The sequence below is a fragment of the Octopus sinensis genome, linkage group LG5, assembly GCF_006345805.1.
Source record: "Octopus sinensis linkage group LG5, ASM634580v1, whole genome shotgun sequence".
In the NCBI taxonomy this organism is placed as follows: domain Eukaryota; kingdom Metazoa; phylum Mollusca; class Cephalopoda; order Octopoda; family Octopodidae; genus Octopus; species Octopus sinensis.
Genome location: NC_043001.1, coordinates 128161674 through 128233762, shown reverse-complemented (window position 1 = coordinate 128233762; position 72089 = coordinate 128161674). Strand labels below are relative to the sequence as shown.

Sequence of the window (72089 nt, the reverse complement as noted above, 5' to 3'; positions counted from 1 at the left end):
GCTGACAGGGAAAATGACAAAAAATGTCACCACTTGTCGCTAAGTAATTTTCAGAAAGGTGCAAATGTAAACAAACACAGACACATGTGCATGCACATACACACACATCTAATTTTCTTTTCTTTTTTTTAATTAATCCAGCTGAAGATTTTTTTTTTTAAGTGTACAAAACAATGGCAATAGAAACAATTAGAACTTATGACATTGTGGCTAGTAGTCCACCTCTGTTAACTTATATTCATTTTGATTTCTAAACACTTTCACTTCAACAGGAAATCACTGCAAAGGGCTGCATCAGTTGGACAATCCTGAAACAATACCATGCAAATTCTACTAACCTTGCTTACAACCATATTGAAGGAAGTGAGAAAGTGCATCCTTCAAAACTTCCATGCTTCCTGAGATTCACCAACACTACACCTGACTTTCTCCCCTCCATACACACACAAGCATGTATCTGACTCATACATTGTTCGCTTTCCAGACATTTCTACATTACTGCATGTACTTTATATGCACTTTCTGACAAGTTGTGGTGCACCTGAGCACTGTATACAATAATTTCATTATTATTATTATATAATGTAAAGGAGAAAACTAAAACCTTCCTTAATCATCCATTCTTTAATTGGATTATTACAGTGCTGGACCTTTGACTTTGACAATTTCCAAAGGGACATTAACCCTTTCGTTACTGTATTTATTTTGAGATGCTCTGTGTTTCTTCCAATTATTTTAAATATAACAAAGAATTTAGTAAAATAACATCGTTATCATTAAGCTAGTGTTCGGAACATAAATTGTGACTAAGATTTGGTGGAAGATTTGAATTCAGAACTTATGAAAACAAGACATTTATACTAAAGAGCCAGAGCTGGTTTCAGCCGGGTTGGTAACGAAAGGGTTAAGGGTTAAGCAATGACTGAAACCTATTTTACACTGATACAGGAACAGGCAAAGCTGTGTAGTTTGCTTTCCAGCCACATGGTTTTGGGGTCAATCATACAGCACTTTGGGCAAGTGTCTTAAGCAAGTCCTTCTACAGTACCTTGGGCAAGTGACTTCTACTTATAGCCCCAAGTCAACTAAAGCCTTGTGAGTAGTTTTGTTACATGGAAACTGAAAGCAGTTCATCATATATGTGTGTGTGTGTGTGTGTTTGTCACCCCACCATCGCTTGACAACTGACATTGGTGTGTTTATGTCTCTGTAACTTAGCAGTTCAGCAAGAGACAGATAGAATAAGTACTAGGCTTCCAAAAAAAAAAGTCTTGAGGTCGATATCTTCAACTAAAAATACCTTTTAAGGCAGTGCTTCAGCATGGCCAGTCAAATGACTGAAACAAGTAAAAAACTAAAGGAATATGTATGCATGTATGTGTGTGAATGTTTGTATCTCCTAATCGTTCATTTCCATCAAGCTGTGAAAACATGCCTCATCATGAGGAAAAATTACCATACTTGGAAACAGGTAAGGGTTGGCAACAGGAAGAGCATCAAGCTGTAGAAAATCTGCCTAAATAAACTCCATCTAATTCATGCAGAAATGGAAAAGAGGACGTTAAAATGGTTATCATGAAAAGAAAAATGATATATTCAGACTAATGTCATCACTAATTAATAATTTTAAAAAAGTATATTCCTGGTATAGACAACTGACTGTGTACAGGCTCTTTTGTTGTCTGTTGCTGCTTACATTAGTAAATTATTCCTCTCTTTGGTGTCTAAAATTTGGTTGCTATTTTTAGCAAGTCAACTGTGTACAGGCTCTTTCATTGTCTGTTGTTGCCTACTTTAGAGAATTATTCCTCTCTTCGATGTCTACCTACAATGAAATGAACTTGGCCATTAACAACTGCTCTGTCTTCAGGTACAATTCAATACCTGGGACTATCAGCTTGGCTCTCACTCATATATGCCATGTCAACATATTTCATTTGTTCATATTATGTCTGTTTTTCTATGCTAGAATTTTATAAATGGTTCAGTTTGAAATTTTATCAAATACAACACACAGCTAAAGAATATTGGATAGTGCAATGGCTGTGACATTGTGACCCTAACAATCAAGTTGCGATACAAAGTTTAGTCCACTGTACACCACTGCTTTCTTCGGGACCCTGTTCTCTTCAATAATGTTCTTAGAATTTCAAACAGAAATCCTCCATTAACCACGAAAGTAGATTGTTCTCATTTCATGGTCCATATCAAGGAATAACTAACAGAATATCCAAATATCCCTGATATGGACAATGGGATAAGAATAATCTACACCTGTGGATTTAATGAAAAGCTTGGTTCTAAATTCTAAAAATGTTAACCAATATAGGCGTAGGAGTGGCTGTGTGGTAAGTAGCTTGCTTACCAATCACATGGTTCTGGGTTCAGTCCCACTGCGTGACACCTGGGGTAGTGTCTTCTACTATAGCCTCGGAACAACCAGAGCCTTTAGTGGATTTGGTAGACGGAAACCGAAAGAAGCCTGTCGTATATGTGTGTGTGTGTGTGTGTGTGTGTGTGTATATGTTTGTGTGTCTGTGTTTGTCCCCCCCAACATCGCTTGACAACCGATGCTGGTGTGTTTACACCCCTAACTTAGCGGTTCAGCTAAAGAGTCCGATAGAATAAGTACTAGGCTTACAAAGAATAAGTCCTGAGGTCGAATTGCTCGACTAAAGGCAGTGCTCCAGCATGACCACAGTCAAATGACTGAAACAAGTGAAAGAGTAAAAGAATATGACAAGCAACTGAAGAAGACAAGAGAGCACAACCGTGATGACACTAGTTTGACGATATCAGTCTGCAATAATAATTCCTTGTTTCTAAAATTCAGACAAAGACTGAAACATAATTCATTAAAAATCTTTATCTTTCTTTCTTTCTTTTTTTTGCATTGTGTTCCAGATAAAAAATATAAAGCTGAATTTTGAAATAATATGAGCATATGATATGGATTCCACACAAGATACATGGTTTCAGATTTACAGGTGAAAAAAAAAGAAAAATCAAAGAATGAAGTTGTGTGGTTTATGAATTTCCAAAGGACATTAAGTGAAATAAAATGATTGTTCATTATTTACATTTGACGGATATTTGTCCTCATCTTGTTTGTTGTTAACATGCTTTGGCTGATATACCCTCCAGCCTTCATCAGGTGTCTTGGGGAAATTTCGAACCTGGGTTCTCATTCCTAAGGTATTTTTCGATGATATTTTTTTTTAATTGCTATTATTATTATTATTATTAAGCCTGCGCTCTTGGGCATATGGCATAGTGGTTAAGAGTGCAGGCTACAAACCCCAAGATTCCGAGTTTGATTCCAATCAGTGGCCTCAACAACAACAATAACAACAAAGAATACCTTAGGAATGAGAACCCAGGTTCAAAATTTCCCCAAGACACCTGATGAAGGCTGGAGGATATATCAGCCGAAATGTTGTGTTAACAATAAACAAGATGAGGACAAATATCCGTCGAATGTAAATAATGTACATAATTCCTCATCTCTTAATTATAGAACTGAAAATGATTATTGTTGGAAAGTGCAACAAGATTGCAGATCCAGCTTATCAGGATGTTTCTTGTCCGTTCTACAGCAACCGGTATGTAGATCAAAGTTATTAAATGGAAGTATGAAAAAGCATGGAAATTGATGGTGACATGCAGTGATTTCTTTCTTAGAAATAAAGAACAGGCTACACTGGAATGTAACTTGCTATAACACTGGTGTTAATAGACATTCACAGGCATCCAACTCCATGAGGCACTGAAAGCATGTCTGTCATGAAAACAATCCAATCCAACAGTGTGTGTAGTTTATGTTGTAAGAATTTACAAAACTTCAAGAGATATGAAATAAATCATCTTTTTTTTAAGTGCTGGAACTCAAAGCAAATAATGTTATAAATATTAGCATATAGACAAGCCTTCAATTTTTCCCCAAGGAGTGTTTTAACCCTTTCGTTACCAAAGCCGCCAGAAAAAAATTTTGGTTAATGTGACCAAACCGCCCAAAGCCGCCCAAATTTACCTATTCATATTTAAATGAGAATATCAGAGCAAATCTCTTTAGTACATTCGTGAAAACATGTGATTATGCTTCATAAACAGTTCATCTACAGTTTTGTACAAAGATCAACATGCAATTTTAATTCCCTGAATTTTGGGAGATTTTTTTTCCACATTTTTTTCGGCATCGATTTTTCTTCAACTTTGAAAATAGATAGGAGTTTCATGTTATCAAGCATTGATTCCAAATTGGAAAATTTGTGAAACAAATACTGGGTACTGTTGTGGATTTAGTTTTTATACAGGGAAACTAATGTTAGCCAGCATGGCTTAGGGTAAGATGTGGTCTGGAAGTTATTGTTTGAAAGTTATGCAATAGAATTGATTAAGAACCCTTTCTTTAATTATGTTCCAAATATCACATTAATATGTTGATAAGTAAAAAAGTTACAGTTATTTAAGGAAACAAGCCTAGATTGATGATTATTTTAGAATTTAATTGAAACTCATGAGGGGTGTATTTTGGTCAGAAATATAGTAACGAAAGGGTTAACCCAAAATTCTACATACTATTATTTATAGTTTTATCCATTTCAAATGCCATCAAAAAAACAAAAAAAAACATATATATCTATATATATACATATATAGAGATATACACACACACAGATGGAAGTCCAGCATTATGAAGGGGTCGCACTTAGAACTTGTACTTCATCAACCAGTCGGTCATTGCTATCTGTCTCTACAAGTCCAATTCTTTGAACAACAGTAATTCCGGTGCTGACACGACCAAAGATAGTGTGTTTGCCGTCCAGCCACTGTGTTGGAGCTAGGGTTATGAAAAACTGGCTTCCGTTAGTATCAGGTCCACTGTTGGCCATAGATAAAATACCAGCACCTGAAAGTAAAATCCAATACTACAATCATAGCAGATATTTTGCATATATATATACATGTGGGTTGCAGCTAAGTGAGCTAGTAAGATGCTCATCTAGTGATAGCAAACCTAGTTTGTTTCTACTCTGTACACAATCACCAGTACCTAGTCTATATCATATCTTTTTTTTTGTCACCCTTTCCAAGCCTAGCCAGGCTCATGGGCCCGGTTTCCCAGTTTCTGTGGCGTATGTGTTAACCCCAGCTGGACGGGACGCCAGTCCATCGCAGCATTACTCAAGAAACAGGAAGAGAGAGTGAGAGAAAGTTGTGGCAAAAGACTACAACAGGGGTCACCACCACCCACTGCCTGAGTCTCATGGAGCTTTGAGGTGTTTTTGCTCAATGAACACACACAATGCCTGGTCTGGGAATCGAAAAATACCTCCGACTGCGAGTCCACTACCCTAACCACTCGGCCATTGCGCCACCGCCTATATCATATCACATCAGGATATCACAGCTTAAGACATTCTAGTCTTATTGTTGCATGAAAGGAAGAGTTCTATTGAAACAGTGCATAATTAGCAATCGTTTTTTTTTTTTTAATTAATTATTAAATTATAAAATGATCATTAATTATGCACCAACCCAATATATAACTCCACAAATGTTTTATTAACTCATTGTGTCATTTTTACCATCAAGTTAACACTAGAAATACAATGCAGTTTTATATATATATTAAAATGACTTAAAAGACTCCGCCGGTTACGACGACGAGGGTCCCAGCTGATACGATCAACGGAACAGCTTGCTCGTGAAATTAACGTGCAAATGGCTGAGCACTCCACAGACACGTGTACCCTTAACGTAGTTCTCGGGGATAATCAGCGTGACACAGAGAGTGACAAGGCTGACCCTTTGAAATACAAGCAAGTACAACTCATTTTTGCCAGCTGAGTGGACTGGAGCAACGTGAAATAAAGTGTCTTGCTCAAGGACACAATGCGTCGCCGGGAATCGAACTCACAACCTTACGATCATGAGCCGAATGCCCTAACCACTAAGCCACGCGCCCTCACATTAAAATGACTAGTGTCTGATAAAATACCTTGTGATATTTGTTCCAAGTTTTTGCAAGTTTAAAAACTGCCATGGCTCACTTTGCTTTTTCATCCTTTCAACATTGATAAAAAGAAAGGCATGAGTGCTGAGGTACATTACTCTCCTCCCAGCCATCACATTGTGGATGCTACATTAAATCAAAAACAGGAAAACCCCAAAGGGTGTCTGTGTCTGCTTGTGATTACACAGGTACCTCAAACAATTAGCATAAGCATGGTATATGCTACCAAGTCATAAGCACATGCAAGTGTACCTGAATTTTTTTTTTTTTAAGGTTATTCATAACAAAATTGCAAATGAGAATCATTGAACCAACCAACATTTCTCACTTCCAACAGTATCTCCATTCTGCAGTACATTCTGCTCTTACTCTACAATAATTAACTAAGAAAGTCTGAAGTAAATTGGTTTAAAAGATGTGGCTAGTGCAAGTGAACCCAAAGACACAGTCTTCAGTGCTAAATGCAAAAACATAAATATTCACCATTATACAGTACCATGCAAAAGTCTTCTGTCACTTTAAACTATTGTAAATTTCTATTAATTCTTTTCTACTCATGGCACAAGGCCTGAAATTCAGGGTGGGGTGGGGAGGCAGTCAATTAGATTGACCCCAGTACGCAACTGGAACTTAATTTATCAACCCCAAAAGGATAAAAGGCAAAGTCGACCTCGGCAAAATTTGAACTCAGGACATAAATACAGAAGAAATACTGCTAAGCATTTCACCCGGCATGCTGAAGTTTCTGCCAGCTTGTCGCCTAACAATTTCTACTAATTGCCAACTAGTAAGTGGATGTTTTGCATTGCATTTTTTACAGATGAAACATTGGCCCTGTTGGAGTCATTTCCATACCTAATCATTATATTTTGTAGTAGGGGTTGTAAATGAGAGGGGAAGATGTGAGACGACCATCAAAAATGGCCATGCAAAAGTTCTCGGCCACTTCAAATAAACCAATCAAGATACAGTGTTTTAAAACAGAAAAAATGTCTATAATAAAAATTTATTACATAATTTTCATTTCAAGAAGTTACTGTACATTGTTAACAGTTATTGTGGCTTCCCTTAGCTTGAATAATTGTTTCAGTGTGCCTGGAAAGAGATACATACAAATCCTACACCATCTTCACAGGTATAAGATGCCATTCTCAGTGGCTGAGCTCCCACAACTCTTCAAGATTGTGTGGATTCTTGACAAACTCTTCTCTTTAGTTCTGTCCACATTTACTCAATGATATTTAAGTCAGAGCTCTGAGCTGGCCAATCTTTCAATACGGTAACACCTTCGTTAACCAGACTGTGTTGCATGCAATCTGTAGCTCTGTCAAGTCTCCCCTTCATCCAAGTCTGCTATCAAACTGTCCTTCAGCAACTGGATGTATTTGACACTACTCAAGTTACCGTAAATTTTGACCAACATTTTTGACCCATCACTTTTTATGTATCCATAAAGAATCAGTCTCTTAACCCCAAACTTCACTGTTTTTGTTGTGGAACATGGACCGATTCGCTTTCCTGGAGGCCTTCTAACAAATTCTCACTTATTAGAAATTAACATACTAAATTTTACCTATAGCAGTAATTATATTATACATGATAAAACTAGTAATGGTTATTAAAATAAAATGAGATCTTATCAGGCACAAAGAAGTCATTAACTTGCAATGTATAACGTATATTTACAATTTTTGCCTTTATTATTATTTTTTTTTATCATTTCACTGTTAAAAGCTCATACAATCCATTTTTAGAGTAAAAACTTATAAGTTAACAATTGCAGCGTGGAAGGTGTTTGTAAGCCATTTAAGAAACACACAAAAGCCGTTCGATTCACTTCAACATTTAAGTTTATTTTGTCAAAATATTTTCGTCGCTATAAGACTGCGACCTGTTCACTGACAAAAATCTGTGCTGCATCTCTTTTTGTCAGTGAACAGGTCGCGGTCATATAGCGACGAAAATATTTTGACAAATTAAACTTAAATGTTGAAGTGAATCGAACGGCTTTTGTGTGTTTCTTAAATGGCTTACAAACACCTTCCACGCTGCAATTGTTTTCGTTTCAGCACACGATCTCAGATCAAATTACTTGCTATGCGAGTACATCTCCTTATAAATTATCATCCATGCTAAGTTAGTTTAGTCGTGATACCTCACCCACCACTTAGATGGGTGCCAGGCATTACAGCTACTTAAGGATGGGGTGGAGGGCTACAAAAATAAATGGTTAAGAACCACTGGTTCAGACATTGATCACCTATCCCTACCTTAAAGCATCCTATAAATAATACATATTAACTAATAAAGGAGGAGTAAATAAAAAGCAAATAAAGTTTAAACCATTGAAGAATTTTAATATATTTCACACAGATGCAGGTATACTTGTGTAGGTAACGAATTTGCTTTGTAACTATGAGGTTTTGAGTTCTATCTTATGGCATGGCACCTTGAGTAAGTGTGTTCTATAGTAGCCTTAGGTTGACCAGTGCTTCGTGCATGGAATCAGTAAGGAGAAACTGTATGGAAGCCCATCGGGAGCATGTATCTACATGAGTGTGTGTGTGCATGTGCATATCCTGCATCTCTATATGGAAACTGTTTTAGTGAAAATTGGTGACATTGCCTCCTAACAAACCACTCTGAGGTTTGAAGTTGAATGGAATAAAACAATCCAGCCAGTGTCACATAACTGGCACCAGTATTGGTGGAATGTAGAAAGCACCCTTTGAACATTGAGCCTCAAGGAGGCAGTGATAAGTAACCAAGACCTTTGGTGATATGCCGTGCTTGAGAAAACCTGTCAAGCCAAGTGAAATCGTAGTCGTGGTTGATGCTGGTGTCATGTACTTAGCACATAAAAAGCACCCATGACACTCTTGGAGTGGTTGGTGTTAGGAAGAACATCCAGCCATAGAAACCATACAAAATCAAACTGGAACCTAGTGCAGCCTCCTACTTGAAAATCAAGCAAGGGTTAGAAACAAGAAGCTCATCTGACTGTAAAATAATGCCTAAATAATAAGTACTCTTTAAACTCATACTAGTATCAAAAAAAAATTGTTAGAAGTCATGTATTTACCTGTATGTTTCAAGTCATCTGAAATTTCATCCTCAAAATGTTTGCCATAAATTGATGCTCCACCTCGACCTTTCATCAAAAAATATCAATTAAGAGATGAAAAATATGAAACTGATAAGTAAGTCATTACTATAATTAATGCTAAAGAACAGGTCAGCAATCATATCTTTTAACATTACACAATTAGGCACAGGAGTGGCTTTGTGGTAAGTAGCTTGCATACCAACCACATGGGTCTGGGTTCAGTCCCACTGCGTGGCACCTTGGGTAAGTGTCATCTACTAGCCTCAGGCCGACCAAAGCCTTGTGAGTGGATTTGGTAGACGGAAACTGAAAGAAGCCCGTCATATATATGAAATTTTGAATTTAGTTCAGACCCCCAGTACTACCTTTGCAGACCATCAAGGGTCTGCAGACCCCAGGTTGTGAACCACTGGTCTAATATAACCATTGGAATAATAAAGCTAATTTAATATAAAAATAATTACCAATCTTAATTTAAAAAAAAAAAATAGGTAACATGGAAAAATACAAAATGTTGAGGGCAAAAGAAATACTCTCACCTGTTCCAGTAGGGTCACCTCCTTGAATCATAAAATCTTTTATGACTCGGTGAAATTTTGTACCATTATAGTAACCTCGTCTAGAAAGTTCTGCAAAATTACGACATGTTTTTGGAGCATGTTTCCAGTACAGCTCAAACGTGATACTGCCCATTCTTTAAAATCAAAAAGAAAAAAAATATATGAAATGTCATTTAGTATTTATTGTAGTTGAATGAGATAAAAATCAATTCTTTTTCATTTGTTAATGACCTAAGGATGGTTTTTAAAGATATACAAATTGAATAAATAAATACAAAGCTAGATTAATATATTCAATGTTGAACAAAAACATTTGCTCTATAACCCTTTCGTTACTGTATTTATTTTGATATGCTCTGTGTTTCTTTCAATTATTTTAGATATAACAAAGAATTTAGTAAAATAACTTAGTTATCATTAAGCTAGTATTAGGAATATAAATTGCGACTAAGGTTTGGTGGTATATTTTGATGCAAAACTTATAGAAACAAGACATTTGTACTACAGAGCCAGAGCCGGTTTTGGCCAGGTTAGTAACGAAAGGGATAATGTTTTCCTACTTGATGACTTGGAAAATTAGTCATCCCTGTTACTGCATTTCTTTGATACAAACTGTACAATAGTCACTCATTTCTTCAGTCACATTACTCAGATTGTCTTTTATATCAAACCCTTTATGGTTTATCATAACTTATGGGCGTTTGTTGGGGTCTAATGTCACCTATGACTTTTCAGATGATGTAAAGTAAAACTTGCCACCATTATATACTAAGAAGATATTTTGACTATTTTTTGGTTTTTTATGTGAGCATGGTAGTCTCATTTTCATAAAATGTGCTTAGCAGTCCATGCTATGTGAGTGCATATCCCATGGCCGCAGTCAAATGATTGAAACAAGTAAAAGAGAGTAAAAGAGTGTCATGCCAACAAAGAAATCACAATATTACTGTTTCTTTATAAATCTCATATTTACGTTGTATTATTTTTGTTTTTAGTTTATTATCAGAGCTACTTGAATAAGTTTTATTTTGAAGCTTCTTACAACAGCTTTCGTTTAAGTTTCAAATACCTCTGAAGAATTGCTAACGTTGGTTTCGAAAAAGTCATGCTTATGTTGATTATTAGAGTTAAGAAAAAATTGTTTTAGTCGTTTTGAGTTTTGGCATAAAGCCAGCAATTTCGGAGAGGTGGGAGATTGATTACATCAATCCAGTGTTTAACTGGTACTTAGGTCCACGTAGGTAAATTTTCATAGTAACACCCGCACGATTTTCACTAAGAAAAAAAAAATCGGATTTTTTGCGTGGAATCAAGTACCCTGACCTTGTAATATGCTGCAAATCCCATATTTTGGTCCAGAAGGGAGGGGGTGACCCCTCCACCCCCAGAATTTTCACTAAGGAAAAAAAAAATTCGGATTTTTTTACGTGGAATCAAGTACCCGGATCTCCTAATATGCTGCAAATCCCTTATTTTGGTTCGGGAAAGGGGGGGCCAAGGGGATACCCACCCATCCCATCCCGGAATTTTCACTATGGGAAAGAAAAAAAATCGGATTTTTTGGCGTGGAATTAAGTACTCTGACCTCCTAATATGCTGCAAATCCCTTATTTTGGTTCAGAAAAGAGGGGCAAAAGGGAAAGACCTTCCCCCCCCCCCGTCTTGGAATCACTGGAAAATTTTTTTTCATTGAATGAATTCCCGTGACATCCTAATATGTCACAAAACCCTTTTTGCGGTCCGAAAAACCGGGTGGGGTGCGGTGGAAGCCTCGGAAATTTTACCCACTCCCAACATTTTACAGAAATAAAATTTCCAGGGTGTGAATTACATAGTTCGTTATTAAATAATATATTATTTTGTGTATATAATAGCGTGTGTGTAGGCAGGTAAAATGTAAACATATATAGCATGGGCAAGACTTCCTTTTGTACCCGCCAAACCCCAACTTTTTTTTTTCGACACAAACCCCACTACACATAAAAATTAGTTTGCGCGCGAAAGATTTTTGTTTTTTCGTAAAACGTTGGTCTAGCATAAAAGTATGTTTTGCTGAGAATTAATCCATTTCTTTTGACAGCAAGAGGTAAGTAGCAGTTTGTCTGAATTTTTACCTGTGTTACTCTGAAAATGAAAATTTACCGGTACTTATTTTATCGACCCTGAAAAGGTGAAAGGAAAAGTCGACCTCGGCGGAATTTGAACTTCGAACGTGACGACGGACGAATGCCGCTAAGCACTTTACTCGGCGTGCTAACGATTCTGCCACCTATTTGTATAGGCACGAAAGGCGAAAGTAAAGAATACGCACACCTGGTGTTTAGGATTAGGATTGGGTTACGCCGTAAGACGGCTGCTGTGCGTATTCTTTACATCAGCCGACACGAAAATGATATTATTTTTTAAGAATAATAACAAATTAGTTTTTAGCTTCGAGGGGAAAAAAACCCAAAAAAACTCACAAATTATCTAAATTAGTAGAGAATCTATTACCAAATCGGTAAATGTTACGAGATACTCCTCAGAAGTGAGTTCTCTTTCGTGTGACAACTGAAAATTAAAATATTTTGGCGATCTTTCGTCTCTAGTAGACCTTTCCGTCGATTTCCGTAAATTTTTTTTTTTTTTTACATATGGGCTTGCGGGAACTTTTGAAGTAATATACATACATATACACATACACCGAGTAAAAAATTTCAGTTATCTCTTTCTTTCACACATTACTCTGTCTCTTCACACACACTAACAGAAGCACTTCACTTACACAACATACTGTCTGTCTCCCACACCCCATCAAACACACACACACATGGACGGTAACTTCAAAAGAACTTCCCTCGTCATACAATCGCTTTCTCTTAGTCTCTTTCGCTCTCGTTACTTCAAAAGTTCCCGCAAGCCCATATGTAAAAAAAAAATTTTTTTACGGAAATCGACGGAAAGGTCTACTAGAGACGAAAGATTGCCAATAATTTCAACTATCCTAAGATTTGACACTAATAATACGAGAATATAAAAATAAATGAGGCTCACGTCGTTTCAAATGTAACAAATGAAGGCTGCCAGGAGCTCGACGGCAAACCGTAAGATGACATGTTGGGAAAACGTGTTTACACCGGCAACCGGCAGATAAACTATTATTCAAATATACACGTTTCGTATTTATCCTTTCCGAATGTTTTTCTAACGAATCCAAAATTGTCAACTGAAAATCAGTCAATTTGCTTCAAGAATACGTCAAAGAAAAATAGAGATATAGTGACAGAAAAGTCTTCAAATGTTTAATGATAAATTACCATGATTAGAATAATGGGTCTGAGGATCTAGTAGTACAATAACAACGTTTGGTTAATTAACCAAACAATACATCTACAACAGTTAGCACTTAAAGGGTGTCGTTAAAAAAAGTATTATAAACTAAATAAAATAAACTCAAATGCAATATGAAAATGTATTCTTTAAGGTTTAATGGTTACAGCTTCTCTAGAAAGCATTGAATACGAACCTAAAGAAGCTAATTATACATTTCTTGGCGGTTGATTAAATTTCATAACCCACTACTTCCCACCAAATAAGTTTTGTACTGAATTCTGATTTCAAACAAAGGAACCAAAGTTTGTGGGGTCTCCAGCTCTGTAATAGAAGTACCAGTTTTGTTTCACAAGAATTTTTTTTTTTTTTTTTCATATTATCAAAATAATTGTAATCTACACCTCCAAAAGCATTTGAAAATTTTCAATAAAAATGAATGTATTTTGAGCAAGTTATGGGAAATAAAATTGAATTGGGGTTGATACACTTCTGTAGTTAGCTCTAATGAATCTGTCATTTGCTGATATCACATTGGTAACTTAAACTGTGATCTGTTGCCTCAAATCAAACCAGTTTATTTTTTTACTTTTCAGAAGAATTTTGTAGATGACTTGGAATATGTTGAATCTTGTCAAAACATCTTGCGGATATGATGATATCGGCAAAACTCTAGTCAATCAACAACTACACATCATATTCTTTGACTGAAAAAATTCTAACGAATCCAAAATTGTCAACTGAAAATCAGTCAATTGCTGATTGAGCAAATCAGAGCTTATAAAAGAGCAGCAAAAACAAGCTAGCTAGAAGAATGGTTCATCAGAGAAAGAACAGTGTCAGATGACCATCGTCAGACAGATCATACTGGACAGAAACAAATGCAGGCCGGTGGCACGTAAAAAGCACCAATCCGACCGTGTCCGTTGCCAGCCTCGCCTGGCACCTGTGCGGGTGGCACGTAAAAAGCACCCAATACACTCACAGAGTGGTTGGCTGTAGAAACATTGCCATATAAGACTGGAGCCTGGTGCAGCCATCTGGCTTCCCAGATCCCCGGTCGAACCGTCCAACCCATGCTAGCATGGAGAATGGACGTTAAACGATGATGATGATGTGTGAGGTTTGGATAGTTCAATACCAGTTGTTTTCAACTGTTAGATTGGTTAATAAGAATCTTCTGCAACACTCCATGGCAAAACTGCACCAACAGAGGTACCACCTCCTACAATCAGAGTAGGATTGCAAGAGCACAAAGAAAACATGAGCAGCATAAGTCCAGAGCTAACTCATTGCCTTCATTCTCAGCAGACTACCAGTACCTGACTTGCAACGGAACCTTCCAAGCACGCATTGGCTTAATTGACCATAGCCAGGTGCATCTTCTTAACCCATCAACACCCATGTGTCTTTTAGTCATTGTTGACCACAGTAGAAGAACATTAGGATCTTTTCAGTTTGAACGGCAGTTTTTTCTAGCGGTATCATATGAAATTGTCACCCATAATTATGACCCTAGTATCGATCTATTGCATTTCAATCTATTTTAGGGTTAGGGTTAGGGGTGGGGGGAAGGGTATCTTTTTTTCTTCACAAATGTAAATAAACCCAATCTGTTTCTTAAACGAGGGACATATTCATATGGCACAGAATGTTTTTTACCTCAATGGACAGCAGTGATTGGTTGAAATTGCAGAAATTGAAGAAAAAAAACAACAAATATCTTACAAACCATAGAATTTTCTCAAAGCCAAGAGAAAAAGATGTTTTATAAACACATTCTACTAGTATACGAAGTTTAAAATTTTTTAGTTACCTAGAAATTATGTTAAAAACTGCCGTTCAAACCGAATAGATCTGAACGTTATTATTTATTTACTTAATCCCTCTCTTTCTCTGTCTTTCTTTATATCTCTTTCATCTGTACACCATCACACAAACTGATCAACTAAATTACAAGTGGAGCACAACATTCAGTTTCAGAATCAAACTATAATGTTAATTCAATTTTTTTCACTTACGCATGCCTTTCCTCCCTTGGACACACAAAGACCTGTTGAGGCAAGCGAAGTCGATATCGAACCTCATCCGACGACAGGCACCTATGCCAACCCTCCTTTGCTTGCGAAGACCTGTTGGGGCAAGTGAAATCGGAATCGAAATTGAACCAATCCTATGACTGGCACCCGGCAGATGCCAGGACCCCTGGACTGGAGATACATAAAAAGCACTATCTGAATCGTGGCCGATGCCAGTGCCGTCTCGACTGGCTTCCGTGTCGGTGGCATGTAAAAAGCACCAATCCGACCGTGGCCGATGCCAGCCTCGGAGAACGGACGTTAAACGATGATGATGATGATGATGAAGGCTCTATTTTGTCATACTCCTTTGGAATAATCTGTTCTTGCTTCAACAATTAACAATAAAATGGATGATGAACTTGCTTAACAGTCTACTCTCATTTTCCCTTTGTAACACTTTTCATTCATTGTCAAATTAATCTCTCTGTTAAATGTCTTTTAAAAAAAAAATTCAAAGTAGTTTTTAAAACTGAAACAGAAATGTTGAGCATAATTCCGTGCAAGTGTGCAACTAATTGTGAATTCTAATAATAGCACAAATAATTAACTCTAACCTCTTTATTTTTATCTTTTTAGCAATTTGTCATATTTAGGTTTTAGAAACTTTGTTTGTTCATGAGGACATTATGCTTCTACTTCTTTCCCTCCTTCACCCCACATAATTATAGAGCTTCAGCTAATTACATTTCTAACTGAACCACATTTTGAGCTATGCTGAACATGTCTAGAGTGTGTGTTTGTGAAAGAATGATGACTAGAGAGACACAGCTTGCAAGATTTAAGAAAACATATTTACAGTTGGAGAAAGAAAACTACACAAGAATATGACATTAAAACATATGCTTTACATAGCTTTTTTAAAGCATTGTGGGGAAAATCTCAGGTCCTGCCATAGAAACCCCAGTACTTAGTTTCATCAGTTGCACACTTGAATGGTTGCAGCAACATATAGTGTGCTAACAAATTATTCTCATTTAGAAATTGGAGAAAAGCATCTCCTTCAAATTTCTTCCGGAATAAATTCTTAGAAAAGGCATTTTCAAGAAAAATTAAAATACCAACATTTTGTTCACAGTTCAGTTGTAAAGTTCTTATTAAATATCACACACCTGTGACCTCTTCAGCAACACTTCCATCCCATGTCTTCTCCTGTTCTGTTTAGTCCATTCTCACTAGATGATCTTTTCAATTATCCAGCCTGTACTAATCTTTGCCTACAAAGACAGTAAAGGTCAAGATTCTCGCTTACCTTGAATTTACTTGCCAGTATTTTCTCCCTTCTACAAAAGGTTCAAGAACCATTCTGTAAAATAAGGTCAATAAAGATTTGTTACTTATCTTACTTTTTCACTACTTCAGGGAGTGACGACCCTGCCTGACACGAGTTCCGGGCTCAGCTAGCTCCGGCTGACAGTACCCGGTATGGGCCCCTATCCAGGGTTACGGAAAGGAGACAACCTTCAAAGAAATCCGGAGTGGAGCCCTGAAGGCGGTCTAGTGTTCGACTCAACACTCTTCCGGCAGCTCCTGTAACCAAACTGCTGCCAAACGTAATGCACTGCACTCCACTGGACTACATCAGCAAGGTCGAGAGAGGAAACCTGACGATTGGGCTACCCAGGACTTTCTTACCTATAACCCAGGCCTGCGCAAAACTGGAGAGGACACTTCAGTGCTGCTGTAAAAAGCTGCAGAAACAACACGGGAGGTAACAGTCACGAGTGATAAGTCCATTCAGATTGGCGTAAAATATGGGCGCTACGGGTTACCTCTGACGGTGGGAGGGACTTCCGTGTCCTATTGGTTAGCTACTGCCCACCTCAAGCTGGGCAGCCCCCAGTTAATAAGGTGCTGGCCTGCCACAAGCCACCTGCTTCATTGGGTGCTTGGAGCTAAGAGTACAACTCGAAAAGCAGCCTGCAACCTCTGCACCAGGCAAGCAACTAAAAGTCAAGAAAACACCAGTTCTGCGGTTGGCAAGCTGGAATGTCAGGACCATGTGTCCTGGAATATCTGATGATCTTCTCAGGATTGAAGACACAAGGAAAACGGCCATCATTGACCGTGAACTAAAGAGGCTCAACATAGATATTGCTGGGCTGCAGGAGACAAGACTTCCCTCAAACGGCAAACTCAAAGAGCAGGATTTCACCTTCTTTTGGCAGGGAAGAGATCCAGAAGAACCTCGTCAACATGGCGTTGGCTTTGCAGTGAGAAACTCACTACTCTCCTCAATAGAACCACCATCGGGAGGCACTGAGCGTATCCTCTCACTGCGCCTCTTGACTTCTTCTGGCGCTCAGTACATCTACTCAGCATCTATGCTCCCACTCTCTACAGCTCAGAGGAGACCAAGGACCAGTTCTACAAAGATCTCAACTGTGTCATAGAAAATATCTACTTTCTAGGGGATTTTAACGCTCGCGTGGGATCTGACCATGATTCGTGGCCCATTTGTGTTGGACACTTTGGTATTGGCAACATGAATGACAATGGTCAGAGACTACTCGAATTCTACACATACCACAACCTGTGCATCACAAACACATTCTTTACCAACAAGCCATCCCACAAGGCATCCTGGAGACATCCAAGATCTCACCACTGGCATCAGCTGGATCTCATCATTACACGGAGATCCTTTCTGAATTCTACTCTATTGATCCGCAGTTACCACAGCGTGGATTGTGACACAGACCACTCACTAATTAGAAGCAGGGTGAGGATTCTGCCTAAAAAAGTCCATCGCTCCAAGAAAGTGGGCCGACCACGCATCAACACCGCCAGAACCTCGGACCCTACACTGCGAAAATGTTTTGCTGCTTCTATCAAGGTTGCCCTCAGTAGCTGCCCAACCTCCTCTGCTGAAAGTAGGTGGGACTATATCAGGGAAGCCTTGTATACGACATCATTGGATACTTTCGGCATGAGAGAAAGGCAAAACCCAGATTGGTTCAATGCTGGGCTCTCAGAGCTGGAGCCAGTTATCGAAGCAAAGCGTGCAGCTCTGGTGCAATACAAGAGTGACTCTTCTACAAAGTCACTCGAAGAACTCAGAAAGGCACGAAATAAAACCCAACTGACAGCCAGACGCTGTGCAAATAGGTATTGGCAGGAAATCTGTCAGAGTATCCAGTCAGCTGCTGACAGGGGCGACACCCGTGGGATGTATGCCAGTTTGAAGAAGGCCCTCGGTCCATCCGCAACCAAGTCAGCCCCTCTGAAATCAACTACTGGAGATCTCATCAGGGATCAAGGCAAGCAAATGGATAGATGGGTGGAGCACTACCAGGATTTCTACTCATGGGAGACCACAGTGGCTGAGGCTGCAGTCGAGAGTGTCAAGATCTTGCCAGTCATGTGCGAACTTGACAGTCCGCCATCTATAGCAGAGCTCACCAAGGCTGTTGACTCCCTAGCAAGAAATAAGGCTCCGGGAAAAGACGGCATCCCCTCAGAGATCATCAAAGCCGGCAAAAACACCATCCTGCTTCGGCACCTTGATGAGCTTCTGTGTCAGTGCTGGGAAGAGGGTACAGTCCCTCAGGATATGCGGGATGCCAACATCATTACGCTTTACAAAAACAAAGGTGACCGTGGTGATTGTAACAATTACCATGGTATATCCCTTCTAAGCACTGTTGGAAAGACCTTTGCCCGCGTTATCCTGGCCAGGCTACAACTACTTGCTTCTCGAATCTATCCGGAATCGCAGTGTGGCTTTAGAAGAAGCAGATCAACTATCGATATGATATTATCCATATGCCAACTTCAGAAGTCCAGAGAGCAGAAAATGCCATTATATATGGCCTTCATTGATCTAACAAAGGCTTTTGACTCGGTAAGCAGAACAGGCCTCTTCATCCTGCTCCAAAAAATCGGATGTCCACCAAAGCTGCTGAGGATCATCAAGTCTTTCCATGATGACATGCAAGGCACCATACAGCACAACGGTTCAACATCAGCCGCCTTCCAAATAAAAAATGGGGTAAAGCAAGGCTGTGTCCCCGCTCCTACAATGTTTGGCATCTTCTTTTCGCTCTTACTTTCACATGCCTTTCAGACATCAGATGATGGAGTGTTTCTGCACAGTAGAAGTGACGGGAAACTGTTCAATCTCTCGCGCCTGCGTGCCAAGACCAAAATCAGAAACGTCCTGATCAAGGAGATGTTATTTGCTGATGATGCCGCTCTGGTAACACACACAGAAGAAGCCCTCCAAAGGCTCATTAACTGTTTTGAGCAAGCATGTAATGACTTTGGCTTAGCTATCAGCCTTAAGAAGACCAACATCATGGGCCAGGCTACATCGGACATCCCAAACATACATATTGGAGACCACAGATTACAAGAGGTGGAGAAGTTTACCTATCTGGGCTCTACCGTCACCTACAACCTATCCCTTGATGCTGAGCTCAATATACGCATTGGCAAGGCAGCTGCTGTGATGGCCCAACTCTCCAAATGGGCTTGGGACAACAATAAGCTGACCAAGACCACGAAAATGAAGATCTACCAGGCATGTGTACTCAGCACTCTACTGTATGGAAGTGAGACCTGGACGCTATACACACGCCAAGAGCGTCGCCTAAACATCTTTCACCTGCGCTGCCTTCGAAAAATCCTCCGCATCAAATGGCAGAATCATATCCCCAACAAAGATGTCCTCTGGCAAGCAGGAATACGAAGCATGTTTGCACTCCTCACACAAAGACGTATGAGATGGCTTGGGCATGTTAGCCGTATGAAAGATGGCAGAATCCCCAAGGACATACTCTACGGAGAGCTTGCTAGGGGTACTAGGTCTGTGGGTAGACCGATCTTACATTACAAGGATGTTTGCAAAAGGGATATGAAGGCCTGCAACATCAATATTAGCGGTTGGGAGGCAGTTGCCAGCAACCGTGGAGAATGGCGACGTACAGTAAAAGAGGGAATACAAAAGAGTGACAGAGAGAGAGAGGAAAAATGGAAAGAAAGAAAGAGACGTAAACAAGAGACTATGGCACTACAACCAGCCAGGAACAGTCTTCGCTACATTTGCGGTACCTGCCAGAGGGAGTGTTTGTCCAGGATAGGACTACACAGCCACAGCAGGAAATGTATCAGGACATGAAATATAAAAGCCGGACTAGACTACTTCATGCGCAACTCCATTGTCTCCCAAGACAGAAAGGATGCCAATACAATACAATACTTATCTTACAGGACTGTGCTGATCACGAGACAAATATAAGTGTGGTTCAAATGTACAAATTGCCACATACTGTTGTATAATGAAAGGGTTTTACATAGATGAAATTGTAAAACAGGGTCTACACACACACGCTAATATCAACTTTACATGATCTATCCAATGTCCATGGATACTACGGACTGTAGTGTAATCATCCGAGGAATGCAGACTACGATCTTAAGAAACATGTGGAAACATGTAGCGATGCATTAAAAGATTTATAAATTCTATGCAAGGATTATTATTATTGTTATTACTATATGTTGGACCTCACGGAGGCAAGGTGGCTGAGTTCCTTTTGAGCAGGCTTCATGGAAGCGAGGTGGCTGAATTCCTTTCGAGCATTGGGCCATGTGGAGGCAAGTGGCTGAGTTCCTTCTGAGAGTTGGGTCTCATGGAGGCAAAGTGGCCGAGCTCCTTTCGAGTGTTGGGCCTCACAGAGGCAATGACCAAGACCTTTGACATTATGTCATACTTGAGAAGAAGACCCATCGAGCCAAGCAAAATTTCAGTCATGGTATCGCACAAATGGCACCCGTGCGGTGGCATGTAACAACACCTGGTGTTTAATTAACTACTTATTCTATTAATCTCTTGAAGGGTGGAAAGCAAATTCATCAATGGCTGAATTTGAACTCAGAATATAAAAACACATAACAAAATTCCACACGACATTCTGACCCAATGTTCTAAGCTTTTTACCATTCCATCATGCTTGGAACGATAGTAATGATTTCTTAGGGCTTTTATTTTATTCTGTCTTTTTTATTTTTACTTACTGTCTAGTCAGGAAGAAGAGCAGTGTCCATAGCCTCTTTCAGAGATTCTGTGAGATTCTCTTCTTCTGCCTCCCTCTTCCTCTGCCTGCCTCCTCCATACCTCTCATTTCCCCTCCCCCTCTTCCCGTCTATTTTCTTATTATTATTACTCTATCCACATCTAAGAATTTTTTGTTTTAGTTTTTTATATAAGTATTACATTAAACTATGTACTTAAGTAATACTTTATTTTGCTTTATGTTCTGACTTAAGATCTCACTAAGGCTGATTTTGTCCTTTTGCTCTTCCAGAGAAGAAAGAATGAAATAAGTGCCAGTCAAGTAAAGCCTTGTATTCGATTAAATCAACTACATTACTCCCCACAGAAAAAAAAAATGTGGCCAAGCAGCTATGTTTCTAGTCTGATCTCTTGATGACTCTAATTTTAATAATTCAAGAATTTATTTTACATGGTATTTCACAAACCCATTCATGCTACTAACCTATTTCTTTATTACCCACAAGGGGCTAAACATAGAGGGGACAAACAAGGACAGACATAGGCATTAAGTCGATTACATCGACCCCAGTGCGTAACTGGTACTTAATTTATCGACCCCGAAAGGATGAAAGGCAAAGTCGACCTCGGCGGAATTTGAACTCAGAACGTAGCGGCAGACGAAATACCGCTCAGCATTTCGTCCGGCGCGCTAACGTTTGTGCCAGCTCACCGCCTTTATTCATTCTACTAACCACTTTGAGTTATTTCTCTTAGTTAATTTTTCTTTAAATTATGCAAATGACCTAAGTCATAAATGTTTTCTATTCTGTTTCGTATCATTAGCTTGTTCCAAAAATAATGGCTGATTTCAGAAACATAATTTTATTCTGGAAAAATTAACAATAGAAATGTTTTGATTAGTCAAAGTATGCATCTATGCATCTCTGCCACCGATCAACAAGAATATTTATACCTCTTTGATAAAAACTTATTGGCTTTGATGCTAAGAAATCTTTGAAAGCTGATTCCGCCTCTGGTTTGGACCTGGAAGTTTTATCACTTAAAAACATGTTTAAATGCTTTTAAAAAATGGTAGTCAGTAGATGAAAGATCAGGAGAATATGGAAGATGTGGTAAAGTCTTGTATCCCAAGTCTGTGAGTTTCTGCAGCGTCATTCTTGCAACATGTGGCTTTGCATTATAGCGTAGCAGAATTGGGCCATGCCGATTCTCCAATACAGGTCTCATTTTCTGCAAGTGAGCATGCATTTCAACGAGTCGATTGCAGTAAACCTCTGCTGTAATGCTCTGATTGGCTTCCAGAAAGCTGTAATGGGCAACACCAATTGCAGACCACCAGACAGTCACCATAATCTTTTGCTGATGCAACTTTGGCTTTGGGAAATGTTTGGGGGACTCATCACTATCAAGCCATTTACCTGATTGTTTATGGTTATCATAAAGGATCCACTTTTTGTCACAAGTGACTATTCAGTCAAGAAAAGGATCATTGGTGTTTCTCAGAAAGAGCATCAATCAAAATGCTGAACTTCTTGATTTTCATTGAGCTCATGCGGTACCTATTTATCGAGCTTTTCTGTCTTACCAATCTTCTGCAGATTGCATGAGACCATCGCAATACCGACATCAAGTACCTGATATATTTCTCTGACACTTTGACATGGGTTTCATTCGACAATTGCTTTCAATTATTCATTGTCATGACTGCATGACCATCGGTGATGGTAGTGGTGGTGGTGCTGCTGCTGCTGTTATTGATGATGATGATGATGGTGGTGGCGGTGGTGGTGGTGGTGCTGCTGCTGCTGATGATGATGATGACTATCAGGCAGCTGTTGTTGCTGTCATCATCATTACGAAGATGGTGGTGAAAGTGGTAGTGATGGTGGTATTGGTGAGGGTGGTGGTGGTGGTGGTGGTGGTGGTGGTGGTGGCAGCGGCAGTGGTAGTGGTAGATGTTACTTTCTTGTGAACAGATGAGGGGTCAGTGTAGCTAGTGACCACAGTAACAGTGGCTTGTGGCATGGCCGGTTGTGTTGTAGCATGCATTTCCCATTAGTCTTTATAGTTGTATGAAAAACCATGAACCAGAAAGCATAGAATAAAGGCCGAATTCTAACATCCTAGAAACTTATTATTTACACTATCACCACTATCACCACTGTCACTACCACTAGTATTAACTCTTCCTCCTCCACCACCACCACCTATCCCCACCACCACCACCACTACCATCATCTCCACCACCACTGCCAATACAATTATTACCACCACCACCACCATAACAACAATAACCACTACAACTGCTACTACCGCTGCTGCTGATACTGATGATGATGATGATGATGATTTAATTTATTTGCCAGAAGGGCAAATAATAATAATAACAATAAGCTGTAAACTCATTATACACTAATTCATATTTATTGTCTCTTAGTCTAACCTCACACCTCCCCTCTTGTCATCTCATTCATACTTACGGAACTTCCTTGCCCCACCTTATATTCTGAGCTCTGACTGATAATCCTCATTCAATACTATTTCATTTGTGTTCATTTATTTAAAGAACAACAAAAACAGTAAAGGAAATATTTTCCAAATGTCCAGACACAAGCACAGATACATATATACATGCACATAAATAGATAACTATTATTTTAGAGAGAGATACTTACATATATTTTATATATACATTTATTTGCTGATCAACAGGCAGTTTTCATAAATATACTGAACAAATATAACGGAATGAATTCTTTGAATTTCCCCATCACTAAGATACATCCTGGTGAGTTAACTTTTAATTTAAATCTGCTTGCTACTATTATTTTCATTAATATTATAATTATTATCATTAACTCTTTCATCACCAACCTGGCTGAAACCAACACTGTCTCTTTAGTACAAATGTCTGGTTTTCAAAAGTTCTGAATTAAAATCTTCCTCCAAACCTTAGTCACAATTTATGTTCCTAAAACTAGCTTAATTATAACGATGTTATTTTACTAAATTCTTTGTTATATTTAAAATATTTGGAAGAAACACAGAGCATCTGAAAATAAATACAGTAACGAAAGGGTTAATATTAAGGCAGGGAACAGACAGAATTGTTAGCATGTCATGCCAAATGCTTAGTAGCATTTCGTCTGTCTTTATGTTCTGAGTTCAAATTCCTCTGTGGTCAACTTTGCTTTTCGTGCTTTTGGGATGGATAAAATAAGTACCAGATCCGAACGTGGCCGTTGCCAGCGCTGCCCCAACCTCATCCGAACGTGGCCATTGCCAGCGCCGCCCCGACTGGCTTCCATGCCGGTGGCACGTAAAAAGCACCATCCAATTGTGACTGTTTGCCAGCCTCGCCTAGCACCTGTGCCGGTGGCACGTAAAAAGCACCCACTACACTCATAGAGTGGTTCACATTAGAAAGGGCATCCAGCCGTAGAAACATTGTCAGATCAGACTGGGCCTGGTGCAGCCTTCTGGCTTCCCAGACCCCAGTTGCACCGTCCAACCCATGCCAGCATGGAAAGCGGACGCTAAACGATGATGATGATGATGATGATGATGATGAGTTCTGGAGTCACTGCAGTCAATTTACTCCCTCTCTCAAATCACTGACCTCATGCCAAAATATGAAATCATCATTATTATTAGTATTATTATTATTAAGGCAGTGAGCTGGCAAAATCGTTAGCATGCTGGGCGAAATGCTTAGAAGCATTTCTTTTGTCTTCATGTTCTGCATCCAAATTCTACTGAGGTCAACTTTGCCTTTCATCCTTTCAGGTTTGATAATTAAGTACCAGTGAAACACTGGGGTTGATGCAATTGACTAGTCCCTTCCCCAAAAATTCCAGTCCTTGTGCCTTATAGTAGAAAAGATTATTATTATTGAGCTGACAAAATCGTTAACATACTGGACAGAATGCTTAGCAGCATTTCTTTTGGCTTTATGTTCTGAGTTCGAATTCCACCAAGGTCTACTTTGCCTTTCATCCTTTCAGGGTCAATAAAATAAGTACCAGTCAAACACTGAGGTCAATGTAATCAACTAACCCGCAACTAGCCAAAAATTTCAAGCCTTGTGCCTATAGTAGAAAGAATTATTATTTATAAGGTTATTACCTCTGCCTTAGCAACGGTGGAGGTATTGTTTTCAGTTGTATTTGTTTGTTTGTCTGTCTGTCTGTGGACAAGATATCCCAAGAACTACTGGATGGATTTGGATGAAACTTCCAGGGATGTTTGACCCTGTGACTACACGAACAGATTAGATTTTGGGATCAATCCAGTATTAGACAAGGATTCTAGATTTTTTTTTCCTGTCTTTTTTACTTAATTTTTGAGAGCGGTCAGGTTCATTTTTAGTATTCTCATTTGTGAGAGCAGTCAAGTGTATTTCACATATTCTCATTTTAAAAATCATCTCTGGCTAATCATTGAGAGTACGTTGGTGTTACCTTGGCAGAGGTTTGCGCTCTCTGATTGCTCGTGTTGTTGATGTTGTTGTTGTTGTTATGAAGGTGGTGAGCTGACAGCATGTTGGACAAATTGCTTAGCGGTATATCGCCTGTCGACACATTCTGAGTTCAAATTTTGCTAAGGTCAACTTTGCCTTTCATCCTTTCGGGGTCGATAAAATAAGTACCAGTTGAACACTGGAGTCGATGTAATTAACTCATTCCCCCACCTCCCCCAAGCGGCCCTTGTGGCAAAAATTTGCAATTATTATTGTTGTTATTATTATTATTATTGTTATTATTATTATTATTATTATTATTATTATTATTATTATTATTATTATTATTATTATTAAAGCAGTGAGCTGGCAGAACCGTTATCATGCCGGGCAAAATGCTTTGTAGCATTGCATCCGCTTTTACGATCTGAGTTCAAATTCCACTGAAGTCAACTTTGCTTTTCATCCTTTTGGGGTCAATAAATTAAGTACCAGTTGAGTATAGGGCACATTGTGCCCAGATTGGCTAATTCAAGAGAAAAATCATATCTCAAGTTAAAATAATCACCTGATAGGGGTTGAGGGCTCGTTTGAACCACAATTTTAAGGGTTATCAACTAGAACCAAAATAATTTGGTTTTCCTTTATTTATGGCAGTCTGGGTTCAAATAATCAAAATAAGGCTTATCGACCAAAATTGCCTTTTTGGTGTATTGTGGTTAAAAATGAATATCTGCAAGATCTTGCCACCTTTCAATCAAGGATAACAAAAATGTCCATTATGTCATTTCCAGCAATTGCTCCAAAACATTTGTTGTGTAAGAGAAGACAGAATGTCATCAGTCTCTGCTTCTGTTTTCCATTTCCTGGCTGTTTTCACATCTGGTGGATTATGCCTGATTTCTACATCCTTCGACTCTCTCAGCATCATCACTGTTTGAACCATCAATATCTGAGGTAGCCCTAGTCACTTTCTAAGAAACACATTACATTTTTGTTCAATAATTTGAACTTGTGACAATGCTATCTTGTATATTAAAAGTGGCCACAAAAGTCACAGATACGAGCTAAACTGTAAGCACCAAGTTTTATATTTACCTAATACCTATTTCTTTACTGCCCACAAGGGGCTAAATACAGAGAGGACAAACAAGGAGAGACAAACGGATTAAGTCGATTACGTCGACTCCAGTGCGTAACTGGTACTTAATTTATCGACCCCGAAAGGATGAAAGGCAAAGTCAACCTCGGCGGAATTTGAACTCAGAACGTAGCGGCAAACGAAATACGGCTACGCATTTCGCCTGGCACGCTAACGTTTCTGCCAGCTCGCCGCCTTTTACCTAATACCTTTGAGTTATCAATCATTGATAATCCAACCTTGATTTGCTTCATAATTTCCATCCTGTGACTCCTATCTGACAATGTTCCAATGTATACTCACCCCAAGCTCTTGACAGGTTCTTCCTTGACTGTTGGAATGCTTTCTTCAGCTATTTGAAACTTAACTTCTTTTTGCACCCCCTTAATAAATGTCAGACTACACGACTTTTTTGCTCTAAATCGCATCCTTGACCACTTCACAAGCTCGACTACACTCAAGTGGGCACTCTGCATGATTTGCTTGTCTGTTAATAGAAGTGTCACATCATCCACGAAAGCCTTCTTAGGCGATTGTACACGGGCGATTTGTTCCAAAAAATCCACGGCTTTTAAAATCATCTCCATGACTAAGATAAACCACATGACAGATATTGTGCAGCCAGCAGCAATGCCAATCTCCAATTGGTGCCAATCTGTTGTAAAATCTCCAGCTGTAAACCTCATCTCAAAACTGTCATAATATATCCTCCTTAATTTGGTTACTTTGTCTGGAATGTGGAAGTGGTCCATGGCTCTCATCTGTAATTCGTGTGGCACTGAGCCTTCTGCATTAGCTAGGTCAAGCCATACCACATTCAGACTTGTCTTGTTCTACTTGCCATCCTGGAATGCTTTCCAAATCAAAAAACAGTATTCAATACATCCAAGGATCCCAGGGATTCTGGCCTTTTGAACAGATTCATCAAAATATCCATTATTCTATTAATATGTCACTGTTCTCCTTGAAAGAATTCCCATAAAGATCGTGCTTTCCACATTCAATAAGGATATCACCTAAACTGTTTTATAGTCTCTGCATTGGCCTCCTTCGGCAGGTATATGCTTTCTGCCTTGCACCAATCTTCTACTAGAGTCTCTTCATGCCACAGCTGTCGGAGTATGACAAAGAGCTTCTTTTGCAGATGATTGCAATAATTGTATACTTTATATGAGATGCCATCATGTCCTGGGGCACTCTTTGCTCTAGCTTTTCTCATGAAATCATTCTCCTCTTTCCCCTATTGTCTCCAATTTGAAATTTGATATTAGGTTCTAAAAGATTCTTTAACCCTTAGAGGTGGCAGTGGCTGGTTACGGTGAGGATCACTGTAGGTTTCTTTGATATGAGCATCCCATTCTTCTTTTGTGCATGATAACGTGCCACTCTTCAGTTCAGTGAACATCTTAGTAACTCCATACAGGTCCTTCAGAAACTGTCCCCGAGTCCTTTTACTTTCCTTATGTCTTTCACATCAGTAGATATGTCATTGTACATAACAGCATTTCCTTTTTAAATCGTCGTACAGCAGCAAGAGGCCAGGTTTTTCGTCTTCCACAGCATATTTCCATCGTTTCTTAGGCTAGTCTTTTTCTTCCTCAACTGTTTCATTTTCCTGATCCTCCTGCTTGGTCCACACTTTCCTTTCGCTAATCTGATACTATCTTTCACTCCAAATAATTCTTTCCTTGTATCGTATATTGAGCTTATTAACTCTCTCAATTTCTCCACTCTAGATCTTGTCATTTTATAAAGAGCTCGAAATACCTTGTTTTCAAACTCTTTATATTTTCCTTCCTCATTAGCAGCAGGTCACAGAGCCCTCAGTTTCCTTTGAGTACTATCTGATGCAATAGTTTCATAACCTACAGTTTCCTGTCAGGAAGGGGCCTTTGCTGTAGCATTTATTGATCCACTGTGGTTTGAGTCTGGGGATGATTTTCCACGTGTTTTATGATCAAATAATCCACACTACTCTGTCCTCTTTTTACAAGCCTTTCCCTGATGTATCTTCAAGTCTTTCTCGGTTACAAAGGTCCTACTTGGGTTTCTTGCTTTGTAATCTCTTGAGGTTAGAGAACCAGAAAATACACATTTTAAACATTTGGGGGGAAACTTCCAAAAATGATAAATTCCCACTCTGGGCACAATGTGCTGGGGTCAATGTAATCGACTAGTTCCCACCCCAAAATTTCAGGCCTTGTGCCTGTAGTAGAAGGATTATTATTATTATTATTATATTCAACATCATCATCATCATCATCATCATCATCATCACATCATCATCAACTTTAAAAAATATTTGGCCAAGGATGGTGGATTTGTAGAATCATACTGTTTTGCAGTATTTTGTCTAACCCTGAGCTGAAAGTGTACCAAGACCAACTTTACCTTTCATCCCTTCAGAATCAATAAATATCATTCAAGTACTTGAGTTAATGGTATCAACTAACTTTTATTCACTCAAAATCACTGGCCTTGTGCCTAAATCAGAAATGATAATTATTATTTCCTTCAAATAATTAATTTCATTATTTCCTTCAAATAATTAATATTATTATTTCCTTCTAATATTTATTATTCCTTCAAATAATATTTCCTTCAAACTTTGCTTTTGTTACATTTATTCAAATCTGAAAGAATCCCTCTCAGCACATGGCTATGATGCTCCCCAACTACTCCTCATGATCAGAGATGCACATATTGTTAGCCACTAAGGGACATGCTCAAGTGGTTAAGATCAAGTAACTGACAAGCAAATTTGTGGTATTGAGCAGAATAATTGCTATAACGATATTTATACTTCAACGACTCAGCACTTAATCAGTCTGAAATGGACTGGAAAATAGGTAAGTTTCAAAACATTGATGTCCAGATCATAAAAGCAAAGTTTGAAGGGAATAGTAGTAATTTCCCTAGAGAGTGATTTCTAGGTAGAAGCAAATAGGAAATAATTCGGATCTTTTCGGTTTGAATGGCAGTTTTTAACATAATTTCTAGGTAACTAAAAAATTTTAAACTTCGAATACTGGTAGAATGTGTTTATAAAACATCTTTTTCTCTTGGCTTTATTGATAAAATTCTATAGTTTGTAAGATATTTGTTGTTTTTTCTTCAATTTCTGCAATTTCAACTAATCACTACCGTTCATTGAGGTAAACAACATTCTGTGCCGTATGAATATGTCCCTCGTTTAAGAAACAGATTGGGTTTATTTATATTTGTGTTTAGAAAAAAAGATACCCTTCTCCCCACCCCTAACCCTAACCCTAAAATAAATTGAAATGCAATAGATCAATACTAGGGTCATAATTATGGGTGACAATTTCATATGACACCGCTAGAAAAAACTGCCGTTCAAACTGAAAAGATCCAATGATTCTTAGTAACCGAAGACAAAATTAAATTTTTGTTACACAATGTTATGTATTTTACTCAGTTATGTTACCATTTTTTGTGCCAGTTTTGTCATATCTTTAGCCTTTGTTCTGTTTCTATGCCATTTTCTAACATTCTGATTTTAAATGGTCTACTATCTTCTATTTCACCATATGATTGACATAGTGATAGTATCTCCTCCTTATTTATAAGTCTTCTGATTGAATGTACCTTTATGACCTATTCTTAAGTCATCATAACAATACTGTCTGTAGTCTTTGACAGATCCATTTTCCTTAACCTATCCCAAGTCTGACTGTTTCTAAATATGATGTCTTTTAAGAAAATTCCACATATTTTTTCCGTTCCATTTCCAATTTACTGCTTTTTAAGTTATCTTCCTTCTCTTTTTTTAGTATTTATCGTTCTTTCTTTTTTCACTGCTCTCAGCATTTTATCTTTCTCCAAAAGTGTTGTGGTTGTTGTAATTGCTGCTGTAACTGCTGTTGCTGCTGCAACTCCACCACAGAGGCTAATAAGTCTTCTATGTTAGCTAATTTTTCTTTGATTTTGTATCACAAGAAACTGTCAACGTCTGATGTAAGTTTTGAATAAACTCGTCACCACTCTTCATCATCATCATCATCGTCGTTTAACGTCCGTTCTCCATGCTAGCATGGGTTGGATGGTTCAACCGGGGATCTGGGAAGCCAGAAGGCTGCACCTGGCTCAGGTCTTATCTGGCAAAGTTTCTACAGCTGGATGCCCTTCCTAACGCCAACCACTCCGTGAGTGTAGTGGGTGCTTTTTACGTGCCACCTGCACTGGTGCCAGGCGAGGCTGGCATCGGCCACGGTCGGATTGGTGCATTTTATGGAAGCCAGTTGAGGCAGCACTGGCTTCGGCTACGATTCGGATGGTGCTTTTTACGTGCCACCGACATGGAAGCCAGTCGAGGCGGCGCTGGCATCGACCACAACTCGGATAGTGCTTTTTACGGCATCTGCTAGGTGCTAGTCATAGGATTGGTTCAATTTCAATAAGTGGATATTCTAGTCACCACTTTTTTATTCTTCTATACATTGGAAATACAGATTTCATGAAGTGGGGATATGAGGTTGTGCTGAAAAGTTCCTTTTCAGCACAGCCTTATAGTCTGCTTGGTTCACATGACCTGATGTTGTAATATTGGCCATTCTCACAGTTGTAGAAATGTCTTTGTTTGTGAGCACTTGGTTCCAATGACAAGATTAACAGTTACTCACCATTTTCTCAATGTTATCATCAATGTCAGGAGGCAACACGTAATTTTAGTCAAAAGCTTTCTTCTTGACAATGTCAGAGTGACAGTACTGAACTTGTTTAACCCTTTAGTATTCAGATAACTCTATAAATATATATGTGTGTGGTAAGTAGCTTGCTTACCAACCATATGGTTCCGGGTTCAGTCCCACTGCGTGGCATCTTGGGCAAGTGTCTTCTGCTATAGCCTCGGGCTGACCAATGCCTTGTGAGTGGATTTGGTAGACAGAAACTGAAAGAAGCCTGTCATATATATATATATATATATATATATTATATATATATATATATATATGTATGTATGGGTGTATATGTTTGTGTGTCTGTGTTTTTCCCCCCCAATATCGCTTGACAGCCGATGCTGGTGTGTTTACGTCCCCGTCACTTAGCGGTTCGGCAAAAGAGACCGATAGAATAAGTACTGGGCTTACAAAGAATAAGTCCCGGGGTCGATTTGCTCGACTAAAGGTGGTGCTTCAGCATGGCCGCAGTCAAATGACTGAAACAAGAAAAAGAGTAAAGAGTAAAGAGAGCGTATATATATATATATATATACATACACACTCATACATATATATGGTTGTGTGCAAAAGTGTGGTGTGTGTTTGTGTGCTAGCATTATTTGGAATAAGTTCGCTTTAGTATTTTCTCCCTATTATTTGAGAAAATTCCTTAACCCTTTCGTTACCGTATTTATTTTACGATGCTCTGTGTTTCTTTCTGTTATTTTATATATGCCAAAGAATTTAGTAAAAAACTTTGTTATCATTAAGCTAGTGTTAGGAACATAAATTGTGACTAAGGTTTGGTGGAAGATTTTAATTCAAAACTTATGAAAACAAGACATTTGAACTACAGAGCCAGAGCCGGTTTCAGCTGGGTTAGTAATGAAAGGGTTAAATTCAATAAGTGATCTTAATCTATTTGATAATCAGTAACAGCTACAAATGAGTATCAGACAAAATACTGGTATCGATATAATTCACTAAAGCCATCAAAATCTATACCCTGACATGACCAAACTCCAGTGATTGAAACCAATAAAAGAAAGAATAGAAGAATGAATAGTATTTTTTGAAAACCATCTAAGTTCAATCCCATAAAGTGAAAATGCTTTATATATCTATGATTAAATATGACACATTTTTGTAGTTAGTATGATATTTATCTACAAAGGATGTGAGGAGTGACTTGTATTTCCTCAGAAATAACTATTTACATCATGGATTTATGATGTATTGACAACGCATGTTAAAATTTTTATGAAGTGAGTTTTAGGAAAAAAGCATGAAGTTGACAAATGTCTGTAAAATGCGTAGGCAGTGCAAGGAGAAACATACTCTTGAGATAAGCTCCTGACATGTCGAATCTGGAGTGAATCATTTTATTCTGGGTCTGGAAAGTAATTCCTGATATGGTGAGTGTAGAGCTGATCTGCTGGCAAACTGAATTATTATTATTATTATTATTATTATTATTATTATTACCATCCGAACGTGGCCGTAGCCACTACCGCATTGACTGGCCTCCATGCTAGTGGCACGTAACAAACACCATCCGATCGTGGCCGTGCCAGCCTTGCCTGGCCTCCATGCCGGTGGCACATAAAAACACCATCCGAGCGTGGCCGTTCGCCAGCCTCGTCTGGCACCTGTGTCAGTGGCACATAAAAAGCACCCACTACACTCACGGAGTGGTTGGCGTTAGGAAGGGCATCCAGCTGTAGAAACGCTGCCAGATCTGACTGGCCTGGTGCAGCCTTCAGGTTTCCCAGGCCCCAGTTGAACCGTCCAACCCATGCTAGCATGGAAAGCGGATGTTAAACGATGATGATGATGATGATGATTATTATGGCTGGGTTCCAACCCAGGCCACAGCAACAAAGTCCACCTACCACACGTCTTGGTCCATCACTGCCGCAAGGGCTTTGGATACATTCCAGACCAGTTTCTGTTATCAAGTTGTCAATACTTTCCTCTTCTTATGTCACCTTGAAGTGTATTCCACAAGACTAATTTAGATGATTCAAGTTCAGGGTGCTACATGCAGTGACCAGATAGTCACAGCCTGATCTTCTTGTTAACTTTTGGAAGGTCTCCATAAAAGCATAAAATTACTACCTGCTTTTATAGCAAGTTGATGCAAGTAGTTTAATCCCGTCCCTGTCCAACTTTTAGTTCATACAATTGAAAAAAACCGCATTATTTATGGGATGACCCAATATAAAACTACAGCTTTATTAAGTTCATTCAGAGTTGCCTCTCTTAGGTACAGCTCATTGACAAGAGCCAAAAAACTCGAAACATTGATGTCTGAGATTCCTAACAGATGGCGACACTGAATGAACAGTATGTTTTCACCCTTTTTTTACCATAAGAGATTTTTGTCCATGGTAACTGCAGTGTATTTACCTTTTAGCAGTTGAGATATGTCACAAACATATTTCAACTAGCCCAAATTCTGCTCATACCTAAACACTGCTTCACGCTAATGCTTCGTTAATCCATTCTGTTTTCATAGACATATTTCTTCTGCATCACTGATAGGTTGTGAACACTGTAGAAAAGATGATGAATTTCTATCAAACTGATCCATGCAAGCATGGAAAAGTAAGTGTGGAAATGATAATGATGATGACAAAGCTAGTTAGATAGACAGACAGGATTTCTGCCAACAACTATAAATAGTCAGATATTTTACTGTTTTCAAACACTTAAAAATATTATTACAACTTGTTTCACTTCAACTCAAGTCCTTATCAAAGAGATTGACAATTAAAGGGAATGCAGATTTGAATGGCTTGCATTGTTTTTCTAAGTGTGCATTTAAAACTACTGGACCTGCTACAGAAAAATAACAACCAAATCACCCTTGAATCACACTCAAACAATGACAGACAGAAATGTTATTGGCATTTTTTCTTTTGTTGCTTTCAAGGAACTGCAGGGATACATGTCTCTCTCTCTCTCTCTTTCTCTCTCTCTTGCTCTTTATCTATTTGTGTGTATGTATATGTATGTATATATGTATGTATGTATGCATGTATGTATGTATGTATGTATGTATGTATGTATGTATGTATGTATGTATGTATGTATGTATGTATGTATGTATGTATGTATGTATGTATACATATTATATATATGTGTGTGTGTTTAAATATATATGAATTTGTATGTATATATATATATTGTATACAGACACACACACACACACATACATACATACATATATTTTGAAATAAAAGCAGCTCTAGCAATTCAGTTCAATCCAAGGTGAATCAAATTTATTATTCATATCCACCATTCTTGTTCATCTTTGGAGCAAGTTGTCTCATCTGGTCTGAGATATACTGTGTTTTTTTAACACTCAGTGTCATGAAAGGATGTTTAGCACAACTAATGGGTATATAAACGAGACACACTATGTGTCGACATCCATAACATACATATGTACATACACACATACATACATATGTACGTACATAAATATGTAAACATGCAATGTTTAAATTTATCCCAAATGTACTAGAACTGTAATTTAGTTATGCACCCCTTAACAATATATAATCAACGTATAGAAAATTGCTCCAGTAAAAGCCATTTCCTTTAACTAGTCTACACTTGAAATCATATTCTTATATAAGAATAGATGTTAGGAACTGATTTCGTCAGTTAATAAAGACATATAGTAAATTGTACATTTAGTAAGCTATTTCAGTGAAAAGGGGGCAAAAAAAAAATGATCTAAAGAAATACTTTTCTTAAATACTTTCCTTGTTACATTGTATTTGAATATTTTTGAAGGTAGTCAAATGATGTGACCTAGTTTTAGTCCCTAGATGGAACCATTTTCAATTTCCACTCATGGGCACTCATGGGTTGTACATTATGAAGGATTGCAGAAAAATACTCTTGCTGCAACTGGTTCAACTCATTGCAAGGAATTGCTGAAAAGCTTGAGTGAACATAGACTATTGCACTGCTCCCACGGCAATTAGAGCAGTATTTGTGAAACAAGATGTAGCCAGGCAAGCTGAAAAACACATCACAAAGTAAAGTATGTACACATGTTTCCACGGCTGTCATAAAATCAAGGACAACACTTTAAACATAAGCGTGGAAAGAAAAGATCATTTTGCATAAACTTTGGGAATTATGCTTTTGCATAAACAATCAGAGACGGTATATTGTTCTTGTTTAGTTTCCAGAGGCTTCTTCAATGATACCCATTGTTGGTTTGATATCTTCAGACAAACTTTCATCTCTTTTCCAAACCTTACCAAACTCAACAAATTTTCAGATGTGTCCATCATTGCTTAGACTCATTTGGTGCTGAGTCATGGTTCAAGAACATCAAAGTATATAATTTAGGGTATATATCAGGTGGTAAATTTGGACAAATTTGATAAACAATTGGATTAGTCTTATCAGAGGTTAAATGGTTTGCGGCTTGGTAGAACTCAATTTCAAGGTGGTCAATCTGACTAGTCAGGGTTTCAATCCCAGTCAACCAAGGTAGTGAACAGTTTTTGGAGGAACACAGTCAAAGTATATATATATATATAATATATATATATATATATATATATATATATATAAATGAAAATGAAAATCAAAATCGAAATCGATCAACATCAATGGAAATTGTAGCTGTGATACCAGTGCCAATGGCACGTAAAAAGCACCATCCGATTGTGGCCGTTTGCCAGCCTCGTCTGGCACCTGTGCAGGTGGCACGTAAAAAGCACCCACTACACTCATGGAGTGGTTGGCGTTAGGAAGGGCATCCAGCCGTAGAAACACTGCCAGATCAGACTGGGCCTGGCGCAGCCTTCTGGCTTTCCAGACCCCAGTTGAACCGTCCAACTCATGCTAGCATGGAAAACGGACGTTAAACAATGATGATGATGATGATATATATATATACATATATATATATGTAATCAATGCCTGTTATGGTGCAACATCAGGATCACCAATTTGTAATGGCAATGTTTTTAGTAGCAATCGAGGGTCATCAATTGTAATGGTTGTTGTTGTTAAGGTGTTGGTTGCCAGTGTGCCAAATGGAAAAAGAACAGTGATCAAAGTTGTAAAGAAATATTTACCATTACTTTGTGTATATCGAAAACTACAATGGGTTGGTATGTATAACTAGTAAATGGAAAAGTATGAAAGATAAAAAGAGTTAATTTTGGCCGGTATGTGTGTACACATTCTCATAGTAGTATATGGAGAAAGATATGGTAATGTTACAGAGAAAAGAAAGTGAGTTAGTGAAAGTAAGAGTGGTGGGACGAAACAATTGCTTCATTGGTGAGCTACCATAGTTGTCCCTTTGTGCCTTTTTCTTTAGTAACAGCCTTTTGTTCAGCCTGTCAGCCAGACTCAGTTCTCACCAACTCACTTTTGCTTGGAAATCTTCTGTATAAATAATTATCACCAGATCGTGAGAAAGAGAGACATACCGTTATTCAAGAGGTCTATTGTTCTGTCAATTTAACTCTCCACCGAATACAAAAGGTTAGCAGGGGTCAAGGCATCTGGCAAATGTAACTACTGTCAATGTTTCTCTATGGGAAAAGTCCATTGTACTGTTAAGTGAAATTTGGCAATTGAAGATTGAATCCATGCTATGCCTGCATCAAGCCACTACATATACATACACACACATCATCATCATCATCATTGTTTGACCGTGGTTGAGACAATGGAATTTACCATGCTACGCCAGACTTCACGGTCTATCATAGCATTACGGAGGTCCTGTTGCTGGATGCCTGTATCCCTGGAGATTACATCAGGGTAGGAGAGTGTGCACCCTCTGGTATTGCGAGTAGATGGCTTCCAGAGGAGAAGAGTAGAAATTGCCACGTTTTCAGCTCTACAACAATGTCCAGCAAACTGGACTCTCCTACCATTCACAAGAGATGACACAGATGGTAGTTTCCCATATATTTGCATTTTGATTGAATGACGCTTCCACAAGAGATTTTGAGCTCTCATAAGGAGGCGAGTGTAGGTTCCATCCAACCGCCTCTCAAGCTTCTTTGATAATGTATAGGTTTCTGAGCCATATAGAAGAATTGGTTCGACTGTGGATTTGAAGATTTCAAGTTTGAAGTCTCTACATAGATTTGATGACCAGATCTTATGCATGTCATTACAGGCTGACCAGGCCATACCCTTTCTAGTTAGAAAATCATACACACACACACACATATATATATACAATGGGCTTTCAGTTTCCATCTACCAAATCCACTCACAAGGCTTTGGTTGGCCTAAGGCTATGGTAGAAGACACCTGCCCAAGGTGTCATACAGTGGGACTGAATCTGGAACCATGTGTTGGGAAGAAAGCTTCTTACCACACAGCCACACGAAATTAATTTGTGTAAAAATCAATAAAAAGAGTATTCCATATAATGAGAGTCTAATATTACTACAGATGCTTCATACTACATGCATTATATACGCTACTAATAGTATCACATACGTAAGTACGTTCAGTCAGTGCCTGATGAACATTGTGCATGTGTGTGTGTGAAGATGTGTGTGTGTGTGTGTGTGTGTGTGTGTTGTGTGTGTGTTTGTGTGTGTGTGTGTGTGTTTGTGTGTGTTTGTGTGTATGTGTGTGTGTTTGTGTTTGTGTGTGTTTGTCCCCCCCCCACCATCGCTTGACAACCGATGCTGGTGTGTTTACATTCCCGTAACTTAGCGGTTTGGCAAAAGAGACCAATAGAGTAAGTACAAGGCTTACAAAGAATAAGTCCTGGGGTTGATTTGTCCAACTAAAGGTGGTGCTCCAGCATGGCTGCAGTCAAATGACGGAAACAAATAAAAGAGTAAAAGAGAATATGGTTTTGAGTTCTATCTCATAGCATGGCACCTTTGGCAAGCGTTATGGTTGGATGCTCTGTTGTGTCTTCTATCATATTCTGTTCTGTGTTATATGAATTTACTTTCAGCAACTCATTATTCTTTTTTGCATGTTGGCATTAGGAAGGGCATCCAAAGTGACAATACCATGGCAGTTAATTACTCTTGAAGTGCTTATTAGGGGTACTGACAGTGAGAAAGAGGCAGAGATAGAGAAAGAGATGATGTAAGGTCACTCCCAGTTACATTAGTAAGGTCACTGCTGGCTTTCACTGCACATATAACTGTGTGCTACAATCTGTTGGCACGCTAGTCTGGAAACTTTTTTATACCACTTCGTATACCAGAGAATAGCGGATGGTGACTGGCTGAGAAGAAAGCATGATGGTAGAGCATTCAAATATAAACAGAATAGTTCTACTAACCAAATGGCAGGAACTTTTAAAATCAACAAGTCTATCATATATCTATCTGTCTGTCTGTCTGATTGTCTGTCTGTCTGACTGTCTGTCTGTCTATCTATTTATCTATTCATCCTTCCTTTCTACTTTTCTTCTTTCCTTTTCTGAAGAAACCCAAAGAATACAAGTGCTGAAAAATATGGCCATGCTGGAATACAAATAGATCTAATTATACAATTCTTGTACTTCAACATTAAGTTTTTTCTTAATTGTGTATAAGAACCACCAGATAAGAATCTCTGCTCTCTTTAACTCTCTCTCACTCTCTCTCTCTCTCTCTCTCCATCTCTTTCTCACTGTGCCCCTAATAAGCACATCAAGAGTAATTAACTGCCATGGGATTCCCTGCAAAAAAGTATTATGTGTTGCTGAATGTGAATTCAGATAACACAGAACAGAATACAGCAGAAGGCATAACAGAGCATCCAGCTATATCAAGACACTTGCCAAAGGTGCCATGCTATGAAATAGAACTCAAAACCATAGTCTCTTTTACTCTTTTATTTGTTTCAGTCATTTGATTACAGCCATGCTAGAGCACTGCATTAATTAAACAAATCAACTCCAAAAGTTATTGTTTGTAAGCCTAGTATTTATTCGATTGGTCTTTTTGTTTTAACTCCTAAGTTACGGGGGGGTAAGCAAACCAGTATCAGTTGTCAAGCAATGGTAGGGGTACAAACACAGACGCACAAACATATACATACATACATACATACACACACACACACACACACACATATATATAAAGTTAATCCAAACAAGAAAACACAAAAAAACACAACAACGCGAGGACGTGGAACAAATAGAGTATTATTGGGCACTCAGGAAAGAAGGGAAGAAGGAGGGTTTAACGTTTCGAGCGGAGCTCTTCATCGGAAACATAGGAGAAGGAAAGATCCAGAGAAGGGAAGACAGAGGAAAAAAAATCGCCAACGGTACACATGAGGTCACATTTTGAATATATATATATATATATATATATATATATATATATATATATATATATATATATATATACAATACGATGGGCTTCTTTCAGTTCTCATCTAACAAATCCATTCACAAGGTTTTGGTCAGCCCAAGGCTATAGTAGAAGACACTTGCCCAAGGTACCAGAACCCAGAACCATGTGGTTGGTAAGCAAGCTACTTAGCGCACAGCCACTCCTTACAAAATCAACATCATATCCACACGACCAAGCCTGCACCTATAAAATATGCATAAAATTTATATGTATGTGTGTGTATGAGGGTGTGTGTGTGTGGTGTGTGTGTGCATGCGCATGTTTGTGCATGTTTGTATATGTATAGATCAAATTAAAAAAACAATTTATACATGGGTAGCTAATTTTATGTTTCTGTTACATAAACAGTAAACTGAATAATCCGATAATATTTTCACCAAATAAAGACGCAGGAGTGGCCGTGTGGTAAGTAGCTTACTAACCAACCACATGGTTCCGGGTTCAGTCCCTCTGCGTGGCATCTTGGGCAAGTGTCTTCTGCTATAGCCCCGGGCCGACCAATGCCTTGTGAGTGGATTTGGTAGACGGAAACTGAAAGAAGCCTGTCGTATATATGTCTATATATATATATGTGCGTGTTTGTGTGTCTGTGTTTGTCCCCCTAGCATTGCTTGACAACCGATGCTGGTGTGTTTATGTCCCCGTCACTTAGCGGTTCGGCAAAAAGAGACCAATAGAATAAGTACTAGGCTTACAAAGAATAAGTCCCGGGGGTCGATTTGATCGACTAAAGGCGGTGCTCCAGCATGGCCGCAGTCAAATGACTGAAACAAGTAAAAGAGTAAAAGAGTATAGGGATGTTTAGCTAATGACATCAGTATTTCCATGAAATTCAAACAAAGTGACAGCACCATGGCATATTAGGGTTACTGACAGTGAGGAAGAGGTGGAGAGAGAGAGAAAGAGAGAGAAAAATGACGTAAACACACTCCCAGTTATATTAGTAGGTATTTACGTAAGTAATTCAAATCATGAAACTAAGCACCATGCTCTGCACAAACCCTGGAATTTCGCAGTGCACTAATTAGATATTTTAGTTTTCTATAATGTTATAATTACTATGCATATAACTGCAGCTAAATTGAAGCAATAGCGTAAGCGTATAATATGTGTCAGAAAAATAATGAGGTAATTTACAATATAGAATGATAAGAAAATTAATTTATTCAAGATTTTTTGCTTTATGTTCCAATTATTTGCTGAAAAAAATTTCTGCAGTCCCACTGTGATAGGCACGGGAGTGTCTGTAAAGATGTAGGAGTGGATGTGTGGTAAGAAGCTTGCTTCCCAACCACATAGTTCTAGGTTCAGTCCCACTGCATGGCACCTTGGGCAAGAGTCTTCTGCCATAGCCTTGGACCAACTAAAACCTTGTGAGTGGATTTGGTAGATGGAAACTGAAAGAAGCCTGTCTCATATATATATATATATACAGATAAAGGGTGATATATAATTAATTTAATAAAATCAACAAATTTGACCAAGTAGTATTTTGGTATGGAAAAGGACCATATTATATATATAGTTAATCCAAACAAGCAAGCACAAAACAACACAACAACGCGAGGACGTGGAACAAATATAGTATTATTGGACGCTCAGGAATATATATTATTATATATAAATATATATATATATATATATATATATATATTATATATATATATATATATATATTATATATATTATATATACACATACATACATACATACATACATACATGCATACATACATACATACATACATATATATATATATATATATAATATATATATATATATATATGAGCAAGGGCACAGAAAGTGTGTCAATAGCCAACTGGAAAAGATGTTCTCATGGGGCTACAAGCTACAGTAGCACCCACCCTTAGTGGTTAGCCACATTTAAATGGCAAATATACTTCACATATATATATACATACATACATACATACATACATACTTATGTGAAGGGCTTTTCATTAGGCCTTGAGCCCAACTATGACACTTCATGCATTGAGTACATATTAAATTTTATTAAACTTCAACAATAATTTTCAAGCAATGAACAATTTTCGTCATAGCAATGGTATAATTTGTCAACTTGGAACTTATTGCAAAGCTGCATGATAAACAACACTACCACCACCACCATCACTGCCACATCTGCCATACACCCACCATTCAGACTTCTGATGCTACCACCGTCAATACCTTTGATTTCGCCGCCCTCCCCTTCATCACCATTACCACTGTCTTTCACATCGCTTACTCTCACTTCATCCCTCACTGCCTTGGCTACCATCATCATCACCACCATCACCACTGCCTCTGCCTCTGCCAGTACATTCACACGTACTGATTTTAAATTTTAGCACAAGGCCAGGATTTTTAGTGGGGAGGGTAAGTCATTTACATTGACCTTAGTGTTAAACTGGTATTTATTTTATTGACCCCGAATGGATGAAATGCAAAGTTAACTTTAACAGAGTTTGAACTTAGGATGAAGATAGACAAAATGCTACTAAGTATTTTGCCCAGCATGCTAACTATTCTGCCTGCTTGCCATTTTAACATATCCACACGTATTAAAATATTCTAATGAAACAGGAGTGGGTGTGTTAGTAAGAAGCTTGCTTCCCAACCACATGGTTCCAGGTTCTGTCCCGCTACATGGCACCTTTGGCAGGGTCTTCTACTATAGCCTTGGGCTGACCAAAGCCTTGTGAGTAGATTTTGTAGACAGAAACTAAAAGAAACCCATTGTGTGTGTGTGTGTGTGTTTACTTGTATGTCTATGTTTGTCCCCCCCACCATCGCTTGACAACCAATGTTGGTGTGTTTACATCCCCGTAACTCAGCAGTTCAGCAAAAGAGACTGATAGAAATAAGTACTAGGCTTACAAAGAATAAGTCCCGGGGGTTGACTTGTTCAACTAAAGGTGGTGCTCCAGCATGGTCGCAGTCAAATGACTGAAACAAGTAAAAGAGTAAAAGAGAGAGAGAGGAGAGAGAGAGAGAGAGATAAACATTTTGAAACCAATGTTTTTTTGTGCCAATATGAAATTCAAGGAGGCTGGTATTTACACAAATGGGACTTAGCCCAATTCATACAAAGCGCTAACAACTCCATTCTTTTGTTGACTCAAAATTAATATGCAACTGACACAATATTAATATGTCTTGACTCAAAATTAATATGCAACTGACTCAAAATTAATATGTCTTGACTCAAAATTAATATGCAACTGACTCAAAATTAATATGCAACTGACTCAAAATTAATATGCAACTGACTCAAAATTAATATGCAACTGACTCAAAATTAATATGCAGCTGACACAAAATTAATATGCAACTGACTCAAAATTAATATGCAACTGACTCAAAATTAATATGTCTTGACTCAAAATTGATATGCAACTGACTCAAAATTAATATGCAGCTGACTCAAAATTAATATGTCTTGACTCAAAATTAATATGCAACTGACTCAAAATTAATATGTCTTGACTCAAAATTAATATGCAACTGACTCAAAATTAATATGCAACTGACTCAAAATTGATGTCTTGACTCAAAATTAATATGTAACTGACTCAAAATTAATATGTCTTGACTCAAAATTAATATGCACTGACTCAAATTAATATGTCTTGACTCAAATTAATATGCAGCTGACTCAAAATTAATATGTCTTGACTCAAAATTAATATGCAACTGACTCAAAATTAATATGTCTTGACTCAAAATTAATATGCAGCTGACTCAAAATTAATATGCAACTGACTCAAAATTGATATGTCTTGACTCAAAATTAATATGCAACTGACTCAAAATTAATATGTCTTGACTCAAAATTAATATGCAGCTGACTCAAAATTAATATGTCTTGACTCAAAATTAATATGCAGCTGACTCAAAATTAATATGTCTTGACTCAAAATTAATATGCAACTGACTCAAAATTAATATGTCTTGACTCAAAATTAATATGCAGCTGACTCAAAATTAATATGTCTTGACTCAAAATTAATATGTCCTGACTCAAAATTAATATGCAGCTGACTCAAAATTAATATGCAGCTGACTCAAAATTAATATGCAACTGACTCAAAATTAATATGTCTTGACTCAAAATTAATATGCAGCTGACTCAAAATTGATATGCAGCTGACTCAAAATTAATATGCAGCTGACTCAAAATTAATATGCAGCTGACACAAAATTAATATGTCTTGACTCAAAATTAATATGCAACTGACTCAAAATTAATATGTCTTGACTCAAAATTAATATGCAGCTGACTCAAAATTAATATGTCTTGACTCAAAATTAATATGTCTTGACTCAAAATTAATAAGCAGCTGACTCAAAATTAATATGTCTTGACTCAAAATTAATATGCAACTTACTCAAAATTAATATGTCTTGACTCAAAATTAATATGTCTTGACTCAAAATTAATATGTCTTGACTCAAAATTAATATGCAGCTGACTCAAAATTAATATGTCTTGACTCAAAATTAATATGCAACTGACTCAAAATTAATATGTCTTGACTCAAAATTAATATGTCTGACTCAAAATTAATATGCAGCTGACTCAAATTAATATGCAGCTGACTCAAAATTAATATGCAGCTGACTCCAAATAATAGGTTTGACTCAAAATTAATATGCAATGACTCAAAATAATATGTCTTGACTCAAAATTAATATGTCTTGACTCAAAATTAATATGCAGCTGACTCAAAATTAATATGCAGCTGACTCAAAATTAATATGCAGCTGACTCAAAATTAATATGTCTTGACTCAAAATTAATATGCAGCTGACTCAAAATTAATATGCAGCTGACTCAAAATTAATATGCAGCTGACTCAAAATTAATATGTCTTGACTCAAAATTAATATGCAACTGACTCAAAATTAATATGTCTTGACTCAAAATTAATATGCAACTGACTCAAAATTAATATGCAGCTGACTCAAAATTAATATGTCTTGACTCAAAATTAATATGCAGCTGACTCAAAATTAATATGCAGCTGACTCAAAATTAATATGCAGCTGACTCAAATTTAATATGTCTTGACTCAAAATTAATATGCAACTGACTCAAAATTAATATGCAACTGACTCAAAATTAATATGCAGCTGACTCAAAATTAATATGTCTTGACTCAAAATTAATATGCAGCTGACTCAAAATTAATATGCAGCTGACTCAAAATTAATATGCAGCAGACTCAAAATTAATATGCAGCTGACTCAAAATTAATATGTCTTGACTCAAAATTAATATGACTTGACTCAAAATTAATATGCAACTGACTCAAAATTAATATGCAACTGACTCAAAATTAATATGCAGCTGACTCAAAATTAATATGTCTTGACTCAAAATTAATATGCAACTGACTCAAAATTAATATGCAGCTGACTCAAAATTAATATGTCTTGACTCAAAATTAATATGCAGCTGACTCAAAATTAATATGCAGCTGACTCAAAATTAATATGCAACTGACTCAAAATTAATATGCAGCTGACTCAAAATTAATATGCAACTGACACAAAATTAATATGCAGCTGACTCAAAATTAATATGCAGCTGACTCAAAATTAATATGCAACTGACTCCAAATTAATATGCAGCTGACTCAAAATTAATGTCTTGACTCAAAATTAATATGCAACTGACTCAAAATTAATTTCTTGACTCAAAATTAATATGCAGCTGACTCAAAATTAATATGCAACTGACTCAAAATTAATATGCAGCTGACTCAAAATTAATATGTCTTGACTCAAAATTAATATGCAACTGACTCAAAATTAATATGCAGCTGACTCAAAATTAATATGCAGCTGACTCAAAATTAATATGCAACTGACACAAAATTAATATGCAGCTGACTCAAAATTAATATGTCTTGACTCAAAATTAATATGCAGCTGACTCAAAATTAATATGCAGCTGACTCAAAATTAATATGCAGCTGACTCAAAATTAATATGCAGTTGACTCAAAATTAATATGTCTTGACTCAAAATTAATATGCAGCTGACTCAAAATTAATATGCAGCTGACTCAAAATTAATGTGCAGCTGACTCAAAATTAATATGCAGCTGACTCAAAATAAATATGCAGCTGACTCAAAATTAATATGTCTTGACTCAAAATTGATATGTCTTGACTCAAAATTAATATGCAACTGACTCAAAATTAATATGCAACTGACTCAAAATTAATATGCAGCTGACTCAAAATTAATATGTCTTGACTCAAAATTAATATGCAACTGACTCAAAATTAATATGCAGCTGACTCAAAATTAATATGCAACTGACTCAAAATTAATATGCAGCTGACTCAAAATTAATATGCAGCTGACTCAAAATTAATATGCAGCTGACTCAAAATTAATATGCAGCTGACTCAAAATTAATATGCAACTGACTCAAAATTAATATGCAGCTGACTCAAAATTAATATGCAACTGACTCAAAATTAATATGCAACTGACTCAAAATTAATGTCTTGACACAAAATTAATATGCAGCTGACTCAAAATTAATATGCAACTGACTCAAAATTAATATGCAGCTGACTCAAAATTAATATGTCTTGACTCAAAATTAATATGCAGCTGACTCAAAATTAATATGTCTTGACTCAAAATTAATATGTCTTGACTCAAAATTAATATGCAGCTGACTCAAAATTAATATGCAGCTGACTCAAAATTAATATGTCTTGACTCAAAATTAATATGCAGCTGACTCAAAATTAATATGCAACTGACTCAAAATTAATATGCAACTGACTCAAAATTAATATGCAACTGACTCAAAATTAATATGCAGCTGACTCAAAATTAATATGTCTTGACTCAAAATTAATATGCAACTGACTCAAAATTAATATGCAGCTGACTCAAAATTAATATGCAGCTGACTCAAAATTAATATGCAACTGACTCAAAATTAATATGCAGCTGACTCAAAATTAATATGTCTTGACTCAAAATTAATATGCAACTGACTCAAAATTAATATGCAGCTGACTCAAAATTAATATGCAGCTGACTCAAAATTAATATGCAACTGACTCAAAATTAATATGCAGCTGACTCAAAATTAATATGCAGCTGACTCAAAATTAATATGCAGCTGACTCAAAATTAATATGCAGCTGACTCAAAATTAATATGTCTTGACTCAAAATTAATATGCAACTGACTCAAAATTAATATGCAGCTGACTCAAAATTAATATGCAGCTGACTCAAAATTAATGTCTTGACTCAAAATTAATATGCAACTGACTCAAAATTAATATGTATTGACTCAAAATTAATATGCAACTGACTCAAAATTAATATGCAACTGACTCAAAATTAATATGCAACTGACTCAAAATTAATATGCAGCTGACTCAAAACTAATATGCAGCTGACTCAAAATTAATATGTCTTGACTCAAAATTAATATGCAGCTGACTCAAAATTAATATGTCTTGACTCAAAATTAATATGCAACTGACTCAAAATTAATATGCAACTGACTCAAAATTAATATGCAGCTGACTCAAAATTAATATGTCGTCACTCAAAATTAATATGCAACTGACTCAAAATTAATATGCAGCTGACTCAAAATTAATATGTCTTGACTCAAAATTAGTATGCAGCTGACTCAAAATTAATATGCAGCTGACTCAAAATTAATATGTCTTGACTCAAAATTAATATGCAGCTGACTCAAAATTAATATGCCTTGACTCAAAATTAATATGCAACTGACTCAAAATTAATATGCAACTGACTCAAAATTAATATGCAACTGACTCAAAATTAATATGCAGCTGACTCAAAATTAATATGCAGCTGACTCAAAATTAATATGTCTTGACTCAAAATTAATATGCAGCTGACTCAAAATTAATATGCAACTGACTCAAAATTAATATGCAACTGACTCAAAATTAATATGCAACTGACTCAAAATTAATATGCAGCTGACTCAAAATTAATATGCAGCTGACTCAAAATTAATATGCAGCTGACTCAAAATTAATATGCAGCTGACTCAAAATTAATATGTCTTGACTCAAAATTAATATGCAGCTGACTCAAAATTAATATGCAACTGACTCAAAATTAATATGCAGCTGACTCAAAATTAATATGCAGCTGACTCAAAATTAATATGTCTTGACTCAAAATTAATATGCAACTGACTCAAAATTAATATGCAGCTGACTCAAAATTAATATGCAGCTGACTCAAAATTCATATGCCACTGACTCAAAATTAATATGCAGCTGACTCAAAATTAATATGTCTTGACTCAAAATTAATATGCAGCTGACTCAAAATTAATATGCAACTGACTCAAAATTAATATGCAGCTGACTCAAAATTAATATGCAGCTGACTCAAAATTAATATGTCTTGACTCAAAATTAATATGCCTTGACTCAAAATTAATATGCAACTGACTTAAAATTAATATGCAACTGACTCAAAATTAATATGCAGCTGACTCAAAATTAATATGCAGCTGACTCAAAATTAATATGTCTTGACTCAAAATTAATATGCAACTGACTCAAAATTAATATGCAACTGACTCAAAATTAATGTGCAACTGACTCAAAATTAATATGCAGCTGACTCAAAATTAATATGCAGCTGACTCAAAATTAATATGTCTTGACTCAAAATTAATATGTCTTGACTCAAAATTAATATGCAACTGACTCAAAATTAATATGCAACTGACTCAAAATTAATATGCAGCTGACTCAAAATTAATATGCAACTGACTCAAAATTAATATGCAGCTGACTCAAAATTAATATGTCTTGACTCAAAATTAATATGTCTTGACTCAAAATTAATATGCAACTGACTCAAAATTAATATGCAGCTGACTCAAAATTAATATGCAGCTGACTCAAAATAATATGTCTTGACTCAAAATTAATATGTCTTGACTCAAAATTAATATGCAACTGACTCAAATTAATATGCAACTGACTCAAAATAATATGCAGCTGACTCAAAATTAATATGTAGCTGACTCAAAATTAATGTCTTGACTCAAAATTAATATGCAACTGACTCAAAATTAATATGCAACTGACTCAAAATTAATATGCAGCTGACTCAAAATTAATATGCAGCTGACTCAAAATTAATATGTCTTGACTCAAAATTAATATGTCTTGACTCAAAATTAATATGCAACTGACTCAAAATTAATATGCAACTGACTCAAAATTAATATGCAGCTGACTCAAAATTAATATGTCTTGACTCAAAATTAATATGTCTTGACTCATAATTAATATGCAACTGACTCAAAATTAATATGCAACTGACTCAAAATTAATATGCAGCTGACTCAAAATTAATATGCAGCTGACTCAAAATTAATATGTCTTGACTCAAAATTAATATGTCTTGACTCAAAATTAATATGCAACTGACTCAAAATTAATATGCAACTGACTCAAAATTAATATGCAACTGACTCAAAATTAATATGCAACTGACTCAAAATTAATATGCAGCTGACTCAAAATTAATATGTCTTGACTCAAAATTAATATGTCTTGACTCAAAATTAATATGCAACTGACTCAAAATTAATATGCAGCTGACTCAAAATTAATATGCAGCTGACTCAAAATTAATATGTCTTGACTCAAAATTAATATGTCTTGACTCAAAATTAATATGCAACTGACTCAAAATTAATATGCAACTGACTCAAAATTAATATGCAGCTGACTCAAAATTAATATGCAGCTGACTCAAAATTAATGTCTTGACTCAAAATTAATATGCAACTGACTCAAAATTAATATGCAACTGACTCAAAATTAATATGCAACTGACTCAAAATTAATATGCAGCTGACTCAAAATTAATATGCAGCTGACTCAAAATTAATGTCTTGACTCAAAATTAATATGTCTTGACTCAAAATTAATATGCAACTGACTCAAAATTAATATGCAACTGACTCAAAATTAATATGCAGCTGACTCAAAATTAATGTCTTGACTCAAAATTAATATGTCTTGACTCAAAATTAATATGCAACTGACTCAAAATTAATATGCAACTGACTCAAAATTAATATGCAGCTGACTCAAAATTAATATGCAGCTGACTCAAAATTAATGTTTTGACTCAAAATTAATATGTCTTGACTCAAAATTAATATGCAACTGACTCAAAATTAATATGCAACTGACTCAAAATTAATATGCAGCTGACTCAAAATTAATATGCAGCTGACTCAAAATTAATATGCAGCTGACTCAAAATTAATATGTCTTGACTCAAAATTAATATGTCTTGACTCAAAATTAATATGCAACTGACTCAAAATTAATATGCAACTGACTCAAAATTAATATGCAACTGACTCAAAATTAATATGTCTTGACTCAAAATTAATATGCAGCTGACTCAAAATTAATATGTCGTGACTCAAAATTAATATGTCTTGACTCAAAATTAATATGCAACTGACTCAAAATTAATATGCAACTGACTCAAAATTAATATGCAACTGACTCAAAATTAATATGCAGCTGACTCAAAATTAATATGTCTTGACTCAAAATTAATATGCAGCTGACTCAAAATTAATATGTCTTGACTCAAAATTAATATGCAGTTTTTTTCAAATTTTCAGATTTTTGCCGTGTGCACAATTGTAAGAGTGAAAACATGTCATTCTTTGATCCATGTGATTGCAATGCTTATTACCACTGCCATTCAAATAACACAACCGATAGGAGAACATGTAATGTTACAACGGGATTTTTGAAAGAAGGCGACATGATAAAATATGTCAAATGTGTCTACGTTGCGGAAATGAACGTCGGGAACCTCAAGGTATGTGAAAAGGAGAGCCCTTGGTCATTGTGCAATGTCAGTAAAAAATGTGAGTATATAAATACCTGTCTCATCTAACTATTTCTTATGATGTAATCAGTCGTTGAATAATGTTTGTGATTTCAGATAGATAACAATTGTGCAAGACACAGAACTAGGCTCATTAAAGAATATCAACAGCACAAGGATGAGCAATCAAAGGAATTTGAATTTCAAAGAAGCTGTTATGTGGTGGTGGGGTATATACACACATAAAATAAATATCTATAAATACATACATAAATACACACACACACGCACACACACACAAACACACACACACATGTATATACAGGGTGCAATGAGTAAACTGGCACCATTTTATATTTTTAATTTCATTGTTTGTTTTTGATTTTGTCAACTACACAGTATAGTAGGGTCAGTTGGGCACTGTCTGTAAGAAAAAAAGCACCATGACATAATTCACTTAGCCAGAAATTTGGAAACAACATGCTGTACTGCTTGACATTCATGTCAGAAGTTCCAATACAAACATTTCAGAGTGTTTGGGTGTCACTCTGAGGACAGTGCGACCTAAGGACATGTGCTGAGAGTGATAAAAATCAAGCATCCAGTCAACATCAGAGTCTTTGGAGTGATCACTAGTGATGGAGAAGTTATGCCTCCATTTATCTTCCCATACATCTTCCCAAAGTAGGAGTTTCATATATTATTATTATTTAAAACCTGAGCCTGGTGAGCTGGGTTCCTGTGACAAACCTTCAAAAGATGCATGGGGCTGAATCAAATTGTTTTAAATAATAATATAAATAAATATATACATATACTAGCAGTGTAGCCCAGCGTTGCTTGGGTTTGTTTTCTTTTCAACCCTTTAGAATTGGAATTTTTGCAAAGTAAAAATTTTGCATAATGTAGCTTGTTATTCTCTTTAAGTGAACATTTTCACCCGGAAAATGGCAACACAGCAGTCAAAAAAATCGTAAAAAATAGGGATTTTCATAGAAAACAAGCACCTTTTTTATGTAAATAATTTTTGGTGTTAACATGGTCTGATTTGAATTTTTTCTTCTATAGAAGGAAGAGCAAGCCTTCTTCTATCATACTCTCAATTTTGGTCAACTTGCGACGCAAGGTCTCGGAGGAGATAGTGTTAGTTGAAGGCTACCAAACTTGCCACACACAGACAACTTCAGCTTTATATAGAGAGAGATTTGCATATATATATATATATATATATATATATATCCTGTTAAATAAGATATACAGAATGATATTCTGAACTAATACTGCTTTTTACTCAGCCCACCAAAAATTTGCAACACCAGTGTTTTGTTAATCACTGTTTTGCTATATATCAGAGGAAGTGAAATTTTTCTAAGCATGCATTTAATAGTGGATACTTGCTACTGAAGATGTGCAAAGACACAAAGATCATGATTTAGTAATTCCACCATCACTGTTAGATGTTCTTTGTCTGCTGCTGCTGCTGCAGCATACATACATACACACAGACTGAAGAAGGGTTTTTTTTTTTCCTTGTGTTATTTGTCCTGTACTCTATTTTTTTGTTGTTTAAGAAAAATGTCCAGTTCCTTGGGTTTGTGTTTATGTTTTCGTTTCTCATTGTGTTCGACGTTTTTTTTTTTGTGTCCTGTACTCATATATGCGTGTATATATACATGTAGAGGTAGGTACGTACATATATGTATATGTATATGCATATGTTTTATTTATTAATATATTATATGACGGAACGCACGCATCCCTTTCTAAGTAAGATTGTTCTACATACATACATACATACATACATACATACATACAGACAGACATACATACAGACAGACAGACAGTCAGGCAGGCAGGCAGGCAAACAGACATCTCATAAGTAAATAAACACTGCTCATTATATTGTTTTCTGTGTGTGGACACTATCTGGTGCTTCAAGCTTGTATTAATTTTCACTTGAGATTACAGTATATTAATTGTTTATGGCAGCTAGTCTTGTTGCGAACACCAGAAACAAAAGTTGTCTAATTTTCAAAGAGGACATGTTATGGATCGCTTTGAACTTTGATGTTACTAGTGTAAGATTGGACAAAACCTTGGCTTTCCTCTTGCTAGAGTCAAAAGAGTGATAGCACAATTCACCAGCAAAAGAAAAGGAACCAACAGTGTCCCACTCAAATTGACCTGGGCTCTCTGACAGGTGTCTTCAAGCTGTCAAGTACCATAAATCCTCGAGTGTAATCCGCATTTTTTCCCCAAAATTTAAAGGTCAAAATCCCTAGTGTGTACTATATACGAGATTAAAAATGAAAAATATTTCCTAAGCAATGTCCAAGTCTCTATTTGCTGTCTGGCAATATTTATTCAGACGCATTTTGTGATGTCAGGCACAAAAATACCTTAAGCTAAGCCTGAAAGCAATGAAGTTATAAAAGAATCAACCATAACTTGCAGTAAGCAACATTTATTAAACGTTATTACTGTTATTTCTTTATTTTCTGCAAACAAAATGTGCAAAACAGCTACATGTTTGCATTATGTTATATTATACAATAATAATAAAGGACATTACCGTATACATTTTTACAAACCAAGGACGTTATATAGACCTCCTTGACTCAAGTTAGAGAAGTGGTGTGTATCATACACAAGGTTTAGGTTTTTCAGAGGTACAGCCTTCTAAAAATCCCCTGCGTATTATACTCAAGGGCAGATTATACTCAAGGATTTATGGTAGATTGTTGAAAATAATCTCCATTGTAAGCCACCTGATGTTGCAGAGCAACTACAAATTAGTTAAAGTGCTTCTGTGAAGTATCTCCATCAACTTCGAAACTGATAGGAAAATAATTCATGAACAAATTTGAAAAACCAGATAGTCTGCACAGATAAAACAGTACAATGAGAGGTGTTTATTTGTATATGTATGGATATATACGTATTCTCTTAATCTTTTACTTGTTTCAGTCATTTGACTGTGGCCATGCTGGAGCACTGCCTTTAGTCGACCAAATCGACCCCAGGACTTATTCTTTGCAAGTCTAGTACATATTCTATCGGTCTCTTTTGCCAGGGACATAAACACACCAGCATCGGTTGTCAAGCGATGTTGGGGGACAAACACAGACACACAAACATATACACACACACACACATACATATATATATGTATACATATATATATATATATATATATATGTATGTATATATATATATATATATATATATATATATATATATATATATGTATACATATATACAACAGGCTTCTTTCAGTTTCCGTCTACCAAATCCACTCACAAGGCTTTGGTCGGCCTGAGGCTATAAAGAGACTTGCCCAAGGTGCCACACAGTGGGACTGAACCCGGAACCATGTGGTTGGTAAGCAAGCTACTTACCACACAGCCACTCCTATGCCTATATATTTATATATATGTATAGGCATGACTATGTGGTAAGAAGCCTGTTTTCCCAATGACATTGTCCCAGGTTCAGTACCACTGCATGGCACCTTGGGCAAGTGTCTTCTACGATAGCCTCAGGCCAACCAAAGCCTTGCGAGTGGATTTGGTACAAAGAAACTGAAGAAGCCTATCATGTGTGTGTGTGTGTTTGTTTGTGTTTGTCCCTCACATCGTTTGACAATCGATTATGGTGTCCTTATGTTCCCATAACTTAGAAGTTTGGCTAAAGAGACTGATAGACTAAGTACCAGTACTTCAAATATATATATATATATATATATATATATAATATATATATACAGGTATTGGGGTTCATTCATCTGACCAAAATTCTCCAAGGCAGTGCCCCAGCATGGCCACGGCCGAATGTCTGAAACAGGTAAAAGATAAAAGAAAAAAGAGAGTGAGAGAAATAAATAGACAGGGTTATAATCTAAACGCTGTGCTCAAGGAGTACATATTTTAATATTCCAAAGTATACTTGTAGATATGAGAATTGAAAATACTGGAAAATACTCATTGCAGAGTAATTACATATTAAAACAGAAAACTGGAAAATTTTTATTGGTATTATTTTTCTGCATTACCTATGTTTCATTATTAATAGGAGTTCCATAGGTATAAATGTAGAAAAACATGTAAGACATCTCCAATTAGTAATTCTTCAGGCCAAGAATTAAAATAATGCACATGTACATAATTGTGTGTGTGTGTGTGTGTCTGTGTGTGTGTGTGTGTGTGGGTGTGGGTGTGTGCATCATTCGAAAGAGAAATAAATTCTGTATAGGTGTAAAAGATAAAAATAATTTGTATGGTGTTAGTAACAAAATATTTTGTAAGAAATAGAACTTTTATCATCGGTCTTAAATTTATTTTCGCCAGTGTATATATATATATATATATATGTATATATATATATCATCATCATCATCATCATCATCATTTAACGTCCGCTTTCCATGCTAGCATGGGTTGGACGGTTCAACTGGGGTCTGGGGAGCCCGAAAGCTGCACCAGTCCAGTCAGATCTGGCAGTGTTTCTACAGCTGGATGCCCTTCCTAACGCCAACCACTCCGAGATTGTAGTGGGTGATTTTATGTGCCACCGACACAGGTGCCAGATGAGGCTGGCAAACGGCCACGCTCGGATGGTGTTTTTTATGTGCCACCGACACAGTGCCAGACGAGGCTGGCAGACGGTCACGCTCGGATGGTGTTTTTATGTGCCACCGACACAGGTGCCAGACGAGGCTGGCAGATGGCATGCTCGGATGGTGTTTTTATGTGCCACCGACACAGGTGCCAGACGAGGCTGGCAGACGGCCACGCTCGGATGGTGTTTTTTATGTGCCACCGACACAGGTGCCAGACGAGGCTGGCAGATGGCCACGCTCGGATGGTGTTTTTATGTGCCACCGACACAGGTGCTAGATGAGGCTGGCGAACGGCCACGATCGGATGGTGTTTGTCATGTGCCCACCGCACTGACTACGGCACTGATGGATTTCTTGTGTGCCACAGGCACTGGTACCACAGGATACAAATTCCATTGATGTTCATCTATTTTGTCTATTTTGATTTGATTTGATTTTCACTTGCCTCAACCGGTCTTCACAAGTGTCACAAGAAGGAAGGTATGCACAGGTGGACTGACTAGTCTTGCCGGGTCTTCGGAAGGTGTTTTTATGTGCCACCGACACAGTGCCAGATGAGGCTGGCGAACAGCCATGATCGGATGGTGTTTGTTACGTGCCCACAGCACGGAGGCCGGTCGATGCGGAACTGGCTACGGCCACGTTCGGATGGTTCTCTTGTGTGCCACCGGCACTGGTACCACAAAGTGTGTGCCACCGGCACTGGTACCACAAAGATACAGATTCCATTGATGTTCATCTATTTTGATTTGTTTTGATTTGATTTTCACTTGCCTCAACAGGTCTTCACAAGTGTCACAAGAAGGAAGGTATGCACAGGTGGACTGACTACGTCCCAGGTAGGGGCCATGGGTTATGGCCTGACTAGTCTTGCCGGGTCTTCGATGGTTTTTTTATGTGCCACCGACACAGGTGCTAGATGAGGCTGGCGAACGGCCACGATCGGATGGTGTTTGTCATGTGCCCACAGCACGGAGGCCAGTCGATGCGGTACTGGCTACGGCCACTTTCGGATGGTTTTCTCTTGTGTGCCACCGGCACTGGTACCACAAAGATACAAATTCCAAATTCCATATCATCATCATCATCATCGTCGTTTAACGTCCGTTCTCCATGCTAGCATGGGTTGGACGGTTCGACCGGGGTTCTGGAAGCCAGAAGGCTGCACCAGGCTCCAGTCTAATTTGGCAATGTTTCTACAGCTGGATGCCCTTCCTAACGCCAACCACTCCGTGAGTGTAGTGGGTGCTTTTTACGTGCCACCTGCACAACGTGCCACCCACATGCACATTATATATATATATATATATATATATATATATATATATATATATATATATATGTGATCATATATTGTGATCATATAGCGCAAAAACTTTGAAATTTATGCAGGTTGTAGTCTAGAGTCTCAGTATGATATCTGGCAAATGCAAGCTTTCTTTTCAGGTACAGACACTGCGGCCCCTCATCCCAGGGTCTCAGAGGCCCACACCTCCCACACCCTCAGGGTAGGCACCCTCAACGTTGGCACATTGAAAGTAGGTCTGGCGAGATAGTCGAGATGCTTGAACGGAGACGTGTTGATGTATGTTGTATGCAAGAAATAAGGTGGAGAGGAGGATCTGCTAGGGTCCTCACAGGCAAGGGACACAGGTACAAGATTTTCTGGGCAGGGAACACTGACGGGGTTGGTGGCGTGGGTATAATTATCGCTGAGAAATGGATAGATAGAGTAATTGAGGTAATCAGAGTAAGTGACAGAATACTTAAGATTAGAATAGTGCTTCATAATAGATTAGCAACCATTATATCGGCCTATGCCCCTCAGCCAGGGCTACCCGATGGACAGAAAGACAGTTTCTATGACACCCTACTGCAGACCACCTCATCGACGAACGACAGGGACCTTCTCTTTGTGGCTGGTGATTTCAATGGGCATGTTGGACGACATGCTGGGGGCTTCCATGGCGTACATGGAGGCTACGGTTATGGTTCCCGCAACGAGGAGGGAACCAGGCTGCTGGAGTTCTGCGATGCGAATAGTCTTATGGTCTGCAACACTAACTTCAGGAAACCAACAAGCCACCTGGTCACCTACCGATCGGGCCGGCATACTAGCCAAATCGACTACATCCTTGCCAGAAAAAGGGAAAGATGGCTGCTTAAAAATGCCAAAACCTTCCAGGCGAAGAATGCACCCCACAACATAGACTGGTAGTTAGTGACTTTAGGATCAGGACTAAGAGGGCGACTAGAAGACGACCAACATGGAGAAGAAGGGTCTGGAAGCTTAAAGCCCCTGCGAATGGACAGAGATTTAGAGATATGTTACTTGAAGCCTTTGACGAAGTGGAAGGGGGTATAGCTACACATGGGGTAGAAGACAACTGGACGTTTCTGAGGGACAACCTGCTGAAAGCCGCTGACCAGATCTGTGGCTGGTGCAAAGTCCCCTTAAGACCCAAAATAACGTGGTGGTGGAACAATATTGTTGACAGGGCTATTAGACAAAAGAAACAGGCTTGGAAGGCCTGGAAGAACGGTGGTAGCAGGGAAGGGTATCAGACTGCCAGAAGGGAAGCTAGGGACAGGTCTATCTAGCCAGAGGGGAAGCAGATAAGAGAAAATTTGCCAATGTCCTGCGCCGTGAGGATGAAAGACTTGAGGTATTTCGTGTTGCAAGACAGTGTGTGAGAGAGAATCGTGATGTGGTAGGAGAGAAATGTGTTCGCATGGAGGATGGTTCACTTGCGCTAAATGAGGATGCAAAGAGAGAAGCTTGGAGACGCCACTATGAAAGGTTACTGAATGAGGAAAATGAATGGGATAAAGAGAGTCTGCCGAATGTTGACCCTACAGAGGGACCAGCTATCCGAGTTGATAGTTCCGTGGTAGCTAAGGCAATTAGAAGCATGAAGAGCAGGAAAGCCCCAGGCCCATCAGGAATTACTGCAGAGATGCTCAAAATATCTGGCAGTGTCGGCTATAACCTAGTCACCCGTATAGTCAACCAGGTGATACACGAAGGAGTCATACCCAATGACTGGTGCAGCAGCATACTAGTCAACTGCTACAAAGGTAAAGGTGATGCCCTAGATACAAATAATTACAGAGGTATCAAGCTGTTGGATCAAGTAATGAAGGTTACGGAGAGGGTCATAGCCCAACTAATCAGAGAGAGAGTTAGTTTAGATGAGATGCAGTTTGGGTTCGTGCCAGGAAAAAGTACCACTGATGCTATATTCCTGGTAAGGCAGCTGCAGGAGAAATACCTAGCCAAAGATAAGCCCCTGTACCTGGCTTTCGTTGACATGGAGAAAGCTTTTGATAGGGTCCCCCGATCCCTTATCTGGTGGTCAATGAGGAAACTAGGGATAGATGAATGGCTGGTGAGGACTGTGCAAGCCATGTACAGAGATGCCGTAAGTAAGGTTAGGGTTGGCAACATGTACACAGAAGAATTCAAAGTAGAGGTTGGGGTCCACCAGGGTTCAGTACTCAGCCCCCTCCTATTTATCATAGTACTCCAGGCAATTACGGAGGAATTCAAGACAGGCTGTCCCTGGGAGCTCCTCTACGCTGACGACCTTACTCTTATTGCTGAGTCACTATCAGAACTGGAGGAGAAGTTCCAGGTGTGGAAGGAGTTTTAGAATCAAGGGGCCTTAGAGTCAACCTAGCTAAAACCAAAGTACTAATAAGTAGAAAGGTAGACAATCCACAAATATCTTCAGGAAGATGGCCCTGCTCGATCTGTAGAAAAGGTGTAGGTAGAAACTCTATAAGATGTACCCGGTGTAAGCTATGGACACATAAGAGGTGCAGCAATGTCAAAGGTAGGCTAACTGGGAAGATAGTTTTTGTATGTGGCAGATGCTCGGGAGCATTAACCTCCGAAAATCTGCAGAAAACAACTTCCGTCACTTTCCAGGGGGAAAAACTAGAAGTAGTTGATAGCTTCCGTTATCTAGGTGACCAAGTCAGTAGTGGGGGTGGGTGCGCTGAAAGTGTAACTGCTAGAATAAGAATAGCCTGGGCAAAGTTTAGGGAGCTCTTACCTCTGCTGGTGACTAAAGGCCTCTCGCTCAGAGTAAAAGGCAGACTGTATGATGCGTGTGTACGAACAGCCATGCTACATGGCAGCAAAACATGGGCTGTGACTGCTGAGGACATGCGTAAGCTCGTGAGGAATGAAGCCAGTATGCTCCGATGGATGTGTAATGTCAGTGTACATACTCGACAGAGCGTTAGCACCTTGAGAGAAATGTTGTACCTAAGAAGCATCAGTTGTGGTGTGCAAGAGAGACGATTGCGCTGGTATGGTCATGTGGCGAGAATGGATGAAGATAGGTGTGTGAGAAAGTGCCAATCCCTAGCAGTTGAGGGAACCCGTGGAAGAGGTAGACCCAGGAAAACCTGGGACGAGGTGGTGAAGCACGACCTTCGAACTTTAGGCCTCACTGAGGAAATGACCAGAGACCGAGACCTTTGGAAATATTCTGTACGTGAGAAGACCAGGCAGGACAAGTGAGCCCAGCCCATTATGAATGCCTTTCCTCCCTTGACACAAAGACCGGTTGAGGCAAGCGAAGTCGATATAGAACCTCATCCGACGACAGACACCCATCCCAACCCCCCATGCTTGCGAAGACATGTTGGGGCAAGCGAAATCGAAACCGAATTGAACCAGCCAGGATCCCTGGCCTGGTGGTACGTAAAAAGCACTATCCGACTCGGGGCCGTGGCACGTAAAATACTCCAATGCGACCGTACGACAGGCACCCATGCCAACCCCCTTTGCTTGTGAAGACATGTTGGGGCAAGCGAAATCGAAATCGAATTGAACCAGCCAGGATCCCTGGTCTGGTGGTACGTAAAAAGCACTATCCGACTCGTGGCCGTGGCACATAAAATACTCCAATGCGACCGTACGACAGGCACCCTTGCCAACCCCCTTTGCTTGTGAAGACATGTTGGGGCAAGCGAAATCGAAATCGAATTGAACCAGCCAGGATCCCTGGTCTGGTGGTACGTAAAAAGCACTATCCGACTCGTGTGCCGATGCCAGCACCGCCTCGACTGGCTTCCGTGCCGGTGGCACATAAAATACACCAATCTGACCGTGGCCGTTGCCAGCCCCGCCTGGCACCTGTGCAGGTGGCACGTAAAAAGCACCCACTACACTCACGGAGTGGTTGGCGTTAGGAAGGGCATCCAGCTGTAGAAAATTGCAAATTAGACTGGAGCCTGGTGCAGCCTTCTGGCTTCCCAGAACCCCGGTCGAACCGTCCAACCCATGCTAGCATGGAGAACGGACGTTAAACGACGATGATGATGATGATGATATATATATATATATATATATATATATATATATATATATATATATATATATGTATATATATATATACTCACATACATACACACACACTATATATATGTGTGTATATGTATATGTATGTGTGTGTGTGTATACACACACAAATACATATATCTAGGTTTATACATACATACATACATACATACATACATACATACAAATGTATGTTTCATTCATTTATATTTTCTGATTTTACTATTTTATTCTTATTCTTTTTTTTTTTTTTTTTTTTTGCATCAGTTAAGAAAAAAAAATGCAGGAAAATATGGCCAGAAAACAAGTCAGAATGGAACTCAAATAAAATTGACAGATTTCTGAATAAAACAGTGGAGAAAAATGATGAAAACATAGGAAGTGGAGCTGGAAATCTATCTCCTACTTTATTCATGCCTATTCTTATTAGTATTTTGGTTTTACTGCTTCTTATGCTCTGTATCACTCTGGTGTTATTCATAAAAAAATGCAAAAAAAATTGGTTAGTCATTCTTTTCTTTATAATTTTACACCCTTCGGTTATATTTGCTTTTTTAGTTTGTATATTGAACATATATCTCATGAACCTAATCTTTTATCTTTCACTTGTTTAAGTCATTAGATGGTGGCCATGCTGGAGTTATCACTTTGAAGAATTTTAGTTGAAGAATCAAATCCAGTATTTAACTTTTCTTTTTTTGAACCTGGTACTTATTCTATTAGTCTCTTGTTTGTTGAACCAATAAGTTACAAGGACAGAAACAAAGCAACACCAGTTATCAAGCGGTTGTGGGGGACCAACACAGACACAAAGACATGCACATATATACAGGATTGGCCAAAAGTCATTTAATTCCAAACCATTTAATTCCAAGATTTATTTATGTTTAACAGCTGAAAGAATTCAATAAAAGAATCTAAACATGAAGCATTATGAAAATTCTTCAAACTGAAATCCTTCCTGAGCAACACTTTTTTCCATTCAAGTCAATACAGAATTACAGATAGTATTTATGGAATTTTGATTTACTGTCGGGTGACTTTTGGCCAACCCTGTAGATATATATTCTCTTTTACTCTTTTACTTGTTTCAGTCATCTGACTGCGGCCATGCTGGAGTACCACCTTTTAGTACTTATTCTATCGGTCTCTTTTTGCCGAACCACTAAGTGACGGGGACGTAAACACACCAGCATCGGTTGTCAAGCAATGCTAGGGGGACAAACACAGACACACAAACACACACACATATACATATATATACATATATACGACAGGCTTCTTTCAGTTTCCGTCTACCAAGTCCACTCACAAGGCATTGGTCGGCCCGGGGCTATAGCAGAAGACATTTGCCCAAGATGCCACGCAGTGGGACTGAACCCGCAACCGTGTGGTTGGTTAGCAAGCTACTTACCACACAGCCACTCCTGCGCCTATACACATATTTGATGGGTTTTTTTTAGTTTCTGTCTACCAAATCCACTCACAAGGCTTTGGTCAGCCTGAAGCTATAGTAGAAGGCACTTTCCCAAGAAGCCATGCAGTAGGACTGAACATAGAACCATGTGGATGGGAAACAAACCTTTTAACACACAGTTGCTCCCGTATTTCTTTTCTTTTCTTTTCTTTTCTTCTTTTTTGTTTTTGCTTTCAGATTTTATCACAAGTCCAACAATTTTTAGGATGAGGAGGTTAGTCAAGTACATTTGACTCGAGTTCTCAGTTGATGCTTATTTTATCGATCTTGAAAGGATGAAAGGTGAAGTCGGCAACAGTGGAATTTGAACTCAGAACATAATGAGCCAAAGGAAATGCTTCGCAGCATTTTGTCCATCATGTTAACAATTCTTCCTTATTGCTGAAAAAAATAATAGTAACTATCTCTCACATAGCCATAAGGTCAGAAATTGGTGGAGAGGAAAGAGTAACAGTCAATTCAAGCAACCACCAATATTTGATTTGTGTGTCATTGTATCAATCTCAAAGATGGATTTAAAGTAAAGGCATGGCTGTGCAGATGAGAAGTTTACTTTGCAACCATGTACTTTTGAGTTCAATCCCACTATGCAGCACCTTGAGCATATGTTTTTGATTGTATCCCCCAATCAACCAACCAATGAATTTGGTAGACAAAAACTGTGTTGAAGCCCAGTGAATAAATGTGTGCGTTTGTGTGTGTGTGTGTGTGTGTGTGTGCATGCATGCATGTATCCATGTGTCTCTCACTTGGCAACTAGTGTTGGTTTGTTTACATCCTGTTAACTTAATGATTTAGTAAAAGAGGCTGATAGAATAAGTACCAAACTTTTAAAAAAAGAACTTAAGTCCTGGGGTCAATCTGTTTGATTAAAACCCAAAGGCCTGGATCAAATATAAATGCATAATTTTCTTTTCCACAAAGTTCCAGAAATCTTAGAATCAAGATCCCAGTCCTGATGAAATCAAAGGTGTTACTACTTTAAAAAAAAAAGGGTAAATAAGTGTGTCCTGAATCTTCAGGTCCATTGGATCAGAACCCCAGAACTTATTCCAGTTTATATAACATAAGTGACTAAAAAAATACAATACTCTTCCCCAGTCAGGTTGCTAGTCTGTCACATAGTTGACCTTCTGCTGTTGTTCGTCTCATCTTCATCTGAGCGGACTGGAGCAACGTAAAATGAAATGTTTTAACCCAGAACATGATCAAGATCAAGAACACAATCCATGGCACAACTAGACAGATCAATCAAATATTTATATATTTATATATATATATATATATATATATATTAGAAATATTCAATTTTTAAATGTCTCAAAGAGACATGAGCGGTGGTGGAGCTATCGAGTGGTTGTATACTGTCAACTTAACGTGACAGTCCCGTAAGGGAATTACACCACCGCTGTTTAGCCCTAGGAAGCATCGACGCTTCCTGTCGGCTTTGACACATTTCCTGTGTCCTTATATTTGCGAAGGGGAGGCAAGCACCCCCACCAGCTAGGATTAGCACCTGAAGACATGCATGTTTCTGGGTCTTAACCCATCATCAGCCCAGGATAGTGGGACCTGCTGGTTGAGATGCCTGTCTAGCCTTCGCAAATATATATATTTACAGTGAAATCTATTCACTGATCACCGTAATTAGAATATTAAATTTCTAAATGTCTCAAGGAGACATGAGCGGTGGTGGAGCGATAGAGTGGTTGTATACTGTCAACATAACGTGGCAGTCCCATAATTACGGTGACCAGTGAATAGATTTCACTGTAAATATATATATTTGCGAAGGCTAGACAGGCATCTCAACCAGCAGGTCTCACTATCCGGGGCTGATGACGGGTCAAGACCCAGAAACATGCATGTCTTCAGGTGCTAATCCTAGCTAGTGGGGGTGCTTGCCAGCCCTTCGCAAATATAAGGACACAGAAAATATGTCAAAGCCAACAGTAGGCGTCGATGCTTCCTAGGGCTAAACAGCGGTGGTGTAATTCCCTTACGGGACTGTCACATCGAGCACACTCAAATGGTGCTTTTTATATGCCAGTCAGGCAGCACTAGCATCAGTCATGCTTAAATGGTGCTTTTTATATGCCTCCAGCACAGGAGCCAGTCAGATGGCACTGGTGTTGACCATGCTCGAAAGGTATTTTTATGTGTCACGGGCATGGGAGCCAGTCAGGCAACACTGGCATCAGCCACGCTCAAGTTGTACTTTTTACATGCCACAAAAAGTGGTGCCAGTCAGGCGGCACTGGTATCAGCCACAACAACAATTTCACTTGGCTCAACAGGTCTCCCACAGCATATTGCCTGACAATTGAATGTGTATTTTTAAACGGGCCAGTTATGCAACACTGACATTGGCCACAGCTATGGTTTCACTTGGCTTACCAGGTCTTCTCAAGCACAGCATATCTCCAAAGGTCTCAGTTGCTTGTTATTACCCCTGTGAGGCCCAACGTTCAAAGGTAGTACTTCACCACCTCATCCCATGTCTTCCTGAGTCTACTTCTTCCACAGGTTACCTCCACTGTTAGGGTGTGACACTTCTTCACACAGGTGTCCACATCCATACGCAATACATGACCATACCAGCGCAATTGTCTCTCTTGCACACCACGTCTAATGCTGCTTATGTCCGACTTTTCTCTCAGGGTGCTTACACTCCCTCATGTATGCACACTGACATTACACATCCAGTGGAGCATACTAGCTTCATTTCTTTCAAGCCTACACATGTCCTCAGCAGTCACAGCCCATGTTTCAGTGCCTCGTAGCATGGCTGTTTGCACACAAGCATCATACAGACTACTTTTCACTCTGAGTGGGAGGCCCTTTGTTACCAGCAGAGAAAGGAACTCTCTGAACTTTGCCCCGGCTATTCTTATTCTAGCAGCTACGCTCTTAGAGCATCCATTCACTGCTACTGACTTGGCCACTTAGGTAATGGGAGCTATCAACTATTTCTAGTTTTTTCCCCTGGCATGTGATGGAATCTGTTTTCTGTACATCTGCCACACACAAAAAAATACCTTCCCAGTTAACCTTCTTTTGATATTGCTACACCTCTTATATGTCCATAGCTTACACCAGGTACATCTTACGGAGTTTCTACCTACGCCTTTTCTACAGATCGAGCAGGGCCATCTACCCTAAGGGATTTGTGATTTGTCTCATATATACATTCATATATATACATGAGTATAGTGTGCTTCTATTTATATATTTTATCTGTTCCAGGTCAAATTCTAGTGGTGTTCCTAGACCTGAAAATCCTGACAAAAATATTGCATTAGCTGAACCAGTTCAATATGAAGAAATTAAAATTGATTTTCCGGTATGTCATTTACTTTTGCCTTTCACAATATTTGGTTTAGTATAGCACAACTAGACAGATGAATAATAATATTAATAATGGCTTCTGATTTAGGCAAAAGGCCTGCTGCTTAAATGGGAAGGGTTAGTCGATGACATCAACTCAAAAATTTGATTGATTCTTTATTGACCCTGAAAGGAAGAAAATTAAAATTGAACCTTGCTGGGATTTGAACTCAAAACTTAAAGTACTAGAACAAATACCACTTTTAAATTTTAGCACATGACCAGCAATTTTAGTTAATATTTTCAAAAACAATGAATGTGTGTGCACATGTGCATTTTGCATTTGCACGTGCACACACATGCATAGTCATATGCACATACGTGCAGGAGTGGCTGTGTGGTAAGTAGCTTGCTTACCAACAACATGGTTCTGGGTTCAGTTCCACTGTGTGGCACCTTGGGCAAGTGTCTTCTACTATAGCCTTGGGCTGACCAAAGCCTTGTGAGTGGATTTGATAGATGGAAGTTGAAAGAAGCCTGTCGTATATATGTATATATATATATATACTAAGCAATAAAGGGTTTAGCAACGAATTGCCTTACCACATACCGAATTTAGAAATAGCAGTCAAAGAGTTATAGCTATTTCTTCTACTAAAAAGGGGGGGGGGGGTCTCAGTAAAAACAGCAATTGGAAGGCAGACACAAACAGGTAAGAGAGAATGAATTGACGGCAATCTATCATACAATTTTAAGTTATCTACGGACGTACGTTTCGAAATCAAGTTTTTAGGAAAGCATAAGAATTAAATATTAAATAATTCTATCTCACCAAAACTTCTTTTCTCTTCAGCGTAGAATACTATAATCATAAATGATTATATATTGAATTTTGAGATACTAGAAGGCACCAACTCAACTCAGTATCAGAGCGAGCTAGAATTCGTTGCTAAATCCTTTATTGCTTAGTATTACTTAAATTTTCCTCGAATGAGGCTTTTACATGCCGAAGACTACTTGGTGTAATTGATAATTATTCCAAATTAATTAATTTCACCCTTCATTATTACGGATAACCATATTTTATCTCAGTAGATGACCACAGCATCTTGTTTTGGCTACACGCGGGTGGGAAGGGGCTGGTGACACAATTTTCATTCACACATTGAATTTGGTGATACTAGTTGCGGATTCTAGCTCGCTCTGATACTGAGTTGAGTTGGTGCCTTCTAGTATCTCAAAATTCAATATATAATCATTTATGATTATAGTATTCTACGCTGAAGAGAAAAGAAGTTTTGGTGAGATAGAATTATTAATATTTAATTCTTATGCTTTCCTAAAAACTTGATTCGAAACGTACGTCCATAGATAACTTAAAATTGTATGATAGATTGCCGTCAATTCATTCTCTCTTACCTGTTTGTGTCTGCCTTCCAATTGCTGTTTTTACTGAGATCTCCCTTTTAGTAGAAGAAATAGCTATAACTCTTTGACTGCTATTTCTAAATTCGGTATGTGGTAAGGCAATTCGTTGCTAAACCCTTTATTGCTTAGTATTACTTAAATTTTCCTCGAATGAGGCTTTTACATGCCGAAGACTACTTGGTGTAATTGATAATTATTCCAAATTAATTAATTTCACCCTTCATTATTACGGATAACCATATATATATATATATATATATATGTGAAAAAACAAGTCAAAAATAGAAAATGCTAAAATAATTTTATAGTGAACATTTCAGTACCGGTTTCGGTCATTTTGAGACCTTTTCAACTGTAACGATTAAATAATTAAATTTAGAAAAATTAGAAGAAAAGTTTTTTTAAAGGAATATTTCTATAGTAGTGTTCAGATATAGGTGGCATTCTGCCTTTCTCTGACTCCCTTGTTTGCACTTGTGTGTTGGAGGTCGTTGTGAGTTCTTGGTAGGGTAGTAGAGGAAGGAGGCTGATGAGGAAAGGGGGTGGGAGAATCTGGGAGTGCCCTGATGGTCGTATTTTGAATGGTCAGTGGCGGCTGGCAGTTGCAGTTCAATTCAGGAGAATATTTCTATTGAAAGGCTTGTTTATAGAATTTGCATAGGTGTTATACTAAAAAACATTAGTGACAAAGTTAAGGGGTAGAAGGTAGGGAAGTAGAAGAAGAAGAAGAAGAAGAAGAAGAAGAAGAAGAAGAAGAAGAAGAAGAAGAAGAAGAAGAAGAAGAAGATGACGATGTTGATGATGATGATGATGAAGAAGAAGAAGAAGAAGAAGGAGAAGGAGAAGATGACGATGATGGTGATGGTGGTGATGATTATGATGACGATGATGATGATGATGATGATGAAGAAGAAGAGGAAGAAGAAGAAAAAAACAGAGAAGGGAGAATATGAATGGGTTAAAGTAGTGAGGTGTTGTATGATTTGAAGTTGGCATGTTATGGATTATAGCTGTGATTTTAGCTGTGATTAGTAATGGATTCTTTGGATATATATATAATATATATATATATATATATATATATATATATATATATATATATATATATGTATGTATATATTCATTTGTACCATATTCATTTGAATCTAAATTGTTTTGCTGAACTTATATATATCTATATATATATATCTGTATGTGTATATGTGTGTGTGCATGTGTGCGTGTGTGTTTGCATATGTACAGATATATACGTTTGTCTCTCTCTCCAGTTGACAACTGATTTAGGTTTGTTTATATCCTCTTAACTTAGTAGTTCAGCAAATGAGACACCCACAGAATGAATACAAGCAGTGGCAGACTAGCCAGGTTGCCAGCTGGCCCAATGGCAAGTGGGCCCCTGCACCATTAGAATCCATATATAGGGGGCCATGTTAGTATCTAAGGGGCCCATTCCCTCAAGTTTGAGAATTTTTTTATTCACTCCTGGAAGAATGCATTAATTATTTCAGCCTGGCTGTGTTTGTAGACAGTTGAAAAGAATACTTTTAACAAAAAAAATTAAATTAAATGATAGCATTGTTGTTGCAGGTGGGTCCCCTTAGTCTCCTGGCAACCAATGTTTTTAGACCCAGTCCGCCACTGAATACAAGAATAAGTTCTGGGGTTGATTTGATAGATTAAAAACTTCTTCAAGACAATAGCTCCAGCATGGCTGCAGTCCAATAACTGAAACATGTAAAACACTAAACAAATGAAGTGAATACAACTGTCTATGTATGTTTTTAATACCAACACTGACTCTACCATGATTAAATTTTGATGTTTTCTTCTTTCTTTCCCTTTTATTTACAGAGAAAATGTTCCATTGATATGCTAAGGCGGCCCCTACCTGACTTTCCAAAAGAAAGGGATTCTACGGAAGTAAGATACCAAAGAATTCTCTCAGTTTTCCAGAAAGATGACCCAGGGAAGAAAAATGGCCTTAACACTGGCAATAATTTGGCATCAGAGAATACAAATAGTATTTATATTCCTGAAGAAGGGCAGTATAATATTGTAGATGCCGAAAATAATGCAGAATGTAAAGACAAGTGTCAAGTGCCAGACTGATATTTAACTTCCATGTTTACATTTACCGAATGTTTGCTACAGATCAAGGACTTTCAACTAAATAGACATTTCAACATGAAAAATCATGCCTAATGTGGAAGAATTTATATTTCTTGCCTTGATCTAGTCTATCCCTTCTTTTATTACAGATACATATATACACATACATAGGAGATAGGGGTACGTTACGCCGCAATAATATATGTATAAAATTAAATATAAAATATAAATTACAAAGTGGGACAAGAACGCAAAAACACACAAAGAGACGATACAAAAAAAACAGACGGGTCACTCGAAGCCTCTAATCTTCAGTCGGAACCGGATGATCTCAGCCGAAATTGCTAAGATGATCCGGTTCCGACTGAAGATTAGAGGCTTCGAGTGACCCGTCTGTTTTTTTTGTATCGTCTCTTTGTGTGTTTTTGCGTTCTTGTCCCACTTTGTAATTTATATTTTATATTTAATTTCTATACACATATATATTTATGTGTGTGTGTATGCATAATATATACACATGTATGCATGTGTGCATATGCAATATACATGCATACATACATACATACACCCCCCCCCCCATCCATGTACATATTTATATGGGGTGAGAGAATGATTGCTGTGCTTCAGGTAAGCTTTTAGTTAATCAAGGAATTTAGGTTAACCCTTTAGTGTCCGCATTATTCAGCCAAAATTAATGCTTCTTCATCCACATTGTTTTGAACTAATCATGCATTATCTTGTAGCTATGAGATTTTGATGAGGTAGCTGTTAATTTTTAAAACGATATTGTAGGGTTGGTGTAAGAGACCAGATAGGGTTAGTTTGAACATAAAACAGGTAGAGTATTTTTGGCCAGATATGGCCGGTTTAAATGCTAAAGGGTTAAATTCTTGATCATGACTAATTAGCTTATTTCATTAATACTCAAAAGAAAAAATATGAAAGCTACAACTTCCATTCCTTCCTTCCTACTGTCAACAAAGCTGATTATTCATTGATGCTTGACACTGTAAATCACTTGATTTATCACATCAATTCATCAGATAACATATTCCTGTTATAAATACTATCATTTTCATAAACCTTGCTTTAACATCAATGTTTCCATGCTGACATAGGTCCAACATGTCTACAGCACAGCTTGTTGCCAATCCTCTCATACTAGTATAATAACACATCTTGTGATTTGATGTTGCTCTTCTTTTTATATGTCTTTATGAATGCATATGTCTTCTGCCTTTTTCTCTTCTATTGTCAGCACATAACACTATTTCACCTAGCACTCATCCTCATCGTCCCTTCACACTGCATGTACATAGCAGCATATTGATCCTTTCACTGTGAAATTTAAATTTCATAGTTACTACAGTAAATGATATTAAATATCTATAAAGATAAATAGATTTGGTATTTTCTGCATATCACATGGCCTCGATTAACTTGACATATCTCATAAAATAGCTTCAAACAAAACATTTCTCAACAAAAGATAGATTGGTATATAAAACTGCTTTTTGTAGTTAAGAGTAATAAAATTTTGAGCAGTTACATCTGATTTCCACAGTAAAAGAGTTAATATTCTCTGAATATATAAAGAAGTATCTTTAACCCTTTAGTGTTTAAACCAGCCATATCCGGCTAAAATATTCTACCTATTTTATGTTCAAACTAGTCAGATATAATCATTCATAGCTATCTTATTGTGTCATTTTAAAAATAAACAATCACATCATTGAAATCTCAAAGCCATGAAATGATGCAAGATGAATTTTACATGATGTGAATACATAAGCTTTACATTTTACAGAATAATCTGAATGCTAAAGGGTTAATCCTCGGATTACTGGTGCTCTGGCTTACATTTATATTGATGTTACACATTCTACTAGTGAAAATTAATACATTTCTTTCCAACCGTCACAGATTTTCTGCATTAAAACCCTATGCATCACTATTATGCAGGACCACGTATTTTTTATTCTTTCATTTATATATTGTCTACTTTTCATATAAATAGGAAAAAAACAACTGTTGATAACAATGATGATACTTTTCTATGTATAAAATGTGAGTTCCTGCATGGTAGTGAGGCACACACACACACACACACACACACACACATATATATACTCTTTTACTTGTTTCAGTCATTTGACTGCGGCCATGCTGGAGCACCACCTTTAGTCGAGCAAATCGACCCCGGGACTTATTCTTTTGTAAGCCCAGTACTTATTCTATCGGTCTCTTTTGCCGAAACGTTAAGTAACGGGTACATAAACACACCAGCATCGGTTGTCAAGCAATGCTAGGGGGACAAACACACACACAAACACACACAGGCATACATATATATATACATATATACGACAGGCTTCTTTCAGTTTCCGTCTACCAAATCCACTCACAAGGCTTTGGTCAGCCCGAGGCTATAGTAGAAGACACTTGCCCAAGATGCCACGCAGTGGGACTGAACCCGGAACCATGTGGTTGGTAGACAAGCTACTTACCACACAGCCACTCCTGCACCTAATAAGAGTAAAATATTAGCTTTAATGGGTTTTTAAAAAACCAACAATTATTTACTGGTAGATTTTGGCATGTAAATATAACCATTAACGGTAGGAACTTCTATAAAAGTTCAATATATATTTTGTATATAAATAATATTTTGTATTTCGGAGATGTACTTGCATAGCAAGTGATTTGATCTGAGATCGTGTGCTGGAACGAAAACAATTGCAGCGTGGAAGGTGTTTGTAAGCCATTTAAGAAACACAAAAGCCGTTTGATTCACTTCAACGTTTAAGTTTAATTTGTCAAAATATTTTCATTGTTTTACGACCGTGACCTGTTCACTGACAAAAATCCGTACTGCATCTCTGTGATCCAGCACGGATTTTTGTCAGTGAACAGGTCACGGTCTTATAGTGACGAAAATATTTTGACAAATTAAACTTGAATGTTGAAGTGAATCAAACGGCTTTTGTGTGTTTCTTAAATGGCTTACAAACACCTTCCACGCTGCAATATTTTGTATATAAATACTATTTCGATGTCGCCTGATCGAGAAGTGGAGGTACGTAGCATTTGATAAATCTATTTTAGTGGAAGTTTACGCTGACGAA

The 72089-nt window shown here is 37.7% G+C and overlaps 2 protein-coding genes and 1 long non-coding RNA gene across 4 annotated transcripts in view; 2 read left to right on the top strand and 1 right to left on the bottom strand.

The window, feature by feature from the left end:
- The window catches only part of LOC118763440, an 11164-nt gene extending 3455 nt beyond the window's left edge, over window positions 1–7709 (top strand). The window contains exons 3-4 of the long non-coding RNA XR_004999202.1: window positions 5445–5449; window positions 7568–7709. This is a non-coding gene — a long non-coding RNA (uncharacterized LOC118763440). The remainder of the gene's footprint in view (window positions 1–5444; window positions 5450–7567) is intronic.
- Window positions 1–12819, bottom strand: part of LOC115212310 (peptidyl-prolyl cis-trans isomerase-like 1) — a 25271-nt gene extending 12452 nt beyond the window's left edge. The window contains exons 1-4 of the mRNA XM_029781169.2: window positions 12716–12819; window positions 9662–9816; window positions 9099–9167; window positions 4632–4909 (exon numbers count right to left, since the gene is read on the bottom strand). Coding sequence (XP_029637029.1) covers window positions 4692–4909; window positions 9099–9167; window positions 9662–9816; window positions 12716–12777 — 504 coding nt within the window. The 5' untranslated portion in view covers window positions 12778–12819 and the 3' untranslated portion in view covers window positions 4632–4691. The remainder of the gene's footprint in view (window positions 1–4631; window positions 4910–9098; window positions 9168–9661; window positions 9817–12715) is intronic.
- A 7196-nt stretch (window positions 12820–20015) lies between these two features.
- On the top strand, window positions 20016–69230 carry LOC115212034. 2 transcript variants are annotated; one of them, XM_036503076.1, is made up of 6 exons: window positions 20016–20035; window positions 23748–23876; window positions 50441–50692; window positions 60891–61125; window positions 65347–65443; window positions 68707–69230. In XM_036503076.1, the coding sequence occupies exons 2-6, from the start codon at window positions 23837–23839 to the stop codon at window positions 68962–68964; spliced, it is 882 nt and encodes a 293-aa protein (XP_036358969.1). In that variant the 5' UTR covers window positions 20016–20035; window positions 23748–23836; the 3' UTR covers window positions 68965–69230. The 2 variants fall into 2 exon arrangements, with proteins under 2 accessions (XP_036358969.1, XP_029636694.1); XM_029780834.2 differs by lacking the exon at window positions 20016–20035 and having other exon boundaries at window positions 23553–23876.
- The last annotated feature ends 2859 nt before the right edge of the window (window positions 69231–72089 follow it).

Coding starts and splice junctions, on each gene's coding strand:
- LOC115212034 (XM_036503076.1), top strand. CDS start 23,837: ATGAATTCTTTGAATTTCCCCATCACTAAGATACATCCTG. Junction 50,693..60,890: donor GTGCAATGTCAGTAAAAAAT/GTGAGTATATAA, acceptor TTTTTGCATCAG/TTAAGAAAAAAAAATGCAGG. Junction 65,444..68,706: donor AAATTAAAATTGATTTTCCG/GTATGTCATTTA, acceptor TTTTATTTACAG/AGAAAATGTTCCATTGATAT.